A 72,089-nucleotide genomic window follows, 5' to 3' on the forward strand; every position below is an offset into this window, starting at 1 on the left:
CACACACACACACACATACACATACACACACACACATACACATACACACATGCACACACACATACACACACACACATACACACACACACACACACACACACATACACACACACACACACACACGTGCATCTTGGGTCCGTCTCAGACCAGGAGTCACATTTTCCTCTGCTCAAGAAAAGCAGGAAAAAAAGGCCCATCTTATAAGTCCCATTTTATGGCCACGCCTCACCATGATTGGCAGTTTAGGTACATTCAATTCCTGAAAATGACAGTTTGCACACAGCAATGAGAAAGGGAATCCAATCGCCATGCACCTGCAATAACGATGATCCCTTTAAAACTTTTCAAACACTTAAGGAAGCACTAAATGTCAAAAAGTTTGTTCACCAAGTTGCAGAGTGCCCAGTTTTTGTGACAAATGGATCAATGCCTGTGCTGTTCTTAAGCTACATTGTTTTTATGGTTCTTAATAATCCAGCTTCAAGCGATAAAGGAAAAACAAATTGATTTATTATGGCTGAAAAACAGCATTACACATAGCAGCATTCACCAGCTCACTGCTGGCTTCCAAACTTGCAGACCAATCCACTTCTCCGCTCTGGATCTAACCATTTGCTTAATAGAAAGGCCTCTTTTTTAAAATATATTTATTCTCGGGATGTGGGCGTCGCTGGCAAGGCCGGTGTTTATTGCCCATCCCTAGTTGCCCTTGAGAAGGTGGTGGTGAGCCGCCTTCTTTTTGAACCGCTGCAGTCTGTGTGGTGAAGGTTCTCCCACAGTGCTGTTAGGTAGGGAGTTTCAGGATTTTGACCCAACGACGACAGGGTGGCGTGTGACTTGGAGGTGGTGTTGTTCCCATGCACCTGCTGTCTTTGTCCTTCTAGGTGGTGGAGGTCGCGGGTTTGAGAGGTGCTGCCGAAGACGCCTTGGCGAGTTGCTGCAGTGCATCCTGTGGATGGTACACGGTGCAGCGTGTGGAGGGACTGGATGTGTAAAATGGTGGATGGGCTGTTGATCAAGCGGACTTCTTGAGTGTTGTTAGAGCTGCACCATCCAGGCAAGTGGAGAGTAATCCATCACTCTCCTGACTTGTGTTTTGTAGATGGTGGAGAAGCTTTGGGGAGTCAGGAGGTGAGTCACTTGCCGCAGAATACCCAGCCCCTGACCTGCTCTAGTAGCCACGGCATTTATATGGCTGGTCCAGTTGAGTATATGGTCAATGATAACCCCCAGGAGGTTGATGGTGGGGGACTCAGCGGTGGTAACGCTGTTGAAAGTCAAGGAGAGATGGTTAGACTCTTGGAGATGGTCATTGCCTGGCACTTTTCTGGCTCGAATATTACTTGCCACTTATCAGCCCAAGCCTGATGTAATTGGCAGAATGGCAGAACAGGCTTGAGGGGTTGAATGGCCTACTTCTCTTCCTATGTTCCTATGGAATGTTGCCCAGGTCTTGCTGCATGCAAGTGGGCAGGGACTACTTCATTATCTGAGGTCTTAGTCATCTCATTATAAAGTCCATTTCCAAAAGCCCGTTTTACAGACGGTAATGGAACTAATTGATCAAACAGCTAGCAGAGACGACAGGGTGGGAAGTCAGGAGTGGAGACAATGCAATCGCAAGCACTCAGAAGGTCTGGAGGGAAGCCTGGAGGAGTTGTGCAATTCCACTAATCCCTTAAACTGCATCAGTGAAGCCTGTATGTTCCACGAACGTCATCCGAGATTGTTAGGATTAGATTACAGCTTTGGAAACATTCCCTTCAATCTGTTATTATTCACAGCAAGGCATCCTGAACAATTTCATTTTAGCCACAGGCCCTATTCTGGGGACTCTGAGCGTGTTTCACCTGGGCCCTCATGAATTTTTCATTCACTTTTCAGCCTTTCTTTTCCTTTCTTGAAGGCATTGCCGTTTTGCTGCCCCCCCCCGGCCCCTCACTCAAGTGCTAATGTTTTCACATGTCAGCTAAGGCTGTGACTGACAGCGGCATGTTCAACCGAGCCGAGAGGGGGGGGGGGGGGGGGAATCACAGCTGATCCTGATCTCATCCAACATGGTACATTCCAGCAGTAGTTACTGTATAATGGCCAGAAGAGGAACCCTGTGTGATATTCCCCTCCTTAGCCTAGAGGCACTGACACCAGTCGTAGGGTAGCTGTGATCAGTTAACTCCACGGAGGCCAGATATCAAACATGGATCTTGCATGGCTCAGTAATAAATGTAACTTTGCTTTCTTTTAATACGTCAGTTAATTTGTCAGATTGTTAGCAATTACATTATTAGTTGCTTTCCCCCCTCTCTCTCTTTCTCCCTTTACCTCTTTCTCTCTCTCTTTCTTTCTTTCTCTCTCTCTCTCTAACACACTATCTGAAAGCACATTATTCTGTTAATTTCTGTGAAATAGCTCCAGTAGCCAATTCTCTGAAAATATCCAGCAAACCCTCACGCAAGTTACATAATGTACTGTTAAAGGATATGAGGCATGTTTGCTGGTCGATAAGTTTGGAAAGTAATTGATGCCAGAAGCAAGAAATATTGAAGTAGTTTGTGGGCTCTGTGCTTGAAGAGTATCCAGAATTCTGACAGGGGCCCTTGCATCAGCTGCCCTCCTCACAGATTCTCTGGCTCTGTGTCCTTAAAGAGACTGTGTTAGCCAAGAACTTTAACAAGAAAGTTGTGCTTTACAGAACAGAAACAATTGAGAGGAAAATAAAGAAAGATCTTGCATTTATATAGCGCCTTTCACAACCTCAGGACGTCCCAAAGCGCTTTACAGCCAATGAAGTACTTTTGAAGTGTAGTCACTGTTGCAATGTAGGGAAAGGCAGCAGCCAATTTGTGCACAGCAAGATCCCACAAACAGCAATGAGGTGATTAAAATCACCCCCATTATATATAATTACAAGTTGCTGATGGTTAACCATCTCCAATCTTTCCTCATTGCTCATCCCCTTTCTAATTGGTCTTCTTCTTGCTGCTCTTCCTTGTACCTTCTCCAATGTATGATGAGGAGGGAAGAAAGTTGAGGGGGGGAAAGATTTGCCCCATTTTACCCGATTGAGTCTCCTGGTGCCACAGGCCGTTTCGGGCTGGTAACCTGCTCCCGAGCAATTTGTGGGTGTCACTTTAAACTGGCTGCTGGGAAGCATGTAAGGGGAGCCAGGGATTTTCCATCCTTCCCTGTGGGAAATTCTGTGGTCTGAACTCTCTATTTCCTGGCAGTGTCATGGCTGAGCTGACCTGAGCACTAGTCCAGAGACTTGAACACATAATCCAAGCTGACGCTCCCAGTGCTGTACTGGGGGAGTGCTGCACTGTCGGAGGTGCCATCTTTCAGATGAAACATTAAACCGTTTGCCCTCTCAGGTGGACATAAAAGATCTCATGGCACTATTTCGAAGACAATGAAGAAGAAGGTGTGTACTTACCTGGAGTACTGTGTACAGTTTTGGTCTCCTTGCCTAAGGAAGGATATACTTGCCTTAGAGGCGGTGCAACGAAGGTTCACTAGATTAATTCCTGGGATGAGAGGGTTGTCCTCTGAGGAGAGATTGAGTAGAATGGGCCTATACTCTCTGGAGTTTAGAAGAATGAGGGGTGATCTAATTGGAACATATAAGATTATGAGGGGGCTTGACAGGGTAGATGCTGAGAGGTTGTTTCCCTTGGCTGGAGAGTCTAGAACTAGAGGGTATAGTCTCAGGATAAGGGGTCAGCCATTTAAGACTGAGATGAGGAGGAATTTCTTCACTCAGAGAGTTGTGAATCTTTGGAATTCTCTACTCCAGAGGGTTGTGGATGCTGAGTCATTGAATATGTTCAAGGCTGAGGTCGATAGATTTTTAGACTCTGGGGGAATCAAGGGATATGGGGATTGGGCGGGAAAGTGGAGTTGAGGTCGAGGATCAGCCATGATCTTATTGAATGGCGGAGCAGGGTGGAGGGGCCGTGTGGCCTACTCCCGCTCCTATTTCTTATGTTCTTATGTAAGAGCAGGGGAGTTCTCCCCGGTGTCCTGGCCAAAATTTATCCCTGAACCAACTTCACTAAAACAGATTATCACAGTACTGTTTGTGGGACCTTGCTGTGCGCAAATTGGCTGCTGCGTTTCCGACATTACAACAGTGAAACAGTGCCGTGGGATCTTTAACGTCCACCTGAGAGGGCAGGTGGTGCCTCAAAAAAAGTCTCATCAGAAAGCCAGCACCTCCCAACAGTGCAGCACTCCCTCAGTACCGCACTGGGAGTGTCGGCCTGGATTTTGTGCTCAAGTCTCTGGAGTGGGACTCGAACCCACGACCTTCTGACTCAGAGGCGAGAGAGTGCGACCCACGGAGCCATGGATGAGAGTAAAGGCGAACGGAATGGGGGCACAATCAGGGGGTTTGTGTGTGGCTCAGTCCCAGGAAGCCGCTGAGCCGCTGATGAAGTGAAACGCCGGGTTTAATCCCTTCCTCCGAACGTCACAGCACGCGGTCTACCCCAGGAAACTGCACGTTAGAAACTGCAACGCAAGAAAAGCACATCCTTTTTTTTATCACCGTTATCTACGATCAGGCCGGCATTTCTAAAACCACTGACATCAACCACAGCACATTAAAAAAAGAACTGATCTCACTGATGTGCTGGTTGCCAATGAGTAATAGAGGCACACAACTCGGTGACTGGTTTGTGCTGAGTTAGCTGATATCTGCTGTGTGGGGAGAGGGCAGTGTTACCATTGGCCTCACCATCCCCATATTATTAAGGGAGAGGAGAGAAGAAAAAAATCAACCCAGGTTGGTTCCTGTCATTGAACCCCCCGCTGGAAAGTGCTGGATGACGACAGGACTGAGGGTGCCTCTGATGCCCTCTTTAGCTGAGCAGCCTGCCAGCACTCACGGTGTGAACCCACCAGTGCGGGGCCCCAGCACGAGTCAGCGGTTCCAGGAAATATCAACAAGAACCTGCATTTATATAGCGCCTTTAACGTAATAGAACGTACCAAGGCGCTTCACAGGAGCGTAAATCAGACAAAAAAAAAAGATTGACACCGAGCCAAAGGAGACATTATTAGAACAGGTGACCAAACGCTTGGTCAAAGTGGTAGTTTTTTTTTGTTTAGGAACAGAGAGAGGCGGGAGAGGTTTGGGGAGGAAATTCCCAGTTCACAGGTAACGTTGTGAAAGCTCATCGGAATCTTTCCTTAATCAACGATGTCATCATGGACCGAAATAATGAGATCAATCCTTCGTCTCTCCCCTGCCACCTTCTGATAATTTAGAGGAAGGGCACACTTGGCTCCAAACTCATTCCACAATTAAATGATCTTTCTCCTCGTCCATTCTGGAACTTTTCAATCTCACACAGGCGGCGTGAGACCCTGCAGTGTGAGTTTAGAGAACATGTGGTGGTCGTGGAGGGGAGGGGGAGGAAATATAGCAGGAATTGAAAGCCATGGGATTTTTTTTTTGCAATTATGTGCTGACGTGCCTGCGCTGGGGTTTTTTTCTCCCCCTCCTCCTCCTCCTCTCTCTTACATAATTGAACCTGTTCCAGCGTGTCTCATAAAACTGTGTGTGGGTTAGTCCGTGCGGAAATTACGCTCACGCAGAGAGAGAAAAGAAGGGGCGGGTCGGTGGGGGGGGTTGGTATAAAAGAGTTGGAGGATTGGCCAGGGAGGCATTACAGGACATCTTTGGTACTCGAGTCAGTTTCAGGCTGTAATTTGCTCATTGTTACGGCGCACGCGAGAGAGAGAGAGAGAGAGAGAGACTGAAACATCCACAAGGAAATTGATGCAGGAAACTCGCCCCGCAAATTCATAGCAAGTTTCGCCAAACTCGCACATTCCGTCAAAAACAAAAAGAGGCGGGGGGAAATCGGAGGAATAAAAAACAAACAGCGAGAGTGCGGAGTCGGTGTCGAGGGAAGAGAAACAGCCGGTTTAAAGAACAAAAAGTTTAAGAGACTATCGGAAAGTTCAAAAAATGTTGAAAATCTGCGCGCTAGTTACGTTGTTTTTGGTTTCCATGTGGGACATTTCTTCGGCCAAGACGGTGAGTACCGGAGATTATTAATCTTTTATTGGTTTAAAAAATCGAGCCTTTTCTTTATAATCCGAGAACAGGTAAACCACCTAAAGTTTTGAACAAGGGTCGAGATTGCTTGGGACACGGATTTTTGCAATCCAATTCTTTTTTGAAAACTTTTTTTGAAGTTTTAAGACTTTTTTTTTTATGGGATCTTCGCGGTCTGGATCTTTAACCCTATTTTAATCTTTTTTTTTTGTTTTAAAATAATCCTCCGATCCAGAGGAAAGTTAATGAGAATTTAAATGTACTCCCAGTTAATTTGAAATGGTTGAGTGGAATCTTTTAAGAAGCTTTTTCAACTGGGTTGGGAATAGATCCTGGACGCAACCTGGGGGAGGGGAATGAAATTCCTCATTTAACGATGATCCCGAGTTATGGGTCTGCCTTTCCCACAACTTAACGACTCACTAATAAAATCACAGCCCGTTCGTTAAGAGAATCGCTAACTGTGCGGTGAAACCTGGCAACGCTCTTGTTTGTTTTTCGTTTATTAAATAAACAGATACCCCCCCCCAACCCCTGTATCATTTTGTGTTTTTTACCGAGAGGATTTGAAATGCGACTTTCAAGCCAGCTTATTGAATCACTGCAGATTGAGAAAAGAGATGGGATCGCACTGAATAATTTGCCCACTGCCCCCTCCAAGGTGCAATTGCATTTTCAAGAGTTAATGGGCGGGGGGAGGAATTCAAGGGGGGAATTTGGGGGATTGAATGGGGTAGAGGGGCGATATAAAGCACTGGGGGGGGGGGGAGAGGAGTTGATGGGGATAGCAGACCTCCAGTGCCCCCCTCCACTCTAGTGCTGGGGTTTGCTGACTATGGCCAACCTTGGCTACTCTGGAGGGTGTGGAGACGGGCGAACGTAAATTACCAACCTGTTTGGTGCCGACCGTATCTCCAATAACTGTGTTTTCAGTCTTTTGTAAGAACCTTTTTAATCTTGCAATTTTATGGAGGCATTTTACATCGTCAGTGAACATTTTCCTAAAGTGTTAACTTTTTTAAAAAAAATGTCAGTATTTATCAATCACCGTTTGTAATACTCCGAATTCCCCCACTGAGTTGTTACATTGTTTAACTACACTGGACTCAAGAGTTTGTAGCAACCCAAGTACTGATCCTGAACTTTGCTGAAAGTACTTCTTTAAAGACTATAGGCAATTCGGCCCATCGTGCCTGTGCTGGCTCTTTGGAAAAAGCTATCCATTTTGTCCCATTCCCCTGCTCTTTCCCCATAGGCCTACAAATGTTATCCTTTTCAAGTATATATCCAATTCCCCATTGAATTACTGGCTGGATTTTACTGTCTCTCTTTTTGCTTGAGCTGAGTAATTGCAGGGGTGTTACAGTATTTTGAAGTTATATATGGGAACGTGTATATAAATGGAAAAAATTACTAGAAATGAAAAGGTTTGATATTTCAATATAATCTTCTGTTGTGGTATTGGCAGTAATTTTTTGGCACTTAACTGATAATTTCACAGATTAGAAATTTTCTTTGAAAGTTAAGATTTCAGAAATATCCCCAGGGTATTGATTCTCAAAGATATTCTTGATGATTGGTCTGTATTTAATAAGTTATTAACTCTCTGAGAAGGACTGAGTCTGTTGACTGAATTCTTGGGTAAACACAAGTGCTGTGCCTGCTCTTGGGTGTAGTGTCTGTACAGAGTCTCTCTCCTCCTCCTGAATTGCTAAAAGTCCAGGGACTATTAACAATAAGCTCATTTGCCTTGTTACCAGGCAACATGGAGGCTAGAGGGGAGGGGGACTTCTTTCTCTTTCCTCCCCCCCCCCCCCCCCCCCCCATATGTGATGTAACCCTGGTGTGTTGCATCTTTCAAAAGGCAATTGGACATGTACTTGAAGAGGACTAACTTGCAAATTGGACAGCTCTTTCAAAGAGCTGGCACAGGCATGATGGGCTGAATGGCCTCCCGTGCTGTAAGAATCTATCTTAAAGGAATCAAGAATAAAATCTCAAAACATTTCCACATTTGATGTCTGGACCTTTTCTTTAACATTGCCTTTCTTAATCTAGCAGTACAGTTCTCTTTAATTTGAATGATTTAAAAATCCATTAAAAAAAATCTACCAAAAACTGATAGGATTGTTATTTTAAAATGGTGCAGCCCAAAGCACAGGGCTGTCCCATCATGCAATTAATGTAGTGTCACACCAGTGTGTTTTTTTACATAATGATTTATAAAGTTGCTGGAAACATCTACATATTAGCATTCCAGGAATTCCTGCAGTTTAAAAAGTTAGGTTGCAGTTACTTAAAGATTGGGCTGTATTTTCCTCTTTTTGAAAAGTGACGTAAAAATTCTCTTACTAAGCGGCCCTTGTAAACCAGTAAGAGTTTTAATTAAAAGGCATTCTCTCTTTTAATTACGCACAGAGAGTAAAGTAGACCATGGTGTCTTTGTGTTGGGAGGTACGATATCACTTTCACTGTGATACTGGCTCCTGATGTAATGCTGTTTCCATGTGCAAGAATGTCATTTATCAGAACCTAGCTGCAGTATTTGGCAAACACGTAGGAAAGGTTTATTGAAGCCTGTTTAATGAAGACAGTGATCCTTTAGCCTGTTAGTCCCCATGCCAACCTTGTAAATGAGGCAGCAACAATTATTGTTGCTGTAACGATAGTTTGGGTGGGAGATGCTGCCGGATATTTAATGGGATCAGTAATGTGCCCTCTCCCCCACAGACACCTGTGATATTCTGTATTGGTTTAGCAAGGACTTGATGGGCCTATCCATAGTTTGGATAGAGTCGATGGATTTGTTGGTACCCTAGCCTTGACTTTACTACTTGTGACTGTACCCTGTCACTATTGAAGTGTTACAAGAGTTTGTTTACCTGGTTTAGAACAACCTTCCTTCTGTTAGTTATTGACTCAAACTGTGGTTTAAAAATCACATGATGTACAGTAGTGAAATACCCAGGCAGGTTATGCAACTAAACTGCACGGGAGCTTTGTGTAATTGGAGCTGTGTTTTGATTAACTGTCCAATCCACCCTGGGATAGAATTGTAAAAGTACCCCTTATTGTCTTGGGCAAACTACTGTGTATAAGAAAGAAATAGCTTGTATTTAGTGTCTAAGACACCCCAAAGTGCCTCCTAACCAATAAGAAAAATTCTTCTTGCAAACCTGCCATTATAAACCAATGAGTTTAGTAAATGTTTTTTTGACTTCAGAGGAAATGGATCTCTGGGAATTTTTTTAGGGAATAAAACTTACTTCAAAGCAATTTCCCCTGGTGGGGGAGTCCAGAACAAGGGGGCATAACCTTAAAATTAGAGCGGGGCTGTTCAGGGGTGATGTCAGGAAGCACTTCTTCACACAGAGGGTAGTGGAAATCTGGAACTCTCTTCCCCCACCCCCAAAAAGCTGTGGTTGGGTGTCCAGTGAAAATCTCAAAACTGAGGGTATTAAGGGTCATGGAACCAAGGCAGGTAGATGGAGTTAAGATACAGATCCGCCATAATCTAATTGAATGGTGGAACAGGCTCGAGGGGCTGAATGGCCTCCTCCTGTTCCTATGTTCCAGAGGATTACAGACCGGAATCAAGTCAAGGAGTTCAGACAGTTTATAAAAGTGTGAATAGATGCCACCTCTGAGATTAATTCACAGCATTCACTATTGTACGGATCTGTTATTTTGGATGCTAAATTATAGAGAACTTATCTCCCACATAACAAACTAATACTATCTGAAGTTCATTACCCACAAGCAGGGTAGTCAAATGCCACCATCAAAGTCTGGAATATCTTTTAACATTTTGTATTAAACAAGAGACAGCAAAGTATTTAACTTCCACCATCAAAATATTTTTGTAATTCTAAATGGTGTGAAATTAGTGCTGGGGAATGGGAATGTTTCTTTCAAATACACAATGTCAGCATCAAGTGTTCAGAGTAAAGCTCCTGTTTTTTTTACTGTCAACCCTGACCTACTAGAGCTTGATTTAGGACCTTGTTGCCAACAGAGGGGGCCTTTCATCCCATCGCTCTGGGCTGGATTTGTACCCACTTGCCAGTGGTAGCTATCCCAACTCCCTGCTAGATCCCGAAGGATTTTGTCCTTGGATTTCATACATGCCAAGGAAATGACCAAAATCTGACCCCCTTTGCACCCCCCCCCCCCCCCAAAAAAAAAACTCCAATCCAATGCAAAAAAGAAAGGGGAACAGCTCATACAGCAGCAAACACGGGCTTCGTGACACTTAAACAAAAGGAGTTAGTGAACGTGCAGTGGGACATGGGCTAGTCATAAATGAGCTTCAGGTGTACTTGACATTTCATCACTTTATTGCAGGGAGGGGGGGAAAAGCTTAAAGTACACAAGAATAGATTACAGCAGTGGTTGACTTGCAAAAGTACCGAAAGAATGAGGTTTTGTTTTAAGGAGAGCTGTGGAAATTTGCTTTTTGAGAATTTATTTTGGTCAATTTTGGAGACTACTGTCATTTGCTTTCAAGCCTAAAATAATGTATCATTGAAAGGGTTAGTGTATTAAATATGAACTCTGGTTCAGACCAATACCACCTCATGGGCTCAAGTACCTAACTCCTGTGTTAATTTGTGAGCTGAACCTTTTTTTACAAAGCACAATAGTCCCAACCATGGTATTCTACAGTCAAGCTTATCCTGTGGCAATCTAAAGGTAGGATATGCTGATTTTTAACTACTCAAAATGTGTTTTTTAAATCTTAAAATGGCTTCAGGCGGGAGAGGGTAAGTCAATGCAATTGAAATAAAACCCTTAAAACTGAGTTTTGACGAAGGATCACCCTAAAACAACACATCCGTCTTTTTTTCCCTCGTTTTTCTGCAGCCAGCTGTGCATTGCAGATGTTTTGACTGTGATTTTCAGCTTCTGCCTGCTAGTTAACGACCATTTATTTCAATCGGCACAAAATTGTGAACTGAGGTGTGCAGAAGTGCACAATCCTTTTTTCTTTAAATTTAAGATTTAACTTTTTTTAAAAAAAAATTGGTTTTTTATTAGAAATAAAATTGCATTGCAGACTGCAAAAAGCAGTGGTTTGCAGGCAAGAAAGACTTGCATTTATATAACTCCCCTTTCCCACGACCTCTGGATGTCCCAAAGCTCTTTAAAAGTACTTCATTGGCTGTAAAGTGTAGTCATTGTTGTACTGTAGGAAACGCAGCAGCCAATTTGTGCACAGCAAGCTCCCACAAATGAGATAATGACCAGATCATCTGTTTTTAGTGATGTTGGTTGAGGGATAAATATTGACCAGGACACCAGGGAGAACTCCCCTGCTCTTCATAGTGCCACCGGATCTTTTTACATCCACCTGAGAGGGCAGACCGGGGCCTCGGTTTTACGTTTCACCCGAAAAACGGCACCTCCAACAGTGCAGCACTCCTTCAGTACTGCACTGAAGTCAGCCTAGATTTTGTGCTCCAGTCTCGAGTGGGACCTGAACCCACTGCGAGTGTATAAATGAGGTGGCAAGCTGCCTTCAAAGTTACAAAAATCTCTCAAACAAGCCAACTATCTGTTTCCCATCACAATATCCCATTGTAGTAGAATCCTAAATACAAGAATGGCATTTGCAGTTTTTTTTTAAAATTAGGTAAAACTTGGCCCACTCCGTTTAATTCCAAACCATGGCATTTGCACAAAAGTAGTGTCAGGAGATGTTCAAGAAAAAAAAAATGCGTCCACACCTCCTTTGTATTGTCTCAATAGTTGCAAATTAGCCCTGCAGATAATAAGCCCTCGCACAACAGCCAAGTAAGTCCCAGAAAGTTCCCCATTGAGAAGTATTTGTTATGTAGAAGTTTTACGGACGAACACTAGATGAACACACCGGCCGGTCTCCTGCACTGAATCTAAAGCTCCGAATGGGTGGAATGTAGTGATGTGGTCTTTGCTTCTAATGAGGAAGTCCAGTGTCCAACTGATCTGGTTGGTACTGAACGCAATTCCAGTGGAGAAAGCTGATTGTTACCCCTCCCTGCCGTATGTTGACGCAAGGGTTAAAATGGGCAACTTAAAATGTTGTTTTTCACTGCCCCACCATTGCCGGCCGTGCCTTCAGCTGCCTAGGCCCTAAGCTCTGGAATTCCCTCCCTAAACCTCTCTGCCTCTTTCTTTTTTTTAAAAAAAAACACATCTTAAAACCTACCTCTTTGACCAAGCTTTTGCTCACCTGTCCTAATATCTCCTTATGTGGCTCAAGATCAAAGTTTGTCTGATTTACGCTCCTGTGAAGCACCTTGGGATGTTTTACCACGTTAAAAGGCGCTATATAAATGCAAATTGCTGTTGGTAGGAATGTTTGGGATTGTGAAGTGTTTTTTATTGACTGGTTCTTGGGAGCATTTAACAGCTTGTAGACGGTGCCTGCCACTTATTGATGGAACACTGGCCTCACTGATATATTGCAAGTATTTCTCCCCAAATCTAGCAGATTCATCTCCCAAGTATGAAACAGTCTGAACCAAGGGGAGTGCCTGATGTACTGTGATGCCAGTCAGTTACTGTGCTGTAACATCCCCTGCATTATAGAAATGCTTGTCTGTGCATCAGTGTATTTATTTCAGTTTTTGGATGATTTGCAGTCCGACATGGGTGTGTTTTCAAACAATCTGCTATTGGCTAACCATGGAGCAGTGCTGCTGGAGCCAGTGATGTTATGCAAGGTGGAAAGAGAGCAGATGGGACGGGGTTAAAGTCAGCTTATTGTGTAAAGTTCAAAAAGTGAAATGTTGTAGCAATAATGGTTGGCAATTGGGAGTGCTGAGCTTGTACGGAGAAATTGATTCAGGAAGGGTTGAGTGAACTGACATCTCTTTTTAGATGTTTGGCAGACTGCTAATTCTGCCTTTTCAAAAAAAAGTATTTTCCAACCTCCCCTCGTCTCCTGAAGGTACTGGACTCCTGGTTGTAGTTTCATGGGTATCGATTGGCCTGTCCGTTCTTTCTCTCGTGAGCCTGGACACTTGAGGGTGACGGCAGGAAAGAAAGAACTTTCATTTATATAGAGCCTTTAACGACCTCTGGACACCCCGAAGCACTTCACAGCCAATCAAAACCTAACCTGATCCAGCAACAAAGCACCCAATGTTGGAAACTTTAACCAACTTGAGCCGTATTTGTGGAGAGAACAGAGGGAGGGATTAACGGATTGGGCGTGGACCCTTTATTAGAACTGGAGGATATTATAGATAAGCAGTGTTTTTTATTTTTTTTAAAAAAAGGAGGAACCAAAAAAATAAGAGATATGGAAAACAGATGGTTAAATGGCTGAGGTGATATTAACGAGTAATGAGTGACATCTGAACAATTTTTTAAAAAATTCTTTGGGAGACACTTTATAAAACACTGGTTTGTCCACAACTGAAGTATCGTGTCCAGTTCTGGGCACCACATTTCAGGAAAGATGTGAAGACCTTGGGATGCAGAAGAGATTTACTAGAATGATTCCAGGGATGAGGGATTTTAGTTAACATGGATAGACTGGAGAAGCTGGGGTTGTTCTCCTTAGAACAGAGAAGGTTGAGAGGAGATTTGATAGAAGTATTTAAAATCATGAAGGATGTAGATAGAGAAACTGTTTCCATTGGTGGAAGGGTCAAGAACCAAAGGACACAGATTTAAGGTGATTCGCAAAAGAACCAAAGGTGACATGAAGAAAAACTTTTTTACGCAGCGAGTGCTTAGGATCTGGAATGCACTGCCCGAGGGGGTGGTGGAGGCAGATTCAATCGTGGCCTTCAAATGGGAACTGGATAAGTACTTGAAAAAAATTGTGGGGGAGTGGGACTAGCTGGATTGCTCTTGCACAGAGCTGGCATGGACTCGAATGGCCTCCTTCCATGCTGTAACCTTTCTGATTCTACGACACGGAGAATGTGTGAATGGCCTACTCCTGTTCCTATTCAGTCCCTCAAGCCTGTTCCACCCTTCATTGAGATCATGGCTGATCTGCAGCTTAACTCTGTCTACCTGCCTTGATTCCATATCCTTTAATACCCTTCCTAACAACAAAAACCTATTACTGGGTGAGGGGAAAGGCAGGTGGAAATGGAAGCAAAAAAAAAACGGCCAAAGTGGAGCAGGCACCACCGGCCCAGGACGAGAACAAGGCAGGTGGACACTGAGAACGCATACCCTTCTCACCCGTACAGTGTGTTCCCTGACTGAGGATCCCCTAACCTGACCCCGTCCTTGCTAGATGCCGATGCTTATGCATGTTTCGGCAGGAGCCATGGTGATCGGCAGCAGAATCCCCAGCTAATTTCCTCCCCACCCAATCATCCCCTACCCCCCTTTGGGGTGCTGAAGCCAATTAGTGTCCAAACCGCCACCCCTGTCAAAAGTTGACTAACTCAGCAAGAGCTGGGCTTGCACCTATGACCTACTTTGTGGCTCCCTGCACTGCGGAGCGCACTTGCTCGCTGTGACCATGGACTTGGGATAGGATTGACATCATGGCAATTCCCTACATTGCTACACTTCAAAAAGTGCTTCATTGACTTGTGAAGCACTTTGGGACATCCTGCCATATAGATGCAAATTCTTTTGTCACATACCTGAGGCGCAAATAATGATGTACAGTTGCATTTTTGTTTTTAGGCATGGGGGAGGGGCAGTCTTGCAATAGTATGACGATTGCTGACTTCAAAGAAAGAACAACTTGCATTTATATAGTGCCTTTCAGGATGTCCCGAAGTGCCTTACAACTAATACTTTTTGAAGTGTAGTCACTATTGTAATGTAGGGAAGCGCTGCAGTCAATCTGCGTACAGCAAGCTCCCACAAACGGTAGTGAGAAATGACCAGATAACCTGTTTTAGTGATGTTGGTTGAGGTAAATATTGCCCAGGACAGTGGGGCAAACTCCCCTGCTCTTCTAAAAGTGCCGCAGGATCTTTTACATCCACCTGAGAGGGCAGGTGGGGGCCTCGGTTTAACGTCTCATCTGAAAGACGGCACCTCCGACAGTGCAGGACTCCCTCAGAACTGGTGAGTGAGTGTCGGCCTCGGTTGTGTTCGTGTCTCTGGAGCGGGACTTGAACGCACGCTGTTTTCTCTCCGAGGCGCGAGTGTTAACGCAGCCCTGGCGGATACGATTGTTCGACAGCCAGTGTCCGTAGATCGTGCAGTGAGTTGCCTGTAATTCATACCATTGGGCTGTCGTAGTTGTACAGTACCCCTCTGTAGGGCAGCAACATTGGCACTGGACTGGCTGCCCCCTGTACACTGCCAGGGCTCAATGCCCCCCCAGCAACCATTCTACTGAGAGGTCTTTGCAAATGTTTTTGCTTTTCTAACCATTTTTTTCACAACGTTCATCTCCCCCCTCAAACCTGGACGGTCTCTGAGGTGGGCTGAGATTTCATGTTGTGTGATTGGCTTTGTAAAGCTAGTCTCAACCAGATAAGTTCATGGCTGAACTGACTCTCTCCAGAACAGGACTGTGTAGACAGATGTTGGTTAAAGACGAGCCCTGTGTTTCACGGGAGTGGGGGATTGGTGTGTGTCATTTTTTTCTGTCTGTGTGTCTCTCTCTCTCGCTCTCTCTCGCAGACTCGCTGACCCCTTTTTAAGCTACTGGCTGTTGCGATCCGTGAGGGCTGTACTATTTTTAGAGGCCAATGGAATGCAGTCCCTCTAGATTAAACTGTGAAATAGTCTGCACTCCAGTGAGTTGTTTTCAGTTGAGAAGCCAGCTCAGTGCTGGTGCTTAGCACAGCTGCTGTGATAAGCAGTTTGAACCAGGATGTTAGAGTCTGTTAAATTTAAGGAAGGATGGTTCTATTTGAGCAGGTGAAATTCTTGATTACAAAGAACCTGTTGATTTTTTAAAAGTGTATTTCTATGATGACACTTGTTGACACAAGGGTTAAAATGGCTGTTGGCTTAAAACACTGGCACATATGGGATGTGTGATCTGTGCCTTCATTGTGATCCTTAAGCTCATCATTGTTCTTCTACAGTTAAGTGTTTAAGCTCTTGTGTTTCCCTTTTTTTTTTCCCCCCCCCAGAATCCAGTTATTTTCTGTTTGTCGTTCCAGTCATATAATGGCTCCTCGGTTTCAATGTTCTACCAAATCACATTCCACCAAAAAAGGGGGGGAACTCTAGTACACGAGGGAGAAAGGAATAGAAGGATATGCTGATAGGGTGAGATGACAAGGGATGGGAGGAGGCTCGTGTGGAGCATAAACCAGTTGGGCCGAATGGCCTGTTTATGCTATATGTTCAATGTCTGATCCACTGGTACTTAAGGCAAGGTTGGCAACAGTTCCTTTCAGCTCGTCCGTGCCTCTTTTGTACGAGTAAGTGCCATGGTACGGAGCTGTAAGGATCGGAAGGTCTGTGTTTTATGGATCACTGCTCCGTATTCAAGTTAGTTGTTTGTGGCCAGTGCACCTGGCAATGATTCTACAATTTAGTCTCTGTACCCCTGGGTTAAGGGGGGAATGGGTAAAAAGTCAGCCAGAGTTCCCTGCGCTTCACCTAGCAACTCTCTGCTGGAAACCCCAAGTGGGTGTCAGGTGAGGGTGGGATCGTGCTGCACCCCATGGTTTACTAGCCAGCTGACCATCTCTGTCTAGGCTCAACGTGTAAAAGAGGGCCACTTGGGCAAAGTGGCAGAACTGTAAAGCCTTCAGAAGATGAGAGAGAGACTCAATGCCCCTTAACGCACACCTTGCAGAATGCCACCACTCCCATCTGTTCAGGCTTTTTTTTGTTAAAAGCGAGGCTTCCTGGATTATTATTGCATATCTTCACTCCATCAGGAACAGCAGATTGTAGAAAACATTTTCTATCAAGACTTTGAAAAAGAAACCCCGCTCCCCCGCCCTTTTTTCTTTCCTTGCTCCAGTGACCGTGTTTTGGCAGCGAGTCCCAACATCTACCGCACTAGGCCCGTAGGCCTGGGCCTCGCCCCCCACCTGCGACCAGCCTTGACGTGCGCTTTTTTATTTTTGTACTTCAGAATGGGGAGTGGCTGCAAAACATTCTTTCACAAGGAGGCAAAGTGCCAGAATTCATTAAATCGTACAGTAAAGTACGGCAAATCCTTCCAACCATTACATCAGCTATTCCACACTGCTTAGTCCCTGTCTTTAAAAGGGGCAGCACCCTGAGGTTGGCCAGTTTTTTTAGGTGGGCACCACTACTGGTGCAATGTATTGACTACAATGGCATGGTTTTGTGGGGAATACCCTCTGTAGCGATTGGCCTATAATAAAAGTTGTGTGTTTATACTTAACTCCACAATCCAGCACCTCTGCCTCTTCTTTGCTTCACTTAATGTAAAGTACACCCTGCTAGATAGCTTCATTATCACTTCAGTAACTTCTCCTGTTCTTTGAAATAGTGCCATGGGATCTTTTACGTCCACCCGAGAGGGCAGATGGGCCTTGGTTTAACATCTCATCTGAAATTGCAACAATGCCTGTACTGTCAGCTCTTTAGGTTACCTGGTGATTTTGGGGGGAGGTGGATCAATATAGGGTATCCCCAGGTCAGTTACATCTCCTTCCTCCATTTGCTGTGTATTCTGGATAACCCCTTGTGCTACTCAGGTGTTTGAAAATCTCTGATGCGTACTTATCTCAAATCTCCCTTTTTTTTTTCTGAGCATGTTGACTCCTCTGATACAGTTGCCCAGGTCCCAATGTCTTATCCAAGTGGCCATTAATCATTTGTGAGTCTTGAGAGTTAGCAAGCTATTTGGGAGGGGGGGGATTCATAACACCCAAAACATGCATTGTCCAGCTTGAATCGCTGGTCAGCAATTGGGAACCCTCAGCATTTTTTTTTGGTTCCCTCCCTAATCCAGGGGCAGTGAGATCAGCTAATGTAACACAGATCACACCTGGAATCTTTGAGCTCTGTGGCTGAACAGCTCACTGGATGAACTCGCTGAACCACCAGAGGGGTTTGATTACTTTTTAATCCTGATTTCTCACCCTGTGAGTCACTCCAAGGTGAAAAGGAGGGTTGGTGGGATACTGTCCATGGCACCTCTCCATGCAAGTGATACAATTGCCTTTCCGTCATCATCTTGGCGATCAATGAATACCAGGCAAATCTTTCGTGGTGGGGGGCACACAACTCCCATTCTTCCAGACTGTGCCTCCATCATAGGCCACCATTAACAGCCAGAATTTCTGGCTTGGCAGCTAGTAACCTAAGGGATACTTTCGTTTATTAGCCGAGGCATGGAATATAAGAGCAGGGCAGTTATGCTAGAACTGCATAAAACACTAGCTAGGCCACAGCTTGAGTACTGCGTACAGTTCTGGTCACCACATTACAGGAAAGATGTGATTGCACTAGAAAGGGTACAGAGGAGATTTGAGGATGTTGCCAGGACTGGAGAATTTTAGCTATGAGAAGATGGGATAGGCTGGGGTTGTTTTCTTTGGATCAGAGGAGGCTGAGGGGAGATTTAATTGAGGGGCCTATTTCCCTTAGAGTGGTCAATAACCAGGGGGCATAGATTTTAAAGTAATTGGTAGGATTAGAGGGGAGTTGAGGAGAAATGTTTTCACCCAGAGGGTGGTGAGGGTCTGGAACTCACTGCCTGAAAGGGTGGTAGAGGCAGAAGCCCTCAAAATACCTGGATGTGCACTTAAGTGCCGTAACCTCAAAGGCTATGGACCAAGAGTTGGAAAGTGGGATTAGGCTAGATAGCTCTTTTTAGGCCAGCACAGACACGATGGGCTGATTGACCTCCTGTGCCATAAATTTCTGATTCTAACCTAGCTTGGGAATAAGAGATGAATTGGAGCTGGATTTTATTTTAATAGTTGCCTCTTACAGTAAATACAGATGCCTTTCAAAGTGAATTTTCAGTTTTGGACAATTAGTATTTTATGACTTTACAGTGAAAGAACTTAACTTGTATTTTAATAGTGCCTTTCAGGATGTCCCAAAGGGCTGTACAGCCAATGAAGCACATTTGAAGTGTAGTCACTGTTGTAATGTAGGAAACATGGCAGCCAATTTGCAGATAACAAGGACCCACAAACAGCAATGAACTAAATGACCAGATAAATCTGCTTGGTGTTGGTTGAGGGGCAAATAATAATCAGGACACTGGCCATTCAGTGTTCAGTTGGGTTTACACCTGATTGTGATCAGCCAGGGCCTCTTTTACAGTTTGTGCTTTGGGTGTTCCTGAGATGCCTCCGATGGGAGGAGAGGGGGTGGAAACACAATCCAATCCGGTGCCTTCAATTTCATATTTTCCGGAAAGAAACTTGAAACAAAATTGGATGAAGAAGAATAAAGAGGAAGTGTAGAATTCGAGCCTATTAAACCCCTCCAGTGCTTGGCAGATATCTTAAGCTCTGTCTTTTTTTCTTCCTCCCTCCGCCCCCACCCCACCATTGTACTTTGTTCCGAGTGTAAATAATGTGACAGTTGAAGCCATTGTCAAGTGAAACAAAAGCAGATCAGAATGGCAGCCAAGTTTTTTTTTGAAACAGTGATTGGAAGCCTTTTGACCCTTTGGCTACTTTAAAGGCCTTTGTCACCTCTTGCAGGGCAAGAGGGAGGTGTCTTGTTATCCTTAAATTGAGAAGCCAAAGAGAGAGAGAGAGAGAGAGAGAGCGGGAAGGTTAATGGAGGCGTTCAAAATCATGAAGGGTTTTGATAGAATAAGTAGGGAGAAACTGATTCCACTGGCAGAAGGGCGGGTAACCGGAGGACACACATTTAATGTAATTGGCAAAAGAACCAGAGAGGAGATGAGTTTTTTTAAGCAGCGAGTTGTTCTGATCTGGAATGCGCTGCCTGAAAGGGTGGTGGAAGCAGATTCAATAGTAACTTTCAAAAGGGAATTGGATAAATACATAAAGGGGGGGGGGAAATTGCAGGGCTACAGGGAAACAACAAGTGAGTGGGACTAATTAGATGGCTCTTTCAAAGAGCCAGCACAGCCACAATGGGCTGTATGGCCTCCTTCTGTACTGATCACTTGATGATTAAGGCCCATAGTGTAGGCTGCAAGCAAAAATGTGCAAGAACCTTTCCGTAAGAGTGGTAACTGTTACAGCGTTGCTATAGGGCAGATCCAGTAAGAGTGTGGAATGTTTGTGAAATTCTCCTTTACTGGTTGGACATTTCAATCTAAACAACTCAATTAAATGGAGTTGACTGTTCAATTGATTTGGATATTTGGATATTTTGAATTTAATAGGGGTGGGTTTAAGGTGGAGCAAAATGTGTACAAAATACAGTGCTAATTGAAGGAAGGTCTACAGAGGACTAAAGTAAGATTGATCACAATTCTACAGTAACTTCTTCCTGCGCCCCCCCATCCCCAAAAGGTGGTTGATCCAACTGACCTGGGGATACCCTATATTGATCCACCTCCCCCCAAAATCACCAGGTAACCTAAAGAGCTGAAGGTACAGGCATTGTTGCAATTTCAGATGAGATGTTAAGAACATTTATCCCTCAACCAACATCACTAAAACAGATTATCTGGTCATTATCACATTTCCATTTGTGGGATCTTGCTGTGTGCAAATTGGCTGCTGCGTTTCCTACATCACAACAGTGACTAGACTTCAGAAAGTACTTGATTGGCTGTAAAGTGCTTTGGGACGTTGTGAAAGGCGGTATATAAATGAAGTTTTTCTGTTTCTCACCTTCCCAAGCACTCATCAGACTTGCACAGAGTGTAAATGCCCAACACCTTCCCTTTTTTTAAAGGGAGCCGCATTTCCAAGAACATGATGCCACACCCGAGGCCTTGATCCACCTGGTGAACGGTTGGTGCAAACAGATGCCATCGATCGGACGGTTAACTCTCTCCAGACTGGCACGTCCCATTCCCCCCTTGCAGTGCCAGCCCACCTGGGAATGTCGGAACCTCTTTTTTTAAAAGAAAAAGCCTTTAGAAGTGTATTGAAGATATGATGAACTTCCTTTTTAACAACCAAAGTGAGAAGATCTGAGACCGTACAATCGGTTGATGAGGCTTTATGAGCAACTCTCGACCCTTTTTTTTTGTTGCTGTTGAATGCACTGCCTGCTGCTTCAGATTAATGATGCTCTTGAGGACACCGTAAAAGCCTTTAATTCCTCCCCATCTGCCATCAAACCTGTCTGCATCTGTTGTTGCTGGGCAGAGATTCTTGGGCCTACTCTATCTCCCCCTCACTCTCTCATTCTGGCATTTTTGCAGTCCATTCATCAAATGTGATTCTGCTGCACAGCCGTCTCTCTGACAGCGGAACCAATGGGATTTGGCACACCTTGTTATGCTGCTGGTTTCGCTGTCTAAAAAGGTGAACACTTTCTCTCATTAACCCATAGAGATGTCTTACAGCCTGTACTGTAGGCCATAGTCTTTTTTTTTTAAACGGGTGGGTTTATGGCAATTATAATTTTTTGGTAGATTGTCACGGTGACTGCCAGCAATGCACTCCAACTTTTGCCATTAAAATGAGCATGTTCTAGTCTTCTCTCCATCCCCAGTCTGTTCCAGTAGTTGCATAGCTTTATTTAACAATGAATTACAGTACTACTGGCATGTATAAACTCCCATTCTTGTGCATCAGCAGTGGTTGATGGTGTTCCAACTAAGATGGTGCATAGTTATGTTGGCGCCACTTCAGAGCACCAACTAATATTACAGAACCAAATGTGCCATACATGTTGATCTGGTGCAGTAGAAACCACCCCAACAACTTGCATTTTTATATAGCACCTTTTAACGTAGTAAAACATCCCAAGGTGCTTCACAGGAGTGTTAGCGAACAAAATTTGACATCGTGCCACATAAGGAGACATTAGGACTGGTGACCAAAAGCTTAGTCGAAGAGGTAGGTTTAAAGGAGCGTCTTAAAGGAACAGAGGTTTAGGGAGGGAATTCCAGAGCTTGGGGCCTAGGCAGCTGAAGGCACGGCCGCCAATGGCAAAGCAGAGAATTGGAGGAGTGCAGAGAGGATTGTAGGGCTGGAGGAGGTTACAGATGGTGAGAGGTGAGGCCATGAAGGGATTTGAACAATGAGAATTTTAAAATCCAATGTAAATGGGATGGTTTTTACAGTCCTGGAAGCTGCAATATAAACAGCAGTCTTGAGAATACAGAATTAGTACTACAAGGATAAAAGTGAGTTGGAATTTTTTTTCATGCAAAGGGTTATTAAGCTATGGAATGCTTTACCACATGGCTATTGAAGCTGTGTCACTGACATTTTTTAAAGAGGGAATTAGAGGGAGAAGCAAGTTATTAAAGGGTACAAGGAAAAGGCAGTGGAGTAGATGGCTCCAAAAGGGAGCTAGCACCACCCAAATGGCCTCCTTCTGCACCAAATCGTCTTAGGGCAGGCTCTTGTGATCTTAGGTGCTGCCTTTCACCTCTGGATAGACGGGAGAAGTGTGCTTTCTCCGTGACAAGCTGCTGGAAGATCTTGAACAAAATTATTTTGGGCAGCTCCCAGAGGCTGCAAGTCTGGACCTGAGACAGATCAGGAGACGGTGGTGTGATCTGGATTGAATTGAGAACAAGAGAGCAACTCCCATTGCTTGGCTTGTATTCAAATTTTAAGCAAAAATAGTCCTAATTATTGCTGTATTGTCTAATTGTCTAAAGCCCTGAATATCGTATTTCCCCCCCCCCCCCACCTCCAACTTACAATGATCAACATAAAATTGGGAGTAGCTTCTAAAGTTGTTGAGTTGTGGGTCACTGACCCTCTCTTCCCTGGTAGCTACAGAATGACCATGTATTGGTCAGCGAGTGGAAAATACCGGCCTGTACAAAATGGGTGAGTTGCTCGGCCGAGAATGCTGGCTGCCTCTGTTGCTGCGGACGGGGATTATGTTTGACGCTGGGAGTGCTGTTGCCTCTGCAAGCACTGGTTCAAACCGCCTCTTAAGCTGGGTTGTAGAGCCTGCAAAGTTACAACCTTTGCCAGTCACCATAGTTGGGGCTGTGGTTGGCGGCAGCTGCAAGGTAACGAGGCCCATCAGGAAGATCAGTCCGTGGATGCACAACTCCTCAATGCTGAAGTTGCAGGGTGTTATTTAATGGAACATTTTACGGAGGGCCGAGAGTGTGTTCCTTTCCTAGCACGTGGGAGATGTGAGTAGCTCTGACCAAGGCCATACTGGGGAGTGGTCACTGGCAACTACTCAAAGTAAACAACTAAAAGGATAAGAAACTTTTTTTTAAATGTCATTAATTTTTAAGCTTAAATTAGGCATAAATGAGAGGTTTCAATTCCAACTTGGAATAATTGTAAATTTTGGAATGGCTCAGAATTGTCTTGATGTCTGCCAAGTTGCAGAGCTCCTCTCCGCCCAATGGCTGGCTGGTGTAGGCCCTGCAGTGATTGGTGTAGGGAAGTGAAGACAGGGTTGCTCTTTTTTTTCCAAGCAATTCCTGCACCAATGAACTTGAGCTTTTATTTAGGCTGCTTAATGAGTGAACTGTAAACAAATCCAGAGGGTTGGACCTTTGCACACTTGGGGAGATCCCATGAGATTGCTCCCAATAAGATGGGTGTTCAACTGCTTTAGTGACCATTGCTTTTCACCAAATAAGTGATATTCTGTTGCTACAGTGGAATTGGTTCAACTTTTTCCTATAAGGCTATCTAACTGGTGTAAATCTCACTCAGTTGGTGTTTCATTGGTTGAAGGAAGTTTGGGGATTGGCAGGTTCTTGGTTTCTTCTGAGCCAGAAATTGACAAGAAATGACTTTTCAAAGTGTGACACACACATTAGATAAGACTTTCTTGTAATTGAAAGGCTCAGCTAGTATTAAACATTTGCATAAAATGCAACTAATGTATAACTGTTGTCTGACCCCTTAGATTAGATTACTGACTGGAAATCACATTCTGATGAGTTAGTGTTTTAGAACATGTGTTGCTTTAAAGTTTTTTTTTGGTCCATCTACATGTTGGCACCAACTGCTGTCTAGTCGGTCAATGGTCATGCTCTTTTATTTGGAGATTATTTCACACAATGACCAGGACTATAGCCCAGAGATCATCTTAAAGAAGTTCACTCATTTCCCCTGGGGTTGAGAACAAACCTATGTCTGTCTCTCTTCGAAGTGTCAAGGAGTATTGTCATTTTGTGCTGTCAATTATAGGAACATTTCCGTTGGCTCAGGGAAGTTTGTCAATTGACCTGGAGCTAGACATTTTACACCCATCTGGCAACCTGCATCTGCCCCTTTTTTTAGTCGCAGCAATTGACCTCCATGACTTACTTGGGATGACTTCTCAGCCAGGTGTACTTGAGCAGCAGCCTTAAAGGGACAGGCCAGTTCTGGCAGTTCCGCATTGCAACTGCACTCCAGGTTCCTGACCACACGAGCAAGTGTCCATGAATCTTTGTGATTTGGTGGGGGGGTGTTTCAATAGACTTCTGTTACTGATGCTGGATTTTTTTCTCTCTTGATCACAATTGTGTAGATGCACAAGTATGAAGGATTGCTGCTACACATACGCTCTGGATGACCCTTCCTGTGAGCGAGGTGTTTAATGCAAAAATGGTGGATGCAGGACCTGACTCCCAGAGCAAGTAGTTATCTTGGCAGCCAATGTGCCAGATGGCTCGACTGTTACCAGCAACATTGAATTAGGAAATGTGTACCTTTTTTTCATTTGTTTGGTGTTAGGGAGTTTCTTGTCTTAATTGTTGACTTTCAACCATGAAAGCAATTGATCGAGCTCCAACTTGTACTGAACATTGAGCCATGACTCTTTTTGTGATTGGTGGGTTTTTTTCTTCCTCATCACGCAAGTGCTGGGTGTGTACAAGAGCTATGTGTTTACGCAGGTGAAGTGTTTTTGACTCTTAATCTGGCTAGAACCAACTGACTAATTTAATGGCACCTTCTGCTTGTTTATCACTGTCCGCTTGTGTGACACAAGTTTGGTTAGTCAACAATTTGTATTATATACTTTAACGAGAGCAATCAGACAAAACTTTGACACCAAACCACATAGGGACAGGTGACCAAAAGCTTGGTCAGAGGTAGGTTTTAAGGAGCATCTTAAAGGCAGAGGGGTTTAGGGAGGGAATTCCAGAGCTTGGGGCTCAGGCAGCTGAAGGCACAGCCGCCAATGGTGGGAAGGAAATCTGGGATGTGCAAGAGGCCAGAATTGAAGGGGCGCAGAGATCTGAGGTTTGTAGGGCTGGAGGAGCTTAGAGATGGGGAGGGGGCGAGGCCATGGAGGGATTTGAAAACAAGGATGAGAATCTTAAAATTGAGGCATTTCCTAGAGCAAGAGACAACTCTCGTTGTGGCCTGTGGAATCTTGAGACAGTGTACGTGGACACCCCCCCGCCCTGGTGTGGCACTGACTTGTACAAGTCGGACGGCCTCTGGTTTGACCCCTGATCTTGGCAGGAGAGATGGATAGCAATGCTACAATAGGCCTTGGTCTCCTAGGGCTGGGGAGACCCTGCTCAGCCTTCAGGCGTGCTCATGATTAATGCCATTTTGGGTGAGCTATTGGTGCCCATGAAAGCCATTGGGGGAGAAAATTTGGCACGGGGTTGTGTGGGGGGGGCAGGAAATACACCAGTACAAATTGTTAAACATTTTCATGACTAAGGAGGTCATGGTCACAACTCAGTGACTGATGTCCAAGTCATGCATGAGTAACCTTGTAGTCACAGATTACATTTCAATCAAATCAACTTTCACCATTGTGTAAAGTTACATTCCCCCCCCCCCTCCCTTCTACAATTAATACAATTTCAAGATCAGTGTTAATCCAACAGAAGCTGCCAAAATGAATTTACTGATCCTGATGTACTCTAACATAGGAACAGGAGCAGGCCATTCAGGTTGTTGCGCTTGTTCCACCATTCAATTGGATCATGACTGATCTGTATCTTGGTTCCATAACCCTTAATACCATTGCTTAACAAAAAATCTATCAATCTCAATTTTGAAATTTTCAATTGACCCCCAGCCTCGACAGCTTTTTTTGTGGGGGGGAGAAAGTGTTCCAGATTTCCACTCCCCTTTGTGTGAAGTGCTACCTGACATCACCCCTGAACAGCCTAGCGCTCAGGTTATGTCCCCTTGTTCTTGTATCACATGTAGCTGTTCAGTGATATTGCCTCCTTAATCCACTTCCATGTGCGAGCAGTGGGTTTGCAAAATAAGTATCTGCAGCCATGTACAGTGGTAACTCTTGGGCAGTGTTTGGCAGGGGAACCTCGGCTCGTGTTCCACCTGCAGGTTAGTGCTGTCATCAGGAGATTGGAACCAATGAAGAAGGCCCTTTGGCCCAATAATTGATCCCGTGATCCCATCCTTGTGGAATTCACCCCCCTCCGAACAGAGACAGCATCCAGTTGCTTTTAAGTCATGGATCAAGAAAGGGATCAAACCCTTGCGTCACATGGGATTGTCATGCACTCGTAAGAGCTCTGGATTCATTTTGAGACGTAAACCCCCCCCCAAAATGCAACACCAGGTTTGATTTTCTCCCCTGATCTGCCACAAGACCATTAGCTTGGGTGTTTGATGTGGGAAAGTTGCCTGTTTGGTTTTGTCAGGCTATTTGCTGTCTGCCGATGGAATGTTGCATGTGTGGCTGTCAGTCTGATGGGCTGCAGTGTGTAACTCTACCACATCTATTAAATCGCTGCTCTCCTCTACCCCAGATTATTCCACTTCCAACCTCTCCTCAGCATGTTGGCCTCTCTCTGTGGTACAGTTCCATGGTGGCCCAGGCCTCCCTCCTCCAGTCCTGATGCTGTTCCCCATATGGGCCAATGCACAGGGCTATGTGTGGCAGGCTGCCCAAGCCTGATTGTGTTCTCATCTGGGATCCACACACACACACTCTGTTTACACCAGGAGTTGCTGGATACTGGTTCTAGAGTGAGGAACTCCAGTTGATCTCCACCCCTCCCTGGGGACCTGAGACCAATTGCAGATGCCCAATCACTGCCCTGGCTGTGATCAGTTATACCCCCCCCATCTTTATACACCCAGGAGTGAGAATTCTGCTTTCATCCTGATTCTGCCCACCAGTATCACTTTGTAGGTATTCTGTTTATCCCATCAGTTATAAACTGAAATAATAGGCATTGGAAATCTTAAAATGACTGTCTGAACACACCCGAATGTGCTGTTGTCAGTTTTAATTGTTTTGGTAGGAAGAATAAGGAGGCTACATACTGATTGGATAAGCCTCTAAATGGCATAGAGGAGCAAAGGGATCAGGGTGGGTTTGTGGGGGGGGTACAGATACACATCACTACAAGTAGTGTTGCAGGCTATTAAATCAATGCGTTTTTTAAGCAAACCAAGCACTGGCTCATTTCTAGAGGTAGAAATGAAAAGCAGAAGTTATGTTAAACTTGTATAGAACCTTGGCTAGACCACACTTGGAGTATTGTGCACAATTCTGCTCTCCATATTATAGAAAGGATATAGAGGCACTGGAGACAGTGCAAAAAAGATTCACAAGGATGATACCAGAACTGAGGATATCCTTATCAGGACAGGCTGGGACTTTTTTTTTCTAAGAGGATTGGTGGGGGGGGGAAAAGAAGGCTGAGGGGTGACCTGATTGAGGCCTTTAAGATAATAGGGTTTGATAGAGTAGATGTAGAGATGATGTTTCCACTTGCAGGGAAGTCCAAGGCTTGAGGTCACAAATATAAAATAGTCGCTAATAAATCCAATAGGGAATTCAGGAGAAACTTCTTTACCCAGAGAGTGGTTGGAATGTGGAACTTGCTGCCACAAGGAGTAGTTGAGGTAAAAGCATAGATGAATTTAAGGGGAAGCTAGATAAGCACGAGATAAAGGAATAGGCAATGTTGATAGGGTTAGATGTAGTAGGGTGGGAGGGAGGAGGCTTATATGGAGCATACACTGGCATAGACTAGTTGGACCAAATGGCCTGCTTCTGAGTTGCAGTTTCGATGAACTGAAGATTGACTCTTTTTTCCTGTCGGCCACAGTCTCCTGAACTACTCCCAACTCCCACGTTTTGTCCAAACTCTTGTACTTTTTTACGCGAGCCAAAGCCAAGCCTCACCGCCAAAATCTCCTATTGGGAACCAAGTGTTCTGTCTGCTGTAGCGAGTTGAATGTTGCATTTTACGCTTTTTGGCAAGATGTCACTGCCAACGCAAGAATGGTAGGAGCCAAGGTCAAGTAGCCTCATAACAGCGATACAGTATTTTAATTCCATCGGCCGCCTGGACATGTAGAGGAGACTGTCCAAGGCTGACTATGATGGCCAAAGAAATTGGCACCAGTGTATTTCAGATTTGAGTGCTAAGCAAATGTGATGGACACAAGACTGTGCTGTAGCCCCCTTGGTATTTGGTACTGGAAGTATGATTGTACCCTTAAAGGTTAATCTTAGTACAGGCATAGTGAGATGTTACTCATTCAGGCCTAACGAGTTAAGTCATTTTCTCCGGTTCTGATCACATTACTTTAAATGAAATTGCAGAAAAAAATGGAAACTTTATTTCCGAGGATTACTTGTGCCAGAGCAGAAAACTAGCTCATTTGTCTGTCTGTCTTTTTGTCTTTTTTTTTCTCCAGTTGATCTAATAAGCAGGGTATATATTTATAACTTGTTTCCTGTTTATGGCCTGAATGGAATGTTTCCACTATTACAGTAAGAATGTAGCACTTGTTTCTAAACATGTGATTCAGAGCTTGTGCTAGACTGACCTTGTTGGGAAGGAGAGAGCAGGGAGGAGTGAACTGTCCCACATTCCAGAGCTTCCGTCATTGCAATAACCCCTACCCAATCTCTCATTAAAAAAAAGTATGAGTTGATACTATTGTTTTAATTATCTGGATAGAAGGGAGGGACCAACCCCCAACATTCAAGTTAAGCAGCACCAGGTCTAGTTCCTGTAAATTTCCCATCATTGAATTGCGTGCTCTATACTGACATGTGTATCGTTCTCTTTTACCTACAACAGCAAGGGAAGTTGGATTACGAAAAGAACCACCTCAATGACCTAGAGGCTTCAGGATTCCCAGAACTAAGTGAACATCACCCTGACTCTGAAACAGAATATGAAGATGGATCTGGCTTTGCTTCTGGAGATGAGAATGACATGGGTAACTATCTATCTGCTTCTTGATGTGCAGTTGTACCATCTAATCCAGGTTATGACTGTGTCTCGTGTGAATTAGGACGTGAGGTAGAACCCTAAGGGACCCAACACCTTTCACTTGAACTTAGCTTCTGGGCTCTTGTGTTCTTAATGCCCGCACTTAGATTCAAACACCAGAATTGTTGGGAACCAAAAAACACCATGTTCAACAAGCCCCATCCCAGATTCCAAGACTGTATCACAACAATCCTCCTTTTTAATGAGGGGGCCCCTCCACAACCTCTCCTGGTCTGATTTCACAACTTCACTCTGTGTAACTGCTTGGCTAGGAGAGTAGGATTGTGCACAATCCCAGGCTGCTCTACATGAACTAGATGAGCTGACTCATGCACAGCCATCGTCAACATATCGAGGGGCTTTGTATCACAAAGGTAATGAGATCCTACTAAACATGGACATACCTGATCCAATGCCCATGTCAAAAAGTAGGGTTTTTTTCTGACTTATTCAAGAGTAAAAGCTTTTACTAGCATCAGTGTCCAAAAAGGGTAGTTTTTTTGTTTCAAAGGCAAATGGGAGTTTTGACAGCTAGGGGTATTTTTTGCTTTGATTGGAGGAAGGAGTCACCAGCTCAGCTGTGTGACTTTGGCCCAATTCTTTCACTAATACTCGAGACTTTTCAAGGGAGACTTGCATTACTAGGGTGCTTGGAAAGATGTCCAGCAATCACCCCAACAGCACGGTGCGAAACACAAGGAACGCAGTTTGTAACAATTTTTCCCACCCGCTCTCTCTCCTCCTCAACTAGTACAACACAGCTCCCTCTTTATTCGAGAATTCCCACATGAAACGCATTCCCTATGCACCAGGTTAATTGTTCCCAACATTCCTTTGAAATTATCTCACTCACACTAGTTGCTTCAGAAATAAGCAAATCTGCCACTTATAAAGCACAGTACAACCTATCCCATGCTCTTACCCTGTGCTCACATTTAACCTCATTCTACATTGCATCTGTTATTAAAAAAAACCACTTAAGACTGATCTTTAGCTTCCTATAGTTGATTTCCACCAACGCACAAACTGTTTTATATCGTCCAGTCCACATTGTGTATTCTGTAATCATTTTTGTAGCTGTTCCTTCCTAAAGATGTAGCGTTTGTATATTTTTCTTTTCCCCCTCTTCCTCAGACCCATTGCTTGTAAATCATGTGCAGTCAAATTCTCACTATAGAAGCTGCTGTACAATTCCATCCAGGCCTACCTGGAGGTGTGTGCTGCTGTCTGTCTATATTGGAATCAATCTTTTAGTGAACAAGCCATTTGTTTGAGGCCCAGAACTTCACACCAGCCTGGAATCCACATGTTGCTGGACACTGAGCTCTCATTGGCCTGCAGCTACAGTGCCCAGGCTGGACCTGGTCAACTGAACAATTGACGTTGATTAAGATGAAGGGGCACCTGAAATGGCCAGATTTCAGAGTGGAAACGTCATTCCCAATTGGCTCAGAATGGCTTTTTTTTTTTCAGACACTTGACTGAACAATGCAAACACAAATTTCCCCTTTTTAAAAAGAATTTCATGTTTAACTAAATTGAGCAAAACAACCTTTGAATACAGTAACTTCATTAATGAACAGTGAATGCTTTGCAATCTCATGAGTAGAGCCAGAAGTGGAAGCTTGGCAGGGGAGGGAAGAGGTGCTTTCCAACCTGTGGTTGAGGTGTTGGAATTAGGAAAGTCTTCTGGATTTCTATTTTTTAATCTTCATTTCGTCCTGCTCCCCGCCCCCCCGGCGTGCTCTCACAAGGCAGTCATGTGCAGTAACAAGTAGCTGCTGGAAGAGGAAGTGGTTTGAGCGAGGGAATGCAAGCTTAGCTGCTGAGCCGAGACTACAACTTCCTGAGTTACTGTAAGCTCTAACTGCGGGGGGTTTCCCCTCTGGGCTGTCTTGCCCGCTGACACTGCATTTACCGCTTTTCCTCCCCCTCCTTGTTTCAACTACATTCGAGCAACACCAGAGCGGGGTGGAAATTCCAACCCGTGAGTGGAAAGGCCCCACAAAAGGCTCGTTTGTGATGTTATCAGTGTTGAAGCTCATTTAACTTTTTCTCATGGCTGGTGCACCTTCTGAGGGGGTGTTGGTGGCAGTGTTAAGTAAAGTTCCAATAACTTTTTAACCACACGTTTGACAGCCCATATATGTCCCTCCTCTTGTTCATAAGTTATGAAAGGTTAGCTACAATTGTCAGCAGCAGCCACCCTCTTCCACAACCCTTAACTGCATGTCAGACGCAGAATGAAAGGACAGAACTCTCATTTATATATTACTGTTCATAACCTCAACATTCCAAAGAGCTCTACAGCCAATTAAATACTTTTTGAAGTGTAATCATTTGTAATGGTGGGAAATGCAGCAGCTAATTTTGTGCACAGCAAGGTCCCACAATCAGCAATGGGATAATCTGTTTTCTTTGTGATGTTGGTTGAGGGATAAATATTGGCCCAGGACACTGGGGTGAACCCCACCCCCCCTCCCACCTGATCTTTTATGCCCACTTGAGAGGGCAAACAGCCTCAGTTAACATCTCATGCAAAAGACTGCACCTCCAACAACACAGCACTCCCTCAGTACTGCACTGGGAGTGTCAGCCTAGATTATGTGCTCATGTCTCTGGAGTGGGATTCGAACCCACAACCTTAGCACTCCAAAGTGAGAGTGCTACCCACTGAGCCACAGCTGATATGGGAAGCAAAGTGAGCTACAAAATTCTGGACAGTCTGACTAAGATAATATTGTACAATAACATTTGCATTGATATCGTGCCATATCAGTGAATTTTTTTTGAGTGCAGTAGCCATTGTGTAGAACACCATTCAGGTGTATGGCTTTCTCAGACAAGCACTGATCCCACATCAATATGTGGAAGTATTATTTGCCCCACAGTCAAACCAGTGTTGTCCTGACCAACCAGAATTGCAATAGGCTTTTGCCATTTGCCAGCACAAAACTGACACTCGAGTATTGAAATAATGGACAGATCATTACACTTAATTGTCTTCACAAACTATTGATGCCAACCTAATTCTGGGTTAATCGTCTCTTGGGGGACACTGCTCAATGCTAGTGAAAGGTGAGAGGCCTCTCGAACAATCTCTCTTCCTGTGAGTAGTCCCATTGATTCCCTGCATTTTGTTCTTGCCTCATGTGATTATCCTGCACATGTCTCATCCCATAAAACATCAGGGATGTGATCCTGTGTTTTCTTGAGGGAGCAGGAGTGTCGAGCCCATTCGGACTTTGAAAATTGTGATCGTTAACCTGAAGATGATTGCTAACAATTTTTTTTCCTTTAATTTCCAGATGAGGATGAAGAACCAATCGATGATGAGGTGAGATGCTCCATTATAACATTCTTTATTAACCATAACCAGGATTCTTATGATTTTCATGGGATGTGCTTGTTGCACAAAATGCAACGTGAAGTCAGTAGAGCCCAATAGTGAGAACACAGGACAGATAGTTGACTAACCAGAGTTGGGAGACCAGTTGTCTTTACAAAGCATTGATGAACTTCACAAGATCCTTCCCCCCCACCCACCCCCCAACCCAAACTTTGCAGAACTTAATGTGGGCTGGTGCAAAACGTAGTGGGCCAAACCATTGAGGGTCATAGCACAGAAAGAGCCATTTGGCCCTTTTTGACTCTGCCAGCTGTTTGCTAGAGCTGCCCAAAGCTAATCCCACTGCCCTGTTCTTTCCCCGTAGCATTGTTGCACAAAGCTGACACTACAGTGACCAAGGTCAAGGTGTTGGCACCAATAAACGGTAGTCTGACTGGAGCACAATGGGGCTGTTGCAATATTCTGTGATCCGACTAAAAGTAGCTAAGTGAATGCGCCCCACGATGTGTTGCTGAGCCACGCTGCTCAGGAAGATCTCCTCTTTACATAAAATGTACAGCTCAAACAGGCCATTTGGCCCAACTGGCCAATGCAGGTGTTTATGCTCCACACGAGCCGCCTCCCACCCCTCTTCATCTCGCCCTATCAGCATATCCTTCTATTCCTTTCTCCCTCGTGTACTTATCTAGCTTCTCCTTTAAATATATTTGCTATTCGCCTCAACTACTCCTTGTGGTAGTGAGTTCCACCCACTGGGTAAAGAAGTTTCTCCTGAATTCCCTATGGGATTTATATCTTGTATTGAGGGCCCCTATTCCCCATCTGGGCTGACTTAGGCCAGAATCTCAGATGGGGTGGTAATAGGGTGGTGACAATTGGGGTCAGTGCCTGGGTTGGGGGTGGTGGTGGTGGTGGAGGAGTGAGAGAAGCAAACCGTTACCAGGGCTTTCAACTCCTAATTGCCATCCAGTGACGACTGCTGGTGAGCAGTAGGGATTTGGGGTGTAAAGTCCTGGCAAGAAGTTGACGCCCAGAGCCCAGCGGAGCCATTTTTTAAAATAAACAAAAAAACGGGCAGTCAGAATTTTGGGATGGGGAAGAGAGCAAAGGACTAAATGTAATGGAACTGTTGTTGACTTGTTCTTAGGATAATGAAATAGAGAAGCCGATTAACGAAGGTGACGAGGATTCAACTGATGACGTGGAGGACCACATTACAAACAATGAGGTGCAGCCAAACAAGAATGCCCCTCAACAGGACAACGACGTCATCGACAACAGGGTCGCCATGGCGAGCACGAACAACAGCAGTGTTTTTGAGAGCACAGAGATGCTTGCAGGTACGTGATTGAGTCCGACATGCATTCAGCGTCCTGTGCAAATGTCTAAAATCCGCCCCTCCCCCCCCCCACTACCAAAAAAAAGCCCTATTACACATTATACAGCACAGAAACAGGTCATTCAGCCCAACTGGTCCATGCCGGTGTTTATGCTGCACATGCACCTCCCCCTTGTGAATTATGTTCAATAGTCCTATACTCCTCATTGTCCAAGTGAGATAACTTGTTCGCTTCAACTGTATCCCTATTTTTTTAAGTCTGAGAAGGTCGTGGGTTCAGGATCCATTCTGGAAACTTAGTACATCATCCAGGTTGATGCTCCAGTGTCTGCACTATTCGAAGGACACTGACTGTACTGCCAAAGTAACTGGTTGTGCGTGAAATGCTTTGTGGTGGTTGAGATGTGATGAGGTGCTAGATAAATACCAGGCCTTTTTTTTTTGAAACTACACTCTGTCTTGCATTTATATAGGGCCATAATCTCACTTCTCAAATGCCACCAAGCATTTTGCATTGCACTTTTTTTTATTTAGGCAGTCTCTGCAGCAATTTTGTGCACAGCAATGAGGTGAAATGTAACTGAAATTGGCCGATGTGAGCAGAAGCTAATAGTAGGATCTCTAGAACCAGTCCAGACAACATGTTAACAAAGAACAGATCAGGGATGGTGCTGAGAACCTTCCTGGTCAGTCCACACTAGACCGTGCACTTACCAATTAAACCAAAGCAGACTTGAATTGATGGTTTAATGGAAGGGTTCCTGCCCATATTGTTATGTTCTCTTAACTAAGTATCAGTTGTGGTTCAGAGCGCGCTCAACTGAGGTCAGAAGGTCGTGGGTTCGAGCCCCACTCCAGAGACTTGAGCACAAAATCTAGGCTGACATTCCCAGTGCCAGTACTGAGGGAGTGCTGTGCTATTGGGAGAGGCCGGCTTTCAAATGAGATGTTAAACTGAGGCCCCCCCCCCTAGGGTGGACTATTGGGAGAAGAGCTGGGGAGTTCTCCTCAGTGTCCTGGTCAACATTTATCCCTCAACCAATATCACAGATTTCCCAGTCATTTGCTGTTTGTGGGAGCTTGCTGTGCACAAATTGGCAAAGTTCGTACATTACAACAGTGCCTACCCTTCAAAAGTAATTCGTTGGGACATCCTGAGGTCGTGAAAGGTGCTGTCTAAATACAAGTTCTTTTGACTGAGGAATGTTGGGAGCTCTAAAGCTGTAAAACCACTAACTAACTAACCAACCAACTCTCTCTCTATTTGCAGCAATGATTGCTGGCGGTACTATCGGCCTCCTGTTCGCCATCCTCCTCATCCTGCTGCTCGTTTACCGCATGAGGAAGAAGGATGAAGGTAGCTACGACCTGAGCAAAAAACCAATCTACAAGAAGGCGCCAACCACCGAATTTTACGCATAAACCTCACCGGACACCTGAGCTTCTGAACAACAGACTTTATATTCTCCAAGAGCTTCCGCCATAAGACAAAAGTCGAGCGAAATTCCACAACTAGTTTAAAACCTCTGTTTTTTAATATATATACATGCAGTGTGCATATCTTTTTTTAAAAGAGAAGCCCGCCTATAACTGGGGGAAAAAAAATGTTCCCGTCTAACCCAGATTAAAAGATTTAAAGTTTCGAGTGGCTGGGTCTAGCCAAAAAAAACTGTCGTCCATTATTGCCCGAGATGAATATTTCGACTAAGATCTGTTAAGAGGGGGAGGCCAAGAAAGGATTCTGCAGTCCTGATATTTCCCATCCCTGAAATGGTGGTGGGGTGACTTTCTTCAAAGTTTTTTTTTGTTCCCAGTCTGTCTGGTGAGGGCTGTTACTGATTTCCAATGCCACTCGCAGGTGGGAAAATCCGTGGGATTGCCCTTTGCTTTCCTGTAAACCTGCTGACTTTAAACACTAATCGCTAACAAAAGATAGTGAAAATTACAACAGCCCTTTTTTAAGAACTGAAATTGCATTTCTACCTTTTTTCAAAAAATGATTATTTTTGTTCTATTCCAAAAGTTTAAATATCAGACTGCTCACAAGTTAATCTCTCCTTTCTCTGTGCACAAAATGGTTTTTATTTTTCACCTCCTTTCTTCTCCTCCCCCTGGGACAAATAAATTTGGTATTTTTTTAAAAATGGGTTAGAGACATACTTATTCAGATTGTTACCTTTTTTGTAATATTTTATTACAAATACTAACAACATACAACTATGTTCCTATAACATCGCCAATGAAAATCCTGTAGAACCAGTTCTAACTAAAATTTCATGCTTTTTTAAAAAAAAAATTAATTTATCTTTCTTAAAATATTTTAATTGCTTTTTCTTGTTTCATTTATTTCAAGGTGTGATTTTTTAAAAAATGTTTCAGATGAATGATGTGTTTAATTCTAGGATGATGTATCCGTCTGCCATTTACTTTGTAAACGATATGACAATATTACAGTTAAGTTTCATACTGGAACAGTTACCGTTTTTTTTAGTAGTCAGTGCATCGCAGGATAATGTAGGTCAGTCACTCTGCAGAGGGATAGAGTAAAAGATTTTTCTCTGATTTAAGAGGATTTTTTTTGTTTGTTTTTTTAAAATTTAACCCAGTTCCTGAAAATGCCCACTTTTTTAACATCCTGAGGATGTCACTATACTGCCAGCACATAGCAGCTGTACAGTCTCTACTGTTCATTCACTTAGTGCTGAGTTTGACCTAAGCCCTTGTTGCTAGGAGACTCTCTCTCGACATTCTATGCAAGAAACGTGCAAAAGTCAAACACTTGATCAGTTCAAGTTCCCATTCCTGGGTACTTGAAGTTTTTTTTTCTTTATCATTGTTTTGTACACTAATTTTCACCCACAAGTAGTCAGAATATCCAACTCTTCTGTTGCATAAACTGTAGTAGTGTGAAGGCCTCAGGCTTTGCTGTTCTTTTTAAAAAGAACACATTATTGACATAAATGAACATTGGCATTATTCCCTTCAAGTCAGCATGCTTGATAATAAGATCCCATGACAATTAGAATGATTCCTTTAAAAAGCTGTCTCAAAAGTCGTTTTTTTTTGGTTTAAAAATAAAATAACCAGAACCAAAGTTTTTAAATTCAGCTCTCTGGTTGTTTGCCATCAGAAGACTGTTGGGGAAGGAACTTGAGTTAAATCTTCCAATGCCTCAGAATATATACACACACTGTTTTATAGACTACAAAGAGTAATCGGAGAGCAATTTATGGATTAAATTATTGTTTTATAAATAAAGGAATCTTTTCTCTTGTACTTGCATGTGTGTAGCTGTTGGATCCTGTGATGTAGAAAGGGTTGGACATTAATGTTCTCGAGCTCATTTCAATAGTAATGCCATTGAATGCAAAAACACTAAAATGTTCCCTTCCACTCTCCTGTGGAAAAGTTTGTATTTGAGGCCCAAGTAAGTGGCTTGAGTTTTTAGAAGGTGTTGTAATGGCTTCTTGAAATTACAGACCCCAGGTAGGCTTTCAATTGGTGTTCTGCAAATCCACCACCCTGCTTCCACTTGAGGCCAAAATGCATTAAGTCCAGCATGTTGGTGCCAGCACTGTTGGGAGGCTGGAATGGTTCCTTTTTTTTCGTTTGGATCGCGCAAGAACAATGAAAACTTTTAAAAAGGAAAGTCTCCTGAAACGACAGCTTGCATTTAATATGGAGCCTTTAATGTGGAGTAAAAATGTCCCAAGGCACTTCACCGGGGTATTGAGACAAAAATTGATACCAAGCCACTTTAGGAGACATTAGGATGGGTGATTAAAAGAATAGGTTTTAAGGAGTGTCTTAAAGGAGGAGAGGCAGACAGATTTCGGGAAGAAATTTCAGAGCTTAGGACCTAGACAATTGCTTATACCAAAAGTGAGGGCACACTTTTTGCTTTGTTAAATAGTTTATTTTAACAGTGTTGAGGAAAAGGTACGTTTGGGGCCTTCTCTTGACCAACTTGGTCAACCAGGCCCATTCAATTCACTACCACCTTTTGATAATCCTGTGGGAGGGGGATGGGATTCCTTCAATAGGCTTTTGGGCAAAAGTGAGTCCTTCAGAACAGCATTTGATAAATTACCAATCTTGTCAAATTTTGCAGAGGCCTTTTAATAATTCAGTTGAAGCCTGTAGGATTCTACACTGTATATGGGGTGCTTGCATTGTAATGTTTGGTAAATACTGTTTAAAATTAGATGAAAATGGAATCATAAGTGACTTTCTTTAGCACATTTAAAAAAAAAAAAAAAAAAAATTTTTGAAGGTTGCCTCTGTGGCAATGTGAGTTGCTTGGGTTTGCCAGGCAAATAACGGGGAGATGGTGGATTTCAAGTCTTTCTCAAAAAGGTTTGAGTTTAAGGAGCTGCCACTTTATAATGAGAGCTGTCCAGTGTCCTAGATATCTGTTTTAATAGTGATTTGTTTTGTCCTGGGCCTCCATTTTGAGGGTTCCTTCAATTGAGCCAATGCTATTTGTGTAGCATTTGTGGCCAAGATAAAATGACCCAACACACTGCTCTATCTTTTTGTACCTGTTTACCTACCCAGTAAATGGGATTGAATATTCTTAAAGTTTTCTTTTTCCCTCTTGGGACTATGCATCTGTCTCAAAACAGTTTTCAAAGTGCTCGCATACTTGTATGTGAAGAACAGACCCAGGTACAAGTCTCTATAAAAATATAAAGATAGTATAATTTTTTTTCAATAAAACTATATATTTTGGTACATAAAGAATTATAAAGTGATTCTTTGGATTAATATTGGTGTAAATACTACTAGCAGCATTCTTTACTGCTGCTTGATTTTGGGAGTGGTTTAAAACCTTGGAGTCTCCCAACACAAACTCCAATGGTTCCTCCCCTGCACATTGCAGCCAATCAATGGTTGCCGAGGTGCAGTCTTGGCGTTGTTACGTTGTATACAGCCCTTGGTGCTATTACACAAATGGAAAGTGTCATAAAATAGAACAGGAGAGAGGTTCAAGCATTGTGCTTTGTAAAATTATTTTTTTAAATATAAATTGGGCCTTGAAGTGAGATTTCCTTCCTCAGCACATGGGTATGCTGAGACTGAGCATTGTTTTTACTTCAAATAACCTCAGGATATGAAGCTGTGGGCTTAGATTTCAGGTCTTTGTGTAGGGGGAGCTTCCTACGCTGTGTTGTATGTTGCTACCCATTTGTTGGAGAAATGAAAATTGCTCGTGAGCTGGGAATGGTTGTGAATACAGAGCCTCTGGTCCTTCCCTGTTGTGCAGTCTTCCCAAGGATCTGTACTCTAAGCTCTTGCTTTGTACGGGTAGAAAATGGTACCTCGTGAGTTGGGGGAGAAAGAGAGCTAAACTGTAGAGGCTTTGGGCTGTCATCCCAACCTCCTTTTGGTATTTGTGGGGCTGGAGGGAAGCACCATTGCTCCCGGTTAGTATCTTGTGCCAGTATTGGTGTGGTACTTGGCCTTCCTAGACAATGGATGCAATATCAGTTCCAATATGAGTGTTGGCACTCTGACTGCCGGTAGTCTTTATACATGCAGAATCTGCACGGGTCTAGTCCGTCTCGTGATCCACGTGGTAATTCCCAGATACCCGGGGGAGCAATTTTAACCTATCTCACGGATCGGGTGGAATGCCCGTTTTACACCCTGCCCAATATTGCTCTTCTTTGAACTTAATCGACAGTAAAATCAGGCAGGGTGTAATACCAGCATTGCACCCGATCCCGACGGGCAGGTTAGGTTAAAATTACCCCCCTTAATGTTCTAAATTGTCTTAACACCAGTGGAAAAGATGTAACTTGTCTTCCTGTTGACTAATTATTTTGTCTATGGAGAAAAAAAAAAGTAATTTGCTATTTTCAGATCTGTATATATTATGTTTTAATTTGTTCTGTTGCTGGATGTATTATGTATAATAAAACATTATCTTTACACAAGCAGGAATATTAAGATCTTTTCTTGAGCAGTTAGAAAGAAGGAAGACGTACATTTATATAACAGCTTTCACAACGTCAGGATGTCCCAAAGCCAATGAAGTATCTTTGAAGTGTAGTCACTGTTGTCACATTTCCAACATTACAACCAATTTGCGCACAGCAAGCTCCCACAAACAGCAATGTGATAATGACCAGATAATTTTTTGTGTTGATTGAGGGATAAGTATTGGCCAGAACACCAGGGAGAAGTCCCCTGCTCTTCAAACTAGTGTCATGGGATTTCTTACATCCATCTGAGGGCAGACGGGGCCTCGGTTTAATGTCTCAGCCGCAAGACGGCATCTCCGATAGTGCAGCACTCCCTCAGTATTGCACTGGGAGCGTCAGCCTAGATTTCGTGCTCAAACCTGTGGAGTGAAGCCTGAATCCCTCCTGACGAAGCAGCAAATCATACTATCATTGAATGAAGGCTGATACTGAGATGAACATTAATGGTAGATAGTTATCTGATTAATTTTAACATGCTTTTCTCATCGTGAACATTTTTGTCAAAACCGTCAGTGGGGGAACTCCGTGTCTCTGTGAAAGAGCTGAATTTGTATACGCAGGCAGAAGGTCATTGAGGGGGCAGCACTGGTCTGCGATGGTGTCTCTGCAGATATCGGCCTGGCAACGCCTCGATTTTAAAATTCTCAACCTTGTTTACAAATCCCTCTATGGCCTCGCCCCCTCCTTATCTCCGAAAACGCCTACAACCCTCCGAGATCTCTGCACTCCTCCAATTCTGGCCTCTTGCACATCCCCCATTTTAATCTCTCTATCATTGGTGGCCGTGCCTTCAGCTGCCTCGGCCCTAAGCTCTGGAATTACCTCCCTAATCCTCTCCGCCTCAATACTGCGAAGCTCCTTAAAACCTCCCTCTTTGACCAAGCTTTTGGTTACCTGTCCTAATAATCTCCTCATGTGACTCGGCGTCAAATTTTGCTTGATAATTCCCACCACAATACCATAAGTTACCACTGCACAAATGGACGTCAAAATCAGCAGAAAGAGGGAGAGAACGTACAGAAAACAGTGCTGACCTTCACTCCGCTGGAAGACCAGTGGAACCCAGTTGCACCGGGTCTCCACTCTTTCCTGGAGTTTTGCCGGGGCCTAATGAGGCCCAACCGCCATCCCCGCCAGAGAGGGTGGGCCTGAGGGTGGGGACTCCTGACGCTGGGAGTTCCCCCATGCCCCTCGGTCTACCGAAGGCCGGTACGACGAGGGAGAAGAGATATACCAGCCTCCAATCCAGCAAGCCTCACTGGAAGGGTGGGACTGGGGTGGCTCAGTGGGTCGCACTCTTGCCTCGGAGTCAGAAGGTTCAAGTCCCCAGTCCTAGAGGCTTGGGCACAAAATCCAGTACTGAAGAACATCCTGAAGTTGTGAAACTTGTCTACATAAATGCAAGTTCATTCTTTTCAAAGAAAGAACCAGAGGGGAGATGAGAATTTTTTTTACGCAGCGAGTTCTGATCTGGAACACACTGCCTGAAAGGGCGGTGGAAGCAGATTCAATAGTAACTTTCAAGAGAGGATTGGATAAATAGTTGAAGGGGAAAAATTTGCAGGGCTATGGGGAAAGAGCAGGGGAATGGGACTAATTGGATAACTCTTTCAAAGAGCCGGCACAGGCAAGAAGGGCTGAATGGCCTCCTTCTGTGCTCTATGATTGTCTGAAAACAGAGACAGCTGTACTTGTAGGTTATAAGCCTTCACTTAATGTCAGGCTCCTGAGCGCTATTGTCTACATAACATCACATATAAGTAGGCCATTCGAAGTACACGGTTTAGCTGCTGAATGGGCCCAGTGACTAATGTATGGATTTCACCTATGAATCATTTCTTCTGTGTTGTATGAATCAGTTCCACCCACTTAAACTACTTTCTCTTTTTTTTCGGAAATAAAAGCTTTTGAGACTTTTTTTTCTTGCCAGGAACCAACTGTGAAACCAATAAAAGCCACAAATCGGCTCATGTTACTGCCTGACACTCCCAACGTCCTCCCCCACAACCCACCCCTGAGAACTGAGGCACTGTCTGGGTTGGGAGGTTCTGGAAGTTGTTATATAATTTCGGATAAGGCAGCTGATTCCAGGACTGCTTCGCTCGTACGGGAAAGAGTCGATTTGAATAGCAAAAGTGAGAAAACGTATTGGGCATTGAGTTTAGCAAAAGAGAGAGATGGCGTGTAAAAGGATGAACGAGTCAACCTAAGAGAAAAAAACCCACAAGATTAATGGTGAAAATGCAATGCTAGGAAAGAGTACAATACAAGCAGTTATCCTGTGGTGATTAAAGTATTCAGTACAATTATACCTCATGGGTTGTACCTAGGGTTGCCAACTCTTCAGGATTGTCCTGGAGTCTCCAGGAATTGAAGATTAATCTCCAGGACACTGCTGCAAGTAAAACACCCTGAGAGAAAAATCACAGGGGCATTAAAAAATTGTTTGTCTTTTCTTTGAACTCTTTCATTTATTAATTCTAAAAATGTAGGAGATGGGGGATAAAGACTGTTGACTGACAGTCAAGAATCATCCAATTGAGTCATGAAGAGTCTGTTCACTGTCCAATTGGCCGTGGGAAGGCCATGTGATGGACGTGTCGGGTAGACCAATAACGGGGGGGGGGGGGGCAGTGAGAGTGGGGTGGGCCGTGTAATGAAACCTCCAGGAATACGTCCATCATTCATTGAAACATACAAAATTCTTACAGGGCTTGACAGGGTAGATGCAGGGAGGATGTTACCCCTGGCTGGGGAGTCTAGAACCAGGGGTCACAGCCTCAGAATAAGGGGTCGGCCATTTAGGACTGAGATGAGGAGAAATTTCTTCACTCAGAGGGTGGTGAATCTTTGGAATTCTCTACCCCAGAGGGCTGTGGATGCTCAGTCATCGAGTACATTCAAAACAGAGGTCGATAGATTTCTAGATATTAAAGGCATCAAGGGATATGGGGATGGTGCAGGAAAATGACGTTGATGTAGACGATCAGCCATGATCTTGTTGAATGGCGAAGCATGCTCGAGGGGCCGGATGGCCTACTCCTGCTCCTATTTCTTATCTTCTTATTTTCTTATGCTCAAGAGTGGGCGATCCTAATTGTACTTGGTTTCAGTTGCTATGGAGGTGGTGGATCACGCAATCCAGTTCCTTGACGTCGTGAACTGGAAAGTCATTTTTGCATATACTGCACCTGCGTTTAATGAACTTCTCTGGACTTAATCTCTGCTCCCCCCTCCACCCCCCGCACTATTTTCAGCGAACCTGCAAACAGGCATTTGTGCCGATTTCCCGGGATATCTACTGATCTCCCGCTGGAAAATTCCTGCGTTAATTCCAGGAGAATGGGCTTTACGCCAACACATCATCAATGGAAGGGAGAGAAACTCTGTGCCTTCAGTGCCATCCAGGGGGATTTACTTTATCAAAACTGTTGATTTTGAAAACCTCTATCAAATCTCCCCTTAACCTTCTCTGTTCTAAAGAGAACTGCAAAAAAAAAACCCAGATTAACTGGTCACTCTGGAAACTGCTGTTTCTCAGATCTTCCTTTATGGGTGCTCGTGTATCCTGAGAGTTGATATTGGAGGCAGCATCCAGTGCCAGATCTCATTGTACTGGCTGCCAACAGGCCCAATAGGCATGAGTAGTATGAGCTGCCCACCGCGAAGAGAAACAGGCAGCAGCACTTGTAGGGTCTTCACTTGACGTCAGGCTTCTCCATAACATCACAGTGTCTGCAGAGGATGTCACTAAGTGTCAGCATATAGATGAGAAAGAGGAGGAGGCCAAGGTACGAGCCTTGGGGCATTCCCGAGGTGTCGGTGCTGGGATAGGAAGAGAAGCCATTGTGAGAAATCCTCTGGCTCCAATCGGATAAGTAAGAGTGGAACCAAGCCAGGGCCGTCCCACTGGTCTGGACAACAGAGGAGAGGCGTTGGAGGAGGGCGGTGTGGTCAACGGTGGAAGAGGTTGGAGGGGTCAAGGAGGAAGCTGGGTGGTCAACGGTTAGTGGGAATGGAGTCGAGGAAGCAGGAGGTGGGTCCCATGGATGAGGTGAGTTCAGGGAAGGCATGGGAGGAGATGGGAGAGAAATTAGAGAGCGAGACAAGGGGGTTTAAGGCTAGGGTAGGGGAGAGGTTTGGCTCGGTGGGCAATTGGAAAGGGGGGGAAGCAGCAGGGGCAGCTGAACAGATAGTCTCAATCTTAGTGACATGTCCATGAGCTCCTCACACTGGTTGTTGGAGGTGAGGATGGAGGGGGAAAGGGAGAGGGGTTTAAGGAGATGGTTAATAGTGGAGAATTGTGTGAAATTCTGGTAGAGTGAGGCTTGATATGATTCAGCTACAACTGGTGATAGATGGCGAAACCAATTGTGTTTCTCGGCCAAAGGAAACCACAAAAATATAACAGGGGTAAGACAACCCATAATATGAAGAATAAGCATAGCAATGTGCCCAGATATAATCACCACATACAGGACCAAACAATATCAACTTCATTCTGTTGGTAGCACTCTGCCCTGTGAATCAGAGGTTGTGGGTTCAAACCCCATTCTTGGATTCAAGCACACGATCTAGGCTGACACTCAGTGCAATGCTTAGTGAATACCGCAAAAAAATCAGATTAACTGGTCAAGCTGATGTTTCTCGGATCTTCCTTTAAGCAAATTGGTTCCAAAACTCTGCTGCCCGTATTCTAACTCCCGGTCTGGCGATGCCTTCAAATCCCTCCGTGGCCCTCGCCCCTCCCTATCTCTGTAACCTCCTCCAGCCCCACAACCCTCCGAGATCTCTGCGCTCCTCCAATTCTGGCCTCTTGCGCATCCCCAATTTTCTTCGCTGCACCATTGGCGGCCGTGCCTTCAGCTGCCCAGGCTCTAAGCTCTGGAATTCCCTCCCTAAACCTCTCCACCTCTCTCTCTCCTCCTTTAAGACGCTCCTTAAAACCTACCTCTTTGACCAAGCTTTTGATTACCTGTCCTAATATCTTCTTATGTGGCTTGGTGTCAAATTTTGTTTGATAATCGCTCCTGTGCAGCGCCTTGGGACGTTTTACTATGTTAAAGGCGCTATATAAATGCAAGTTGTTGTTGTAATAAATCACAGCACAAAAATAGGACAATTGGCCGATTGGTTCTAGTTCTTTAACTGGTGAGGTTCCCTCTAATCCTGTTTCCCCAGATCCTTCTTTATTTTTGCTTTTCAATTACTTATTCAACTCCCTTTTAAATAACGTTGTAGTCTTTGCCTCAATGGCCACCTGTGGTAAAGCATTCCTTGTTCTCATAACCCACTGTGTGAAAACATTTTGTGGCTTTCGAAAGGGGACTGGATAAGTACTTGAAAGGAAAAAAAATTGCAGGAGCGACGGGGATAGGGCGGGGGTGCGAGACTAGCTGGATTGCTCTTGCATAGAGCCGGCGTGGACTCGATGGGCCGAATGGCCTCCTTCTGTGCTGTAACCTTTCTATGATTCTATGACTCTACGACTTCTTCTAACTCCTCCCCTTACTTCTGATGATACTCCTCAGTCTGTGTGCCCCTAGTCACCAACTCACCAATTCATGGAAACCATTTTGCACTATTTACCCATTCAAAACATTTCATAATCTTGCAAACCCCGCTCAGATTCTGCGTTAAACAATTTTTCAAGCATCTTTTCATAACTATGGGCATCTTGGTTACCCAGATAGGCTCAAAGAGCTGGGTCTCCACACTTTAGAGAAGCTTACACTTAGGTGTGATTTGATCGAGGTTTATAAGATAATGAAGAGACAAGGCTGTGTTCATGTAGATAGTTTGTTTCAACTAAATAGGTTAGGGAGGACCAGGGGGTCACAATCTCAAGTTATGCAAAGGCAGAACTAGTTGGATGTCGGGGGGTGATTCTTTTCCCAGAGAATAGTGGACACGAGGAACTCTACACCTTTGGACTCAGAGATGGGAACGCTCCCACTAAGCCAGCTGCTCGCTCTGCTGGGAGAGGCGCCATATAAAAAGATGAACAGTTCTGGTCTCCGTATTATAAATGTAAGGAATCTTACAAAACCAGGTTATAGTCCAACAGTTTTATTTAAAAATCACAAGCTTTCGGAGGCTTTCTCCTTCGTCAGGTGAGCGAGTCGCTCACCTGACGAAGGAGAAAGCCTCCGAAAGCTTGTGATTTTTAAATAAAACTGTTGGACTATAACCTGGTGTTGTAGGATTCCTTACATTTGTCAACCCCAGTCCATCACCGGCATCTCCACATCATGCATATTATAAGGAAGGATATAGAGGTACTGGAGAAGGTGCAAAAAAGATTTACTAGGAGGATACCAGAATTGAGAGGTTACACCTATCAGGAAAGATTGAACAGGCTGGGGCTCTTTTCTCTAGAAAAGAGAAGACTGAGGGGTGACCTGATAGAGGTCTTTAAAATTATGAAAGGGTTTGATAGAGTAGATGTAGAGAAGATGTTTCCACTTGCAGAGGAGAGCAGAACTAGGGGTCATAAATATAAGATAGTCACTATTAAATCCAATAGTGAATTCAGGAGAAACCTCTTCACCCAGAGAGTGGTGAGAATGTGGAACTCGCTACCACAAGGAGTAGTTGAGGTGAATAGCACAGATACATTTAAGGGGAAGCCGGATAAACACATGAGGGAGAAAGGAATAGAAAGATGTGGTGATGGGGTTTGATAAAGAAGGGTGGGATGAGGCTCGAGTGGAGCATAAACATCGGCATGGACTTGTTGGGCCGAATGGCCTGTTCCGATACTGTACCTTCTATGTAATTATATGTAATAAATAAAATTGCCATGGCTACCCACAAGCCATTTTAAATGTCTGTTCCCCTGTCACACTGTATCACATACACAAGGAAGGAGTGTAATGTCTGCAACTAAGCAACAATTGCAATAAAAAAATACATAGCATCAAATTTAAAAGACCAAACGATTCCTATTCATTCACACTGTGTAGAATTCCAATGAACCAAACCTCTTTTGTGCGGCTCACATTGTGCTGTATCTCAATGGACCAAAATCCTTTCACTTCTCCCTCTCATCACAGAGAATCTCAATGGGCCAAATCACTCCCCATTCATTCCTATTGTATGGAATTACATCATATCAAACCCTAATTCATTCACTCCAATTCTATAGCATTGTTGAACTGACCATAAGATTTAAAATGCTCCTCAAAGAGATGGACAGTAAGAACAGTGCTGATAATTCAGTTGCATGTAATACAACCATACAACCGGTAGCATTTCTGAAACAAGCACACACAAAGTGAAAGGAAATGATTCACTTATATCTGAAAGAATGACTTACATTTATATAGAACGTGTCTCTCAGAAATGCCTCAAAAACTTTGCACACAATAAATTACTTTGAAGTGCAGTCACTGTTGAAGCATTTAGATAACGCCTTTCACATCCTCAGGATGTCCTAAAGTGCTCCACAGCCAATAAATTACTTTGAAGTGCAGTCACTGTTGTTATGTAGGGAAACGCAACAGCCAATTTGCGCACAGCGAGGTCCCACAAACAGCAAATGGGACAAGTGGTCAGTTGATTTGTGTTGAGGGATGAATGTTGGCCAGGACACCAGGTGGGCTCCCCTGGTCAGCTTTGAATAGTGTCGTGAAATCTTTTAAGTTCACTTCAGCAGGCAGTTAGGGTCTCGGTTTAACATCTCATCTGAAAGACGGCACTTCCAATAATGCATCACTCCTTCAATATAGCATTGGAGTGTCAGCTTAGATTATGTGCCCAATTCCTGGAGTGGCCCTTGAACCCATGACTGCTATTATATGGAAGGCATTTTGCACACAGCAACATCCCACAAAGCAATCATGAGGTGAATGACCAATTAATGTCTTTTTTTGGCGGTGTTGGTCAAGAAGAATCCTTTGTTCTGCTTCAGATATTTGCCATAACAACATCAACAACTTGCCTTCATACAGCGCCTTTAACATAATAAAACGTCCCAAGGCGCTTCATAGGAGCGATTATCAAACAAAATTTGACACCGAGCTACAGGAGGAGATATTAGGACAGGTGACCAAAAGCTTGGTCAAAGAGATAGGTTTTAAGAAGCGACTTAAAGGAGGAGAGAGAGGCGGAGAGGTTTAGAGAGGGAATTCCAGAGCTTAGGGCCCAGGCAGCTGAAGGCACGGCCGCCAATGGTGAAGCGATGAAAATCGGGGAATGCGCAGGAGGCCATGGGATTTTTAGCCTCAATCTGAACGGTGAGAGGCTTTGATGTAGTGTTTTATCTGAAGGACGGTACTTCAGGCAAAGCAGCGGTTCCTTGGCACCTCATCTAAGTCTAGATTGTGCACTCAGGTCCTGGACTGATGCGATACTTTATATCCTGGCTTCAATCCCTAAATTTTTGCGTTTAACATTCAGCAAAAGGCAACAATTCACTTATATTTGGTAATGCACCAACTTGTTACATCGAATTACATCGAAACTACAGCTCAGAAACAGGCCATTCGGTCCATGCTGGTGTTTATGCTCCACACGAGTCTCCTCCCACCCCACTTGATCTCACCCTATCAGCATATCTTTCCATTCCTTTCTCCCTCATGTGTTTATCGAGCGTCCCCTTAAATGCATCGATGCTATTCACCTCAACTACTCCTTGTGATAGCGAGTTCCACATTCTCACCACTCTCTGGGTAATGAAGTTTCTCCTGAATTCTCTATGAACAATGTGTAACTCCTCCCTACGACAATGGAACGTGCAAGAAGATAAGGCAGCAAAGGGACCATGGGAGAGGAAAGAATTATCAGAACTGGTCTTACTTTCCATCTTTTTGAGGAGAATTTTCTTTAAAAATCTTATGGTTGGTTGAAGAGTTCTGGATCCATGGCAAGGAAAATAGCAAGAGAATTGAGGGGAACCTGGAGAGACAAGAAAAGAAAAGGAACCAAAAAAAACCCAAACATACAAATGCAGGAGGTTTGAAATGGAAGCAGAAAGTGCGGCCTCCTTCCCTCCCTCCCTCCCGCCCTCCCTCCCTCCCACCAACCCTCCCGCCCTCCCTCCCTCCCTCCCTCCCACCAACGCTCCTTCCCTCCCACCAATCCTCCCATCCTTCCTCCCTTCCTCCCGCCCTCCCACCAACCCTCCCATCCTTCCTCCCTTCCTCCTGCCTTCCTCCCACCCTCCCTTCCTCCCTCCCTCCCACCAACCCTCCCGCCCTCCCTCCCACCAACCCTCCCGCCCTCCCTCCCTCCCTCCCACCAACCCTCCCATCCTTCCTCCCTTCCTCCCGCCTTCCTCCCTCCCACCCACCCTCCCTCTCTCCCTTCCACACTCCCTCCCTTCCTCCATCTCACCTCACTTTCACCTCCCTCCCTCCATTCCTCCCTCCCTTCCTCCCTCCCTCTCCCTCCCTCCCATCCTCCCTCCCTCCCTCCCTTCCTTCCTCCCTCCCTCTCGCCCTCCCTCCCTCCCTTCCTTCCTCCCCCCCTCTCACCCTCCCTCCTTCCCTCCCTCCCTCTCACCTCCGCGACTTACCTTTGCTGCCGGCCGATTCAGGCCGACTTTGAGGCCTCAAATCAGGCCTTCTGCACGGGGAGGCCTTTTTGGTGCCCTGAGGATTCAAATAAGGCCGGGGGAGGGGGCTCCTCTTCGCTGGAATGGGCGGACGGCCAAAAGTCCAAATAGAGCCCCTTAAATGTCTTTACACAAATGTATACAAATGACCTTTGGCGCCCAGCTCCTGTGTGGCACACGGTTCAGCACTCGACTTTATGTTATTAGAATTTGCCCAGAGTGAGTCTGATTTCGTAGGAACATGGGTACAGGAGGAGGCCATTCAGCCCCTCGAGTCTGTGCCGTTATTCAATTAGATCATGGCTGATCTGTATCTTAACTCCATTTACCCGCCTTGGTTCCGTAACCCTTAACACCCTTACCCAACAAAAATCTATCAATCTCAGTTTAGAAATTTTTAATTGACCCCCAGCCTCAACAGCTTTTTGGGGGAGAGAGTTCCAGATTTCCACTCCCCTTTGTGTGAAGAAGTGCTTCCTGACATCACCCCTGAACGGCCTAGCTCTAATTTTAAGGTTATGCCCCCTTGTTCTGGACTCCCCCCACCAGAGGAAATAGTTTCTCTCTATCTACCCTATCAAATCCTTTAATCATCTCAAACTCTTCAATTAGATCACCCCTTAATCTTAAGGTGATAGAAGCTTAGTTTATGCAACCTGTCCCCATAATTTAGCCCTGGTATCATTCTACCAACTGTGATTTTCTTCAGCCTCAGAAATGCCTCTGACTTTACCTCAGACTGTTCAACACTGTAGCAGCTGCCCAGCTAATTTGTCTCGTGCTTAATACAGATGTGCCCGGCGTTAAGCGTGTTTGTTTCCCAACACCAGTTAATAAAAGGGAAACAATGAAACTCCCTTTACTGTAAAGCTGATTGAATTATTCAACTGTGCAGAGCTCCCCCCCACTCCCTTATCCCCAGCTGTACTAGTTTCCCTGTTGATTAACATGTGCGTGGATGAGTTATGCATAATACAGAGTTTCTAAGAGTGTTATTCTGAGCAGTTGCAAGTCTGCCTCAGACAAGGTTTGCATCGATGTGGTGCGGAACTGACTGTGCAAAGTTCTGATTACCGGCAGGAATCGACAAGCCTGCTCCAGTGAGTGCAGGCAGTCACCTCCCGATGCGGATGCTCCTGGGGGTCGATTTTCACTGCCTTCCCCTGGCGTTAATGGCCTTGAAATGGGGTCGGTCTCCTTCCCCCCCCCCCCCCCCCCCCCCCGGTAACACCAGGCCGTGCGGCCGGCGTCCATTTTGAAAGGGGCCTACTGCGGGGTGTCCATAATTTCAGGCGGTCGGCCCCTTTTGATACGGAAATCAGGGGGCCCTGCGACATAAATGGGACCCCGATTGCCACTTTACTGATCGGACCCTGCGCTGCACACACACACACACACACTCCGAGGAACTCCCACGGGCGATGGAACCAAAAAGGCCCTCTAAAGGCGAGCGTCGAATAATTTTTATCGGCCCGGGAGGAGCAGGTGTGAACCGTCCAGGAGCGCGCGGAAATAATGTGGGTCGCTGCTGCCCCGGGAACTCTGCCCACTCCGCGATTACAACCCCCCCCCCCCACACTGCCACACAACCTACCGCTGGCCCAGCCTGAACTTAAGGCCTTGATCCGACCAGCTGCACCGGGAGGTATGTTTGGAGCCCCGCAGCTCACCAGCCAGATTTAAAAGAGGCCGGGGTCTCAAAATGGCGGTGGGGGTGGGGGGTCTTCTCCAGAACGGGCGGAGCGACAGTCAATATCGACCCCTCTCGATTCCAACGTAGAATTCCAGAATGGGCCGTCTCACTCCCTTCGTGTGGCGCTGACTCTTGCCGGGCTGAGTTCCACGAGCTCTGGCGACTTCTGCTACTTTATCCAAATGTATGAGCCCAGAGAGTAAAAGTCAGACAGCCATTTGACTGCAGGTGAGAAAGAAAGAAAGAAAGAAAGAACTTGCGTTTATATAGCGCCTTTCATGGCCTCTGGCGGTCCCAAAGGGCTTTACAGTGAATGAAGTACTTTTGAAGTCACTGTTGTACTGTAGGGAAACGTAGCAGCCAATTTGCGCACAGCAAGATCCCACAAACAGCAATGGGATACTGATCAGATAATCTGTTTTAGTGTTGTTGGTTGAGGGATAAGTATTGGTCCCAGGATACCAGGGGAGAACTCCCCTGACCTTCATTGAAACAGTGTCGTGGGATCTTTTACGACCACCTGAGAGGGCAGACGGGGCCTCGGTTTAACGTCACGCCCGAAAGACGGCACCTCTGACAGTGCAGCGCTCACTCAGCACTGCACTAGGTTTTGTCAGCCTAGATTTTGTGCTCAAGTGTCTGGAGTGGGACTTGAACCCATGACCTTCTGACTCAGAGGTGAATGTTCGTGAATCCAATATCGATATTGATCTACAGCGGTCGATTTTGTGACGTTTTCATTAAAACATTGATTCATTCGAAGTGATTGCTGACTGAACGATGTGTGGCTGTAGAAAGATTTACAACCTTTGTTAAATTGAAACAGGAAAGGTTGAAGATTCTGGGGCTCTTTTCTCTAGAAGAGAGAAGGCTGATGGGTGAACTGAGTCTTCAAGATTATGAAGGGGTTTGATAGGGTAGACATAGAGAAGATTTTTCCACTTGTGGGGGAGACCAATACTAGGGGTCATAAATATAAGATAGTCACTAATAAATCCAATAGGGAATTCAGGAGAAACTTCTTTACCCAAAGAATGGTTAAAATGGGGAACTCACTCCCACATGGAGTAGTTGAGGCGTATAGGATAGATGCATTTAAGGGGAATCCAGATAATAACATGAGGGAGAAAGGAATAGAAGGTTTTTCTAATAGGGTTAGATGAAGCAAGGTGGGAGGAGGCTCGTGTTAAGCATAAACACCGGCATAGGCCAGTTGGGCCGAATGGCCTGTTTCTGTGCTGTACATTCTGTTTGGAATTCTATGTAAATTGCTATCTTTTATCTGCAGTCTACTCAGACCCTGACCCAAGTATAATCCTGGATCAAGCAGAGTGCCAGTTGGCAAAGAAGTTACATTTTTATCAAGAACTAGACTCAGCCTGTTAAATGTACTGTAACCTCCTTTAAACTGTATATCGGTTTTCAAAAACAATAAATTTATCCCCTATTCATTTCCACGGTTAAGCCTCCCATGTTAAGTCAGCGGTTGCCACGGAGATTTTTGCAAAGAGTAAATAGCACTCCTTGGAAAAAAACATAGCAGGGAGTGGCTTTGTAATCTTTTAAATAAAAACTTACCCGGTGTGAGTGGATTGCAGAAGAAACAAATGCCTTAGGGGGGTTTAGTAGCTGCCATTGTTGGCCATTACAGTGCATGCGTTGACATATTGGTAAAGTCCATTGGAATGCCAACGTATGCCCTCAAGGAATGGCTGAACACAAGAGTTCACCACAACAACTTGCGTTTATGCAGCAACTTTAACCTATCAAAACGTCCCCAAAGCGGGTCACAGGAGCGATTATCAGACCCAAAAAAAAAATTGACACCGAGCCAAAGAAGGAGATATTAGGAAGGGTCACCATAAAAGCTTGGTAGGTTTTAAGGAGCGTCTTAAAGGAGCAAGAAAGTGAGAGGTGGAGAGACGGAGAGCTTGAGGGAGGGACTTCCAGAGCTTGGGTTCTAGGCAGCTGAAGGCACGGCCTCCAGCTTCTGTTGCCTCACAGTTGGCAGGTGCTCAGTGAAAGTGGATCACTGAAGAGGGGTGTGAGTGCTGAAGGATTAAGATTCACTTTCGGGGTGGGGGTGGGGAGAGGGAGCGGGAGCTCTGGGGTATACCAAGAAAATGTTGATTTTTTGACCCTGTATTTAGTGCATCTCCCAGCAATTTGGGGCCTACTTTTGATTCCGTCTTTGAAAAGTAATTTACCCAGGGAAGGTCACAAACCTATTTTAAATATGAAAAATAAAAGTAGAGGTAGGGACTTTGACAGAACTTCACAGTAACCACTCCTCTCATTGGGATTCCAACCCCAGATTTGCAAACTGAAACCTTTTACGACACGAACCTAAATTAATCCCAACCGGCAGTTCATTGTACGTTCACAAGACAAAACTGACTAACACATCTGTCCCGGTCCCCGGACCCCACAGCTGCCCAGAGCAGGCCGGGGGCAGGGATCGGGGTAAAGATTACCAGTTTTTTAGTGATGTTGGTTGAGGGATAAATATTGGCCAGGATGCCAGGGAGATCTCCCCTGATCTTCTTCGAAATAGTGCCATGGGATCATTTATGTCCACCTGAGAGGGGCCTCAGTTTAACGTTTCATCCGAAAGACGGCACCTCCGACAGTGCAGCACTCCCTCAGTACTGGCACTGGGAGTGTCAGCCAAGATTGTGTGCTCAGGTCATAAGGGTGTGCTGATTTAACTACTTTGAAACAAACAACTTTTATTTTAAAATAGCTTTGAGGTAATACACTTAATCAAGATCAGCAAAACAAAACCCTGCAAATGAGTTCTGTTGAAGGGTCATTACCCAAACATTAACTTGTCTTTTTTTTTGATTTGAAGTGGATCAACTTGGTGTGATTTCCACCTGAGTCTTGAGATGTCAGCCGCGGCTCAGTGGGTCGCACTCTCGTCTACCGAGCCGTGAAGGTTGTGGGTTCAGAGTCCCACTCCAGAGACCTGAGCACATAATCCAGGCTGACACTCCCGATGCAGTACTGAAGGAGTGCTGCACTGTCGGAGAATGCGGTCTTTCGGATGCAATGTTAAACTGAGTCTCCATCTGCTCCTCTCAGGTGGATATAAATGATCCCACAGCCACTATTTCAAAGAAGATCAGGGGAGATCTCCCTGGCATCCTGGCCAATATTGATCCCTCAACCAACATCACTAAAAAAACAGATTATCTGGTCGTTATCACATTACTGTTTGTGGGATCTTGCTGTGCACAAATTGGCTGCCGTGTTTCCTACATTACAGCAGTGACTACACTTCAAATGTACTTCATTGGCTGTAAAGCACTCTGGGATGTCCTGAGACCATGAAAGGCACTATGGAAATGTGAGCTCTTCCTTCCTGTCCAAGGCACGTTCCAAGGAGTTAGATCAAAACTACAACACAGAAACTGGCCATTCGTCCACAACTGGTCTATGCTGCGTTTATGCTCCACGCGAGCCTCCTCCCTCCCTACTTCAACTAACCCTATCTATGTTCCTTTCTCCCTCATGTGCTTATCTAGCTTCCCCTTAAAGGCATCTATGCTATTCACCTCAACTACTCCATGTGGTAGCAGATTAAGTGAGTGGGCAAGAAGGTGGCAGATGGAGTATAATGTGGGGAAACGTGAGGTTATTCACTTCGGTAGGAAGAATAGAAACACAGAACATTTTTTAAATATCGAGAAACTATTCCTGTTGGTTATGGTGTTCAGAGAGACTTGGGTGCCCTCATACAAGAAACACAAAAGGTTAGTAAGCAGGTGCAGCAGGCAATTAGGAAGGCAAATGGCATGTTGGCCTTTATTGCAAGGGGGTTGGAGGACAAGAGTAAGGAAGTCTTACTACAATTGTACAGGGCTTTAGTGAGACCTCACCTGGAGTACTGTGTACAGTTTTGGTCTCCTTACCTAAGGAAGGATATACGTGTCTTGGAGGTGGTGCAATGAAGGTTCACTAGATTAATTCCTGGGATGAGAGGGTTGTCCTATGAGGAGAGGTTGAGTAGAATGGGCCTATACTCTCTGGAGTTTAGAAGAATGAGAGGTGATCTCATTGAAACATATAAGATTATGAGGGGGCTTGACAGGGTAGTTGCTGAGAAATTGTTTCCCCTGGCTAAAAAGTCTAGAACTGGGGGGCATAGTCGCAGGATACGGGGTCGGCCATTCAAGACTGAGATGAGGAGGAATTTCTTCACGCAGAGAGTTGTGAATCTTTGGAATTCTCTACCCCAGGGGGCTGTGGATGCTGAGTCATTGAATATATTCAAGGCTGAGCTAGATAGAATTTTGGACTCTAGGGGAATCAAGGGATATGGGGAACAGGCGGGAAGGTGGAATTGAGTTTGAAGATCAGCCATGATCTTTCTGAATGGCGGAGCAGGCTCGAGGGGCAGTATGGCCTACTCCCGCTCCTATTTCTTATGTTCTTATGTTCTTCTGAGTTCCACATTCTGCAACAGAGCTCCGCTGGTGACTCAGTCGGTAATTGCACTGCCCGCTGTGGAGCTGAGCCTAACACACCAGGAAAATGTTTAGGTCCAATTGCAAATTTAGGACTTATATCAGAATGTTCTTCACACAAAGAATGATTAACTCTTGGAGTGAATTTCTGGGTGGCGAAAACCATGGAGTTAAAGGGACAGTTGGATTGTGCGATGGGGAGGGAGGGGAACAATAGATTTTTGTCGATGGGTGAGGTGAGATGTGTGAGATGGTCTCCCTCATCCGTATCTCTCTAATGGCCTCGTGTGCACTAATCTCTGAGTAGTTGTTGTTGAAATATGGCTCTTATCCAAGTCTTCGAATCACAGTTCTCCCACTCTGAGTAGCTCAGGAAATTGCAAGCTTTTTTAAGGAGCACTTAGGGTGCATATCTTCAAGCCCCATGTGCCAGAGATAAAAAGAAAGTTTAAATTAATGCTCTTCTCAATTTCCGTATATCTCACACTGCTATTACCATCAGAACTAAATGTTCTGATTGAGGATTAATTCATCAATGAGGCAACTGCATTAAGAACAGCTCTTTGGACCGTTCCAGGTCCATGGACGTCAAACAAATAAGAAATATAAATACAGATGGAATTGAATTGTTATGGGCCAGCTGGCCAGGCTGGATCGAGGGGCTAAAGTTTGCAAGTGCCCAGATTAGTTGACCTGCTGCTAGTGTGACTTGTTGGTGACTGTCGTTAATTAGGGAGCCGGAACGCAGAGGAGAAGCAGCTTCGAAGGGAGCAGTGATGTTGGTTGAGGGATAAATATTGGTCAGGGCACCAGGGAGAACTCCCCAGCTCCTCTTCTTCAAAATTGTGCCGTGGGGTCTTTTGCATCCCCCTGAGAGAGCAGAGGGGGCCTCAGTTTAACATTCCATCCGAAAGACCGCACCCTCCAACAGCGCTGCAGCACTCCCTCGGTAATGCACTGGAGTATCAGCCTGGGTTATGCGCTCAAGTCAGCGGTGTAGGATTCGAACCCACAACCTAAGAGGTAAGAGAGCTACCAACTGAGCCACGGCGGGCACAGCTGGCAAATGTGCTGTCAACGTTCACTGTTCAGTCCTGCACATGAAGATTGGCCACATCAGTGAGATCCAGGACAATTGCCAATGTCTCCGGGACTTCCAACACCGGCCATTGACTTCAAGAAAGCAGAGGAGAAAATTTGAAAAAGAAAGAAGAAATCAAAATGCAATAAAACTGTTTTCAGTGACTGAAGAGACAGCATGTTTGAGCTGGGGAGTGAGCAACCGGCCTAAGATTATAAACCGAAAACATTAATGAGATCGAAAGCCAAAGCTATAAATTGCCATTTACCTCAAGAGAAGCCTTAAATAGACTTCTGATAATTTAAGCAAAGGCACGCCCACCAGCTTTAAGTATTTAATCCAAAGTCCTTTGGCGATGCTGCAAACCCAGCCACACACGTGTCCTCTCAGCGAGCTCCTACTGTCAGGCCTGATGATTCTTCCTGGTCAGTTCAGCCGTGTTGTCATCATCCTTCCTGTTTGAGCAGGAACATTCAAAAGTAAGCAAACACAACGGAGACAAGATAAATAAAAAGGACTTTGGTGCGAACTGTCGTGTTTTTCCTTCAGAAGAGCAAGGGGGACGACCATAGAGAGCTGACAACGATAACAACAACAGCAACTTGCATTTATATAGCGCCTTTAACGTAATAAACATCCCAAGGCGCTTCACAGGAGCGATTATCAAACAAAATTTGACACCGAGCCACGTAAGGAGTTATTAGGACAGGTGACCAAAAGCTTGGTCAAAGAGGTAGGTTTTAAGGAGCGTCTTAAAGGAGGAGAGAGAGGCAGAGAGGTTTAGGGAGGGAATTCCAGAGCTTAGGGCCTGGGCAGCTGAAGGCACGGCCGCCAATGGTGGAGCGACAAAAATCGGGGATGTGCGAGAGGCCAATGATCTGGTCAATTTTTGTTACATGATCTCGGCATGTGTGCGATGCTGGCAAGGCTGGCATTTATTGCCCGTCCTCATTTGCCTTGAGTAGGTAGCGGTGGGCTGCCTTTTTGACCCCCTGCAGCCCCGTGTGGTGATGGTCCTTCCACAGTCCTGTTAGGTCAGGAGCTGCAAGATTCTGACCCAGCAACGAAGAAAGCAGTGATATCTGTCCAGGTCAGGATGGTGTGTGACTTGGAGGGGAACTTGGTTGTGTCGTGTTCCCACGACATTCCTACTTTTCATCTTCGTGGGTGGTAGAGGTCATGGGACTGGGAAGTGCTGTCGAATTTTCCATCAAAGCTTCTCCCTCCACTCCCTTTCCCCCACCTTCCCTTGCTCTCTTCTCGTTCGCCCGATAGTGGTGTCTCCTTGTTGGGCTTGAGTTAACTCCCAAGCTGATATGTCTGTTATTTATAGTCTATGGCCAGGAAATTCCTTGCAGCTGCTCCCCCTCCCCTCCCCCTTTCCCCCTTCTCCCCCCCTCCCCTCACCCCCATCCCTTCCACCTCCCCCTCCCCTTGCAGCTGCTCCCCTCCCCCTCCCCTTTTCCCCCTTCTGCCCCCCCCTCCCCTCACCCCCATCCCTTCCACCTCCCCCTCCCCTCGCAGCTGCTCCCCTCCCCCTCCCCCCATTCCCGCTCCCTCTCCACCTCCTTCCCCCTCCCGTTTCCCCTCCCCCTCCCCTCCCGCTCCCTCTCCCTCCCCTCCCGCTTCCCCTTTCCCTCCCTCTCCCTCCCCTTCCCCCTCTTTTTCCCCCTCAGCCTCACCTCTCCCTCCCCTCCCCTCCTGCTCCCCCTCTCCCTTCCCCTCCCCCCTCTCTCCTCCCTCGCTCACTCCCTCCCCTCCCTCTCCCACTCCCTTGTTGGGCTTGAGTTAACTCCCAAGCTGATGTGTCTGTTATTTACAGTTTTTATCGGTCTATGGCCAGGAAATTCGTTGCTGCTGCCCCCCTCCCCTTCCCTCTCCCCCTCCCCCCGCTCCCACTCCCCTCCCTTCCCCCTCCCGCTTCCCCTGCTGCTCCCCCTCCCCCTCCCTTCCACCACTGCTCCCCCTCTCCCTCCCCTTGCAGCTGCTCCCTCCCTCCCCCTCCATCTCCCTTTCCCCCTCTCCCTCCCCTCCCTTTCCCCCTCCCTTTCTTCCTCCCCTTCTCCCTCTCCCTCCCCTCTCCCGTCCGTTCCCCCACCCATCCTCCTCCCCTGGCCCTCTCCCCTCCCCCCTCTCCCTCTCCCTCCCCTAGCCCTCTCCCTCTCCCCCTCCCCTAGCCCTCTCCCTCTCCCTCCCCTAGCCCTCTCCCTCTCCCCCTCCCCTAGCCCTCTCCCTCCCCCTCTCCCTCCCCTCCCCCTCTCCCTCGCCTCTCCCTCTCCCACTCCCCCTCACCCTTGCTGCGTTTACTGCATTACAACAATGACTGCACTTCAAAACACTTTGGCATGCCCTTAAAATTCTATTTTAATTAAACGCAAACTGCACAGATAAATTTAATAGCTTAATTGGTGAGGTATCAATCAGTAACGTTTGTGGTAGAACATGCTCGTAAAAATTAGAATCTCAGTCTCCAATATAATTGCTTTTAATTGTAATAATTGAGAAAAAACGGTAAGCAATTGGTGAGAAATTTCCTTGTTCATGCCGTGTCTGGCAATTGGTACAATCCAGGTGTGGGGTAATTGTTAAGGGCACAGAGCCAGGAGGGAGGATTTACTGGGCGCTGCTCTTGCCTGACGGCATTGCTATTACTGAGAAGCTTAACTTTGGTGGCAGGGCTTTAAAGCAAATGCAGCCTGAATTAACTCATTGCGATTGGCACTGGGCCCTGACAAAATTACCCCCACATCTGGACTGTAGCAACTGTACATTGGTTTGCTAGGGCCTTGCAATCGCTCCCCAACGTAAATGAGGCAGAAAACACAACACCAGCGACCAACACCTGCTTCAGATCGTAGATTCCAACCTTGGGAAACAGCAACAACAACGTGCATTTATATAGTGACATTAACGCTATAAAAACGTCCCAAGGCGCTTTGCAGGAGCGATTATCAAACAAAATTTGACACCGAGCCACATAAGGAGATATTAGGACAGGTGACCAAAAGCTTGGTCAAAGAGGTAGGTTTTCAGCAGCGTCTTAAAGGAGGAGAGAGAGGCCGAGAGGTTTAGGGAGGGAATTGCAGAGCTTAGGGCCCAGGCAGCTGAAGGCACGGCCGCCAATGGTGGAGCGATTAAAATCAGAGATGTACAAGTGGCCAGAATTGGAGGAGCGCAGAGATCTTGGAAGGGAGGTAGGGCTGGAGGAGGTCACAGAGATAGGGAGGGGCGAGGCATCCAGATATATATATAAAGCACTTCCTGTCAACTTTTTCCATTATAAACTCCTGTGTCCACAAGTATAATGGAACCTGAGTCTCCAAACTTGTCAATTACACCCAGTGGAGGCAATGAAGGGCCACTGCTGGTGGGAGGGTGTAATTACAGAGTGACACGTTTTCACAGGCAGTTTCCATTACAAACGCGGGCGTAGCAATTTATAATTGATCAATAAAAGGAAGGATAGAATGTACGACTTTAAAATGGTGACTGAATTACGTCGACGCACTCTGCCCTAATTATCCCCTGATATCTAACCCTGCTTCCCAGTCAGTGGGTCACACTCTCGGCCTTCTGAATCAGAAGGTCATGGGTTCGAGCCCCACTCCAGAGACTCGAGCACGTAATCCCAGGCTGACACTCCCAGTGCTGTACTGAGGGAGCGCAGCACTGTCGGTAAGTGCCGTCTTTCGGATGAGATGTTAAATCGAGGCCCTGTCTGCCCTCTCAGGAGGGCGTAAGAGATCCCGTGAAGAAGAGCAGGGGAGTTCTCCGCAGTGTCCTGGGCAACATTTATCCCTCGACCAACATCATTAAAACAGATTATGGGGTCATTATCTCAACTTGCCATGGTGGGGTTTGAGTTCACAACTTCTGGATTGTTGCTCCAGTACCATTCCCACTAGGCTACTGTACCCTTGTGTCTTTGGCCCTTCACTTAGGTTTCTCAATTAAAAAGGTACTTTGCCGAAAATTCACACAAGGATAATTTCCGACAGACAGATGAGAAGTTTACTTGTCTTTCCTTGTTGCCAATTAAGACTATTCTGATACTTTTGCTTGACGTTTGTAGGAGATCAGTACTATTTCTGATGAACCTTTTAACGCGGCTTTCTGAAGGTCGGCCTCTATTTCACTGCACTGTGTCTCAGTAATTTAGGTTTGTACACACCACAGGCCAGATTACAAAACCCGATTATATATCTCCATTATGCTGCCTCTGTGATATAATTCCGCAGGTATGTATGGCTGATATGAGAGGACACTTGTCCTTTAATCAATGCTTTCTCCGATGTTGACTCTTCCTCTCCTGAAAGGCAGTGACTTGTGCTGTAACCTTGTTCCACTTTTTCTTTGATCGGGCTTTTTGGACGTCCCGATTAATCTCTGCTTCCTTTGGCTCGGCGTTTCATTTTCCTCACGCCTCTGTGTAACGCATTGGGATGCCATTCTACATTAAAGGGGCTGTAGTTAAGGGCAAGGTACAGCAAGGCAGTCAGCACATAGCAATAAACAACAAATGCATGTGCTGGAGGCACTCCTGTACTTCACCCAAATGGTAACTGTAGCCTAGATGGTGAGTGTTGACAGAATACTAGACCATAGGGACATCATAACTAGGCCCACTCCTCTCCTCAACCAAAAATAACCTTTTATATGGTGCCTTTTACATAGTAAAGCAGGGAAAGAATTTACAGGGCTATGGGGAAAGAGCAGGGGAATGGGAGTAATTGGATAGCTCTTTCAAAGAGCCGGCACAGGCACGATGGGCCGAATGGCCTCCTCCTGTGCTGTACCTACTATGACACTATGAAAATGTCCCAAGGCGCTTCACAGGAGCGATTATCAAACAAAATTTGACACCGAACCACATAAGGAGATATTAGGACAGGTGACCAAAAGCTTGGTCAAAGAGTTGGGTTTTAAGGAGCGTCTTAAAGGAAGAGAGAGGTGTAGAGAGGGAATTCCAGAGCTTAGGGCCTAGATGACTGAAGACACGGCCGCCAATGGTGGAGCGATTAAAATCAGGGGATGTGCAAGAGGCCAGAATTGGAGGAACATTCCAAATAAATATGGACATTCCAGTAGGGAAGACTGGATAGAAACCAGGATCAGAAAATCTGGTTGATTTTTGCCTCGGGGGTGCTGAGGTGAATTGCAGTACTCCCACAGCCAACACAGGATCCGCTAACACAACGCAGGTCAAGAGCCCGGGACTTTCCTGGTCTGTATGGGTCTACCACACACTGGTCTCCAAACTGGAGGAGCTTTCTAAATGGACACCTCCGAGGGCCTCGGTTATCAATGTATCCATCAGCTTGTGTTTCTGACGTTTGTGAGCATGTAGTCCTGAGATTGTACTAAACTGTAGAACCAAAATAAATATCATATTTAATCTCTGTGCATCTAGAAAAGAGAAGGCTGAGGGGTGACCTGATAGAGGTCTTTAAAATTATGAAGGGGTTTGATAGGGTAGACGTAGAGAGGATGTTTCTACTTGTCGGGGAGTCCAAAACTAGGGACCATAAATATAAGATAATCACTAATAAATCCAATAGGGAATTCAGGAGAAACTTCTTTACCCAGAGAGTGGTTAGAAAGTGGAACTCGCTACCACAAGGAGTAGTTGAGGTGAATAGCATAGATACATTTAAGGGGCAGCTAGATAAACACATGGGGGAGAAAGGAATAGAAGGATACACTGATAGGGTGAGATGAAGGAGGGTGGGAAGAGGCTCATGTGGAGCATAATCACCAGCATAGATCAGTTGGACCGAATGGCCTGTTTCTGTGCTGTAGTTTCGATGTAACTCGATGTAAATTCTATGTAATGACCGCTATGCTTTCAGCATCTACTTTATACAAACATTCTCTGCGATACCTTTTCTACATTTCCTTTCCAGACAGCCTCAGGAATCCCTAGTGTGATGGATTCACATCAGTGGGGGAGGAGGTTGAAGATGCCAGAATCTTATTTGTCACAAACAACCATCTAGCTGCTTATTGAATTTTTAATTTAATTCCTTCTCAGGTATGGCGTCGCTGGCAAGGCCGGCATTTATTGCCCATCCCTAACAACTGCATGGTTTGCTAGGCCACTTCAGAGCAGTTAAGAGTCACTCATGCTGATGTGGAACTGGAGTCCCATGTCGGCTAGACTGGGTAAGGACGGCAGGTTTACATAGGAACATAGGAACAGGTGGAGGCCATCAGCTCCTGGAGCCTGTTTCACCATCCAATTAGACCATGGCTGATCTGTATCTTAACTCCATCTACCCGCCTTGGTTCCGTAACCCTTAATACCCTTCCTTACCCAACAAAAATCTATCAATCTCAGTTCTGACATTTTCAATTGACCCCCAGCCTCAACAGCTTTTTGGGGGAAGAGAGTTCCAGATTCCCACTCCCCTTTGTGTGACGAAGTGCTTCCTGACATCACCCCCTGAACGGCCTAGCTCTAATTTTAAGGTTATGCCCCCTTGTTCTGCACTCCCCCCACCAGAGGAAATAGTTTCTCTCTCTCTACCCTATCAAATCCTTTAATCAGCTTAAACACCTCGATTACATCATCCCTTGATCTTCCTTCTCTAAAGGATATTACTGAGCCAGTTGGGGTTTTACGACAATCCAACAGTTTCATGGTCACTTGTAAACATTCCTGGCCTGTTTTCCATCACTTTTTTTGTTATTTCTCTCCTGGCACAAAAGTTCTCGTGGGCCTTTGTGGCAATTGTTTTATTTTTTTTCCTGCAGCACCATGACAACTACCAGTAACCACCCCCCTCCAAAGGCAGGAGTGGGGAAGGAGAGGAGGAGTTACTGTGTGCCCACCCACCCACCCACCGGCTCTCACACACCCACATCTGCAGACTAAGGTGGCCAGACCTTACCTTGGCAGACAATTAGTGTGTGCAGACACTCCAATTCTATGACGGCAGATCGGATTGCACAGACGGCTGTAGAAGCCCAACTAACCAAATTTATCATAGTTACTGGTTCTCCCCTGCACCATCGGTGACAAACCCTTCACTACCATGATCTGATACACTGGAACTGTACGAGGAAGCTAGGAACTGTGGAGGAGCAGAGACGTTTAGAGGTCCAAGTACAGAAATCACTAGAAGCTAGTGGACGGGTACAAAAAATAATTAAAAAGGCTAATGAAATGTTGGTCTTTATCTCGAGGGGGCTGGAATACAAAGGGGAGGAAGATATGCCACACTTGTATAAAGCTCTGGTTAGATCCCATTTAAAGTATTGCGTTCAGTTCTGGGCACCGCACCTCAGGAAGGATATATTGGCCTTGGAGAGGGTGCAGCGCAGATTCACCAGAATGATACCGGGGCCAAAAGGGTTAAATTAAGAGGGCAGGTTGTATAGACAAGGCTTGTATTCCCTTGAGTATAGAAGATCAAGGGGCGAAATAAATGAGGTCTTTAAGATGATTAAAGGATTCGATAGGATAGATAGAAACTATTTCCTCTGGTGGGAGAGTCTAGAACAAGGGGGCATAATCTTAAAATTAGAGCTGGGCCGTTCAGGGGTGATGTCAGGAAGCATTTCTTCACACAAAGGGGAGTGGAAATCTGGAACTCTCTCCCCCAAAAAGCTGTAGAGGCTGGGGGTCAATTGAAAATTTCAAAACTGAGATTGATAGATCTTTGTTAGGTATGAGTATTAAGGGTTATGGAACCCAAGGCGGGTAGATGGAGTTAGGATACAGATCAGCCATGATCTCATTGAATAGCGGAACAGGCTCAAGGGGCTGAATGGCCTCCTCCTGTTCCTGTCTTCCTAACTCTCCAAATCCTTTGCCACCTCTCTCTCCAACTTCAAAAGAAGCCCAAAATCTAACCTTTTCAATTGGGCCTTTGATCCGCTTTCCACAATATTTCCCCACTTCCTGCTCTGATCTCCTGTCAAGTGCTTTGGGACGTTTGTTGAGTGAAAGGCACCATATGAGGGCAAGTTGTTATTTCCATCCTAACCCCCCGTGTGGATGACATGTGACTCCCTCCCCCCACCCCGCACTCCCCATGGGTGCCTTGCAAACAATTACAGCCTGAACAGATGGGTTGCTGAGGAAGCCACTAAATTCCTTGTCTCAACACTGCTGGAAAACCTCACGAGAAATGTTTCAAAGCAATTTATTTTTGGATTGAGAATTTCTTGGTAAACCACTAAGTCATGACAGAGCTGTTCATTCCCCTAGGACACAACTTCTTTGACCTTTGTGGCTGAATGTGTTCCCTGCAGCACACACAGATGGCTGAACATGTGATGGGTTTATAGGCAGGAGCGGCCTACAATGCTGCAGAATACCACCGGACACAGAGGCCATCCATCCGGTAAGCACTCCCTACGTACAGATCTTGACGTTACTACGCCACACCACGTCTGACCTATCATCTCCTGCCTGACTTACCACCTGAGGTAGCTTCTAGTGAATAACAAAGGAATGTTCAAGACCACAACAACAACTTGCATTTATATAGCGCCTTTAACGTAGTAAAATGTCCCAAGGCGCTTCACAGGAGTGATTATCAAGCAAAGTTTGACACCGAGCCACCTAAGCACATATTAGGACAGGTAAGAAATAGGTTTTAAGAAGCATCTTAAAGGAGGAGAGGTAGAGAGGCAGAGAGGTTTAGGGAGGGAATTCCAGAGCTTAGGGCTTAGGCAGCTGAAGGCACGGCCGCCAATGGTGGAGCGATGAAAATCGGAGATGCGCAAGAGGCCTGAATTGGAGGAGCGCAGGGATTTCAGAGGGCTGTGGGGCTGGAGGAGGTTATAGACACAATGGGCAAAAAGCATCCTGCCCAGCCTCTGGGGCCTACTAGCATGTTGACTTGCATTTTATGGGAACAGGAGTAGGCCATTCAGCCCCTCGAGCCTGCTCCGCCACTCAATGAGATCACGACTGATCTGCTCTTCAACTCCATTTTAAAAAAAAATTCGTTCACGGGATGTGGGCGTCGCTGGCGAGGCCAGCATTTATTGCCCATCCCTAATTGCCCTCGAGAAGGTGGTGGTGAGCTGCCTTCTTGAACCGCTGCAGTCCGTGTGGTGACGGTTCTCCCACAGTGCTGTTAGGAAGGGAGTTCCAGGATTTTGACCCAGCGACAATGAAGGAACGGCGATATATTTCCAAGTTGGGATGGTGTGTGACTTGGAGGGGAACGTGCAGGTGGTGTTGTTCCCATGCGCCTGCTGCTCTTGTCCTTCTAGGTGGTAGAGGTCGCGGATTTGGGAGGTGCTGTCGAAGAAGCCTTGGCGAGTTGCTGCAGTGCATCCTGTGGATGGTGCACACTGCAGCCACAGTGCGCCGGTGGTGAAGGGAGTGAATGTTTAGGGTGGCGGATGGGGTGCCAATCAAACGGGCTGCTTTATCTTGGATGGTGTCGAGCTTCTTGAGTGTTGTAGGAGCTGCACTCATCCAGGCAAGTGGAGAGTATTCCATCACACTCCTGACTTGTGCCTTGTAGATGGTGGAAAGGCTTTGGGGAGGCAGGAGGTGAGTCACTCGCCGCAGAATACCCAGCCTCTGACCTGCTCTCGTAGCCACAGTATTTATATGGCTTGTCCAGTTCAGTTTCTGGTCAATGGTGACCCCCAGGATATTGATGGTGGGTGGATTCGGCGATGGTAATGCCGTTGAATGTCAAGGGGAGGTGGTTAGACTCTCTCTTGTTGGAGATGGTCATTGCCTGGCACTTATCTGGCGCGAATGTTACTTGCCACTTATGAGCCCAAGCCTGGCTGTTGTCCAGGTCTTGCTGCATGCAGGCTCGGACTGCTTCATTATCTGAGGGGTTGCGAATGGAACTGAACACTGTGCAGTCATCAGCGAACATCCCCATTTCTGACCTTATGATGGAGGGAAGGTCATTGATGAAGCAGCTGAAGATGGTTGGGCCTAGGACACTGCCCTGAGGAACTCCTGCAGCAATGCCCTGGGGCTGAGATGATTGGCCTCCAACAACCACTACCATCTTCCTTTGTGCTAGGTATGACTCCAGCCACTGGAGAGTTTTCCCCCTGATTCCCATGGACTTCAATTTTACTAGGGCTCCTTGGTGCCACACTCGGTCAAATGCTGCCTTGATGTCAAGGGCAGTCACTCTCACCTCACCTCTGGAATTCAGCTCTTTTGTCCATGTTTGGACCAAGGCTGTAATGAGGTCTGGAGCCCAGTGGTCCTGGCGGAACCCAAACTGAGCATCGGTGAGCAGGTTATTGGTGAGTAAGTGCCGCTTGATAGCACTGTCGACGACACCTTCCATCACTTTGCTGATGATTGAGAGTAGACTGATGGGGCGGTAATTGGCCGGATTTGATTTGTCCTGCTTTTTGTGGACAGGACATACCTGGGCAATTTTCCACATTGTCGGGTAGACTGCCAGTGTTCTAGCTGTACTGGAACAGCTTGGCTAGAGGCGCAGCTAGTTCTGGAGCACAAGTCTTCAGCACTACAGCTGGGATGTTGTCGGGGCCCATAGCCTTTGCTGTATCCAGTGCACTCAGCCGTTTCTTGATATCACGTGGAGTGAATCGAATTGGCCGAAGACTGGCTTCCGTGATGGTGGGGATATCGGGAGGAGGCAGAGATGGATCATCCACTCGGCACTTCTGGCTGAAGATGGTTGCAAGCGCTTACAGCCTTGTCTTTTGCACTCACGTGCTGGACTCCGCCATCATTGAGAATGGGGATGTTTGCAGAGCCTCCTCCTCCCGTTAGTTGTTTAATTGTCCACCACCATTCACGACTGGATGTGGCAGGACTGCAGAGCTTTGATCTGATCCGTTGGTTGTGGAATCGCTTAGCTCTGTCCATAGCATGTTGCTTCCGCTGTTCAGCATGCATGTAGTCCTGAGTTGTAGCTTCACCAGGTTGGTACCTCATTTTTCGGTACGCCTGGTGCTGCTCCTGGCATGTTCTTCTGCACTCCTCATTGAACCAGGGTTGATCCCCTGGCTTGTTGGTAATGGTAGAGTGAGGAATATGCCGGGCCATGAGGTTACAGATTGTGCTGGAATACAATTCTGCTGCTGCTTATGGCCCACAGCGCCTCATGGATGCCCAGTTTTGAGCTGCTCGATCTGTTCTGAATCTATCCCATTTAGCACGGTGGTAGTGCCACACAACACGTTGGATGGTGTCCTCAGTGCGAAGACGGGACTTCATCTCCACGAGGACTGTGCGGTGGTCACATCCTACCAATACTGTCATGGACAGATGCATTTGCGACAGGTAGATTGGTGAGGACGAGGTCAAGTAAGTTTTTCCCTCGTGTTGGTTCGCTCACCACCTGCCGCAGGCCCAGTCTGGCAGCTATGTCCTTCAGGACTCGGCCAGTAGTGGTGCTACCGAGCCACTCTTGGTGATGGACATTGAGGTCCCCCACCCAGAGTACATTCTGTGCCCTTGCTACTCTCAGTGCTTCTTCCAAGTGGTGCTCAACATGGAGGAGGACTGATATCATCAGCTGAGGGAGGACGGTAGGTGGTAATCAGCAGGAGGTTTCCTTGCCCATGTTTGACCTGATGCCATGAGATTTCATGGGGTCCAGAGTCAATGTTGAGGACTCCCAGGGCCACTCCCTCCTGACTGTATATCACTGTACCGCCACCTCTGGTGGGTCTGCTCCTGCCGGTGGGACAGGACATACCCAGGGATGGTGATGGAAGAGTCTGGGACGTTGGCTGAAAGATATGATTCTGTAAGTATGGCTATGTCAGGCTGTTGCTTGTCTAGTCTGTGGGACAGCTCTCCCAATTTTGGCACAAGTCCCCAGATGTTAGTAAGGAGGACCTTGCAGGGTCGACTGGGCTTGGTGTTTTGCCGTTGTTGTGTCCGGTGCCTCGTGGTCCGACCGGTTTTATTCTTATTATGACTTTTCGTAGCGATATTTTACAACGGAGTGGCTTGCTAGGCCATTTCAGAGGGCAATTAAGAAATCAACCACATTGCTGTGGGTCTGGAGTCACATATAGGCCAGACCGGGAAAGGGCGGCAGGCTTCCTTCCCTGAAGGACATTAGTGAACCAGATGGGTTTTTACGACAATCCGGTAGTTTCATGGCCATCATTACTGATACTGGTACGTTAATTCCAGATTTTTATTTAATTAATTGAATTTAATTAATTAATTGAATTTAAATTTGCCAGCTGCCATGGCGGGATTTGAATTCATGACTCTGGATTTTAGTCCAAGCCCCTGGATTACTAGCCCAGTAACATAACCACTATGCTACCGTACCCCGATTTACCTGCTATTGCCCCAAATACCTTGGTACACTTACCCAACAAAAAAATCTATCGACTTGAGTCTTATTGTACCAATCATGACGAACAACCTGGAGCACTTTACAAGAGGGCAAAGAGGTGCTGAGCAGAAGGTAGGAGGGGATTGCATAGTTAAAAAGAAGGACTTCTAAGACTTATAAGATTTTTGAAGGAGGGCTGTGGCATAATAAGATAAAGTGGTTTTGGGAGAGAGTTCTATAAAGAGGGGTTTTGTAGTGACTAAACTTTGTGGCACAAAGGGAACTAGGAACAAGCAATGATACAGTGTCAGTAGGCTATTTGACTGGCGGGGGCAGCACCGCAGCCAACCCCAATCTGATGTCGTCCACACGCTGGGGCAGATTTTCTTCTGAACCGCTCGGGCGTAAAGGACCCCTGGGGCGCAACTCATAAGGGAGATCGGGCGGGGAAGACTGCATGCTCGAGCAGCACTCAAGAATGGGAAGCCTGGCTGACGTTTCACCTTCCTAGGCCACAGGCACTGAGGCCAATTGTAGCATCACGCCAGTGGAGATAAGAGCAAGGGACTTTCCTGGACTGTTGAGTTCAGTTCCACACTGGTTAGTGCAAAGACTAACCAAAGCCTCAGTATGAGCTCTTATCAAGCCAGGAGTAACATTGAAATATAGCCCTTCCGTTAATAATCTGACAATTGAGTAGAATGGGCCTATACTCTCTGAAGTTTAGAAGAATGAGAGGTGATCTCATTGAAACACATAAGATTCTAAGAGGGCTTGACAGGGTAGATGCTGAGAGGCTGTTTCCCCTGGCTGGAGAGTCTAGAATTGGGGACATGCTCTCAAGATAAGGGGTCGGACATTTAGGACTGAGATGAGGAGGAATTTCTTCACTCAGAGAGTCATGAATATTTGGAATCCTCTACCCCAGAGGACTGTGGATGCTGAGTCGTTGAGTATATTCAAGGCTGAGATTGATAGATTTTTGGACTCTAAGGGAATTGGGGGATATGGGGATTGCGCAAGAAAGTGGGGTTGAGGTCAAAGATCAGCCATGATCTTATTGAATGGCTCGAGGGACCGTATGGCCCACTCCTGCTCCTATTTTTTATGTTCTAATACAGCAATCGGTGAGGATTCTGAGAATGATGAACCAAATGGAAAACCCCAACTAACCAGATAGCATTAATGGCAGTGGAATTCTTTCATAGCTACACAGCAGAGCTCGCTGATTCATCAATTGGCACTCTCGCTTAAATTTATAGATAATTCACCACCTGCCCTACAACTTACATAGAATTCACAGCACAGAAACAGGCCATTCGGCCCAACTGGTCTATGTTGGCGTTGATGCTCCACACAAGCCTCCTCTCGCCCCTCGTCATCTAACCCTATCAGCATTTCCTTTGATTCCTTTCCCCCTCATGTTTATCCCTTAAATGCATCTATGCTATTCGCCTCAACAACTCCTTGTGGTAGCGAGTTCCACGTTCTCACCACTCTCTGGGTAAAGAAGTTTCTCCTGAATTCCCTATTGGATTTATTAGGGACTACCTTATATTTGTGGCCCTTAGTTTTGGACTCCTCAACAAGTGGAAACATCTTCTCTACGTCTACCCTATCACAGAATCATAGAATCATAGAATGGTTACAGCACAGAAGGAGGCCATTCGGCCCATCAAGCCTGTGCCGGCTCTTTGTAAGAGCAATCCAGTTAGTCCCATTCCCCCGCTCTTTCCCTGTAGCCCTGCAAATTTTTTTCCTTCAAGCATTTATCCAATTCCTTTTTGAAAGCCATGATTGAATCTGCTTCCACCACCCTTTCAGGCACCGCATTCCAGATCCTAACCGCTCGCTGTGTAAAAAAGTTTTTCCTCATGTCACCTTAAATCTGTGTCCTCTGGTTCTTGACCTTTCTGCTGATGTGAACAATTTCTCTTTATTTACTTTATCTAAACATTTCATGATTTTGAACACTTCTGTCAAATCTCCTCTCAACTTTCTCTGTTCTAACGAGAACAACCCCAGCTTCTCCAGTCACTCATCCCTGATACCATTCTAGTAAATCTTTTCTGCACCCTCTCTAACACCTTCACATCCTTCCTAAAGTGTGGTGCCCAGAATTGGACACAATACTCCAGTTGTGCCTGAACCAGTGTTTTATAAAGGTTCAACATAACTTCTTTGCTTTTGTACTCTATGCCTCTAGTTATAAAGCCCAGGATCCCGTATGCTTTTTTAACCACTTTCTCAACCTGTCCTGCCACCTTCAAAGATTTGTGCACATATACCCCCAGGACTCTCTATTCCTGTGCCCCCTTTAGAATTGTACCATTTAGTTTATATTGCCTCTCCTCGTTCTTCCTGCCAAAATGTATCATTTCCTGCTTCTCTGAGTTAAATTTCATCTGCCATGTGTCCGCCCAGTCCACCAGCCTGTCTATGTCCTCTTGAAGTCTATCACTATCCTCCTCACTTTTTACTACACTTCCAAGTTTTGTGTCATCTGCAAATTTTGAAATTGTGTCCTGTACACCCAAGTGCAAGTCAGTAATATATATCAAAAAGAGCAGTGGTCCCAGCACTGACCCCTGGGGAACACCACTGTACACCTCCCTCCAGTCCGAAAAACAACCATTCATCACTACTCTCTGTTTCCTGTCACTTAGCCAATTTCGTGTCCATGCTGCCACTGCCCCTTTTATTCCATGGGCTTCAACTTTGCTGACAAGCCTATTATGTGGCACTTAATCAAACCGCTCTGCCCTCATCAACACTTTCTGTTATCTCATCAAAAAACTCAATCAAGTTAGTTAAACACGATTTGCCTTTAACAAATCCATGCTGGCTTTCCTTAATTAATCCACACTTGTCCAAGCGACTATTAATTTTGTCCTAGATTATCGTTTCTAAAAGATTCCCCACCACTGAGGTTAAACTGACTGGCCTGTAGTTGCTGGGTTTATCCTTACACCCTTTTTTGAACAAGGGTGTAACATTTGCAATTCTCCAGTCCCCTGGCACCACCCCGGTATCCACTGATGTTTGGAAGATTATGGCCAGTACCTCCGCAATTTCCACCCTTACTTTCCTCAGCAACCTAGGGTGCATCCCATCC

At 45.5% G+C, this 72,089-nt stretch overlaps 1 protein-coding gene across 1 annotated transcript; it reads left to right on the forward strand.

Annotated features, from left to right (window-relative positions):
• Positions 1-5,653: 5,653 nt before the first annotated feature.
• Positions 5,654-39,861, forward strand: sdc4 (syndecan 4). Its single transcript, XM_068000230.1, has 5 exons — positions 5,654-6,043; positions 29,040-29,181; positions 32,543-32,571; positions 33,731-33,923; positions 35,193-39,861. Exons 1-5 carry the CDS (start codon positions 5,975-5,977, stop codon positions 35,342-35,344), a joined length of 585 nt encoding a protein of 194 aa, XP_067856331.1. The 5' UTR covers positions 5,654-5,974; the 3' UTR covers positions 35,345-39,861.
• The last annotated feature ends 32,228 nt before the right edge of the window (positions 39,862-72,089 follow it).

The sequence above is a fragment of the Heptranchias perlo genome, chromosome 19 (genome assembly GCF_035084215.1).
Source record: "Heptranchias perlo isolate sHepPer1 chromosome 19, sHepPer1.hap1, whole genome shotgun sequence".
NCBI lineage: Eukaryota > Metazoa > Chordata > Chondrichthyes > Hexanchiformes > Hexanchidae > Heptranchias > Heptranchias perlo.

Excerpts from the sequence above, each read along its gene's own strand:
- sdc4 (XM_068000230.1), top strand. The coding sequence starts at position 5,975 with ATGTTGAAAATCTGCGCGCTAGTTACGTTGTTTTTGGTTTCCATGTGG. Across the intron at positions 29,182-32,542 it reads TGGAGATGAGAATGACATGG|ATGAGGATGAAGAACCAATC; the intron begins GTAACTATCTAT and ends TTTAATTTCCAG. Across the intron at positions 33,924-35,192 it reads GAGCACAGAGATGCTTGCAG|CAATGATTGCTGGCGGTACT; the intron begins GTACGTGATTGA and ends CTCTATTTGCAG.